The sequence below is a fragment of the Anguilla anguilla genome, chromosome 5 (genome assembly GCF_013347855.1).
Source record: "Anguilla anguilla isolate fAngAng1 chromosome 5, fAngAng1.pri, whole genome shotgun sequence".
Lineage (NCBI taxonomy): Eukaryota > Metazoa > Chordata > Actinopteri > Anguilliformes > Anguillidae > Anguilla > Anguilla anguilla.
This window is the reverse complement of record NC_049205.1, coordinates 33,348,314-33,407,204: the sequence shown is the minus strand read 5'-3', so window position 1 is coordinate 33,407,204 and position 58,891 is coordinate 33,348,314. Positions and strand designations below refer to the sequence as shown.

The following is a 58,891-nucleotide window of genomic DNA, read 5'->3' as shown; positions in this document are numbered from 1 at the left end:
GGTAACTTGTAGCTGAAGTTTTTTCCCCGCTGTCATCTACAGAGTTGCAGAATATGGGAGCTAGATGTTGGAGCTGGAAGTCATACATAGCAACCGTTTCTAAACAGGGTTTGGTAAACTGCAGTATCAATCATAAATTTGTTAACGGCAAATTAATTACAAAGGTTGACGTCAATGGGCGCTAGCTGGTGTAATACGTGTGCACAGTCAGAGCAGGTTTGACAAACAATCACTGGTACAGTTTAGGCTACTAACCCCTGCCAATAGATTTCCACAGCAATAATTCTTCTACATTTGACCCCTGGGGTGCTCCATAGCCACTGGACTCTTCTCCCTTCAGAAAAGGAAATGAGAACGTGATGCCATAAACTTTTAAATCGCGAGCAATTTAATTTTACGTTTAAAATCTGTCAGCAACACAAATAAATATTTGATTCTCATTTTTCTATCTCTATTTTAAAAATTAATAGAAAATAATCACTCATATAATTTCTGGAAAATGATTAGTCAAAAAGTACGCAGATTCGTAATATAGGTGTAGTTTTCAAATACAACCCTGGTTTGACTGTTGGTCAACACAATATATTGGATAGTCACAAGTCTCCGCTGCCGAACGAAAAAAAGAAAATGACCCTAAATAAGAGCTATTCAACGGAGATTGAAGTGTGTGATTTATTGACGTAAATTGCACCATCTGGCTAAGCAAGAAAACGTTTATGCTTAATTGCAGTAATGAAAGTGTGTTATTCTGTTAAAGGAAACATACTGAAGGATCAACAATATAAATAACATACTACATTCTGGCTTGCATGAGCCTGCATGGCACTATTAAGAAGGTACAGCCAATGATCTCCCTCTGTAACCAGGGCCTTTTGCTTGTCTCTAGCTTACTTTCATGAATGTTACCCTTTGGTCCCAATGAACTCCTTTTGTTGTTCAAATACATTAGGCTCAACGGCTCATTCTTTCCAGTGATGTAATTTTAATAGTTAATGTTAAAACACCATAGACAAATTTAATTGTTTGTAATTTCATTCTTGATACTTATTTGTCCTAACTCTACTGGCTATGGCCTTATCAAATAAATATTTAATACATGTAGGTTTGTGACCCATATTGGCTACACACACATACAGAAATAAGTAATATACAGTAACACATATAAAAGTACTAATGGACTAGTATGCATGCTAGTTGTGGGAAATTAGATATTGTTATGCTATGCTAAGAAATTCAGATTTCTTGTTCCCTGTCTTTATGTTATGCATATATGTTGTAATATAATAGTAACTGAAAATGTTTCAGTGAAGAACCGTCAGCGACACCTTGTCTAGCTCAGCTGCCTCACAATGTAAAACATATACTCACATAGTTTTTTCTTGGCTTTTAAAAGTAATCTTGATTTTATAGTAGTATACAGTAATTAATTTAGTTTGGGAAGTGGGCAGTGGCAATGATTGGGGGCTTGGGGTGGATGGGTAGGAGGAGGTTCTACTGAAAAAGAATAGAATAGAATTTAAAAAACGGAAGAAATGAACGTGAAGTAGTTAATTTTTTGGGACTGTGAACTTAGTTCAAAATTCAAAATTGTGAACTATGAACGTGAACTAGTTCATTTTAATCTGTGTGAACTGAACTTTGAGCTTGCTCTTGTGAAGTGTGAACTTGCACAACACTGGTGATCAGATACATAATATAAATTCACTGTATTCTTGTGGGTGGTCATTTGGCTGCTCTGTGACAGCCATGCTTACAGTCGGACTGAAATTTGAAATACTGTATCATTATTTATATTCTATACCATTGCAAAATTTTAAATGGTTTTAAAATGTTTTTTTTTTTTAAATGATAAAAATTAATACTTTTGGACAGATCACAAAAATGTTACTACCATGTTACTATGGAGATCGGATACTGCGTGGGCGGGGTCGAGGGCGTACTCTTTGCGTTTTGAGTGACAGCTAGTTGGCGGACCGTGTGCGTTCTGCGAGCTGTGGGCCCACTGTTCTGAAACCCCGTCTTGGTTCCGTTTGACAGCCCACGTCACGGGTGCGTGTCTCGGTCTGGCCAGCGGCATCACTTTGTTTACCAATGAACTGCAAAGTTATTTAAAAAATACATTTTAAAATGAAGAAAAGTAGACAGCTGAAGTCAGCATTCCCTCCCAGTAGGCTAGTACAATGAACTCGGGCAAACTCAAATTTCAATGGCGGGAAAAAAATAAAAGTGCGGATGGTGGGAAATGTTGACTGTGACAGCCATCAAGATAAAATAATAGGGTGACAGGCTACATTTCAATAGATAGGTATAGCTAAACGAGTAGTCATATTGCACAAAGTCAACAAATCTCTGTAGCTTGCTAGATAAATAATATTCGGCTTTCCTGAATTGTTGCTTTATATTTCGTGTGATAATTATCTTGATGCTAAGATTGCTTTTCAGCTATGCCAGCTAACGTTAGCGAATGTAGCTGTTAGCTATCCTCCTTGTAAGCCAGGCGAAGGTAATTCATACACTCAGTAATTATACATCCAAAATATAATAATATAAGAAACTTACCTTTTGGTTATCCTCCGTACTGCTCCGCGTACTGTGCTTGATCGAATTGTCTGCTACAGGGTTCAGTTGCAGTTCTTTGCAAAATCCACTCTGTTTTTGTTCCCAGTTAAAAAAGTTGTCTGGTTTAAAATGCAGACTGCAGACTCTTGTGTTGTTTGACACTAATGAACCTGATAAAAATTCTACCCACTTGTTTTTTACATGTGTGTCCTTCGGGATTGCATGTAGTGAGTCAGTATTTGTGCATCCTTCAACACAGTGGCAAATGCAGCCTAGCCCTCAATGTCAATCATAAGCAAATACACGCTGTGATAGGCTGCATGCAAATGAGACCGCTTCCTGACATCAAGAAGCGACAATTGAAAAAAAGCACAGTAGGTGGCGTGGTGATTTTTAAAACACCAATATCTATCATTCAAAACAAAAAATTATAAATTGTAAATTATTTGATAATACAGCTGACACTGCCTATTTTACCACCAAGGGTAGTACAAAATATAAGCGAAGCAATTTCAGTTCGACTTTAATAACTTTCATCATTCCTCCTCAGTAATATTGTTGAGGTATAAGAGCTAATTCAATGAATCAGAAAAATTTACATGCCTAAGCTAAGAGTGATTTGTCATTTCTAAAGGTGTGCTGAATGTATGAATACCACAAAGAATATCAAAAGACAAGCATTGCGATCATATTCTCGTTAATCATAGGTACTTGTTCAAAAATCATGCATGATGAACAAATAATGTCAATGTTTCCCTCATTGGCTTCATCAAGTAGTTAGAATCAGCTGGTAATGGCTACGCATGTAATTCTCTTGTCATAAGCTGCCTCATTTTATGATAAAACAATGACAGCTGGTACAGCTGGTCTTCCAGTTGTTATATTTCATGAGTCGTTGGGAGGTAATACAACAGAGAAATGATATGCTGAGACTGTGTCTAGAGAGTCTGTCCTCAGCTCAACTGTACATCATTTTTGTCGGCTGAAGGAGGGTGGAGGGGGTGGGGGTCATTACCCTGAATTCAGTACCAAACCCCTCCAGTGCTCCACCATAAAGCTTTTTCAATTTGCCCTGCTGTGCAGTAGATAGCAAAGGGGCCCCAGAGAAAGAGCTAAAACCTGTGGTATTGGAGTCCTTTAGTTCTATGCCTATCTTGCAAGGGACTTCACACTCTTATCCTTTACTGTCTGCGTATCTCTCGAATATCTTCCAAACTGATGTTGTGGGCAATTGCCTTCAAAATGAAAACTGCATCATGCATATCACCATGCAGTGGATTTTTGTACACTTCTTTTGTCGTTCATTTTGTCAAGGCCTTCCTCACTGCATAGAATGTTCTAGATTCACCATCAATGCTACTGCTTTAAGACATCTGATCCTATCACTATTCATATTACTGAAACATGGTCTATATTCTGTGTATTCAGAAATTACAGTAATGCTGGTTTTATAAAGCATTTGATTGACCTGGATGTTAATACAGTATGTCTAAATGACAGGTTGGTAGGATGAACAAGAAATTGAAAGCCTTGTGATCATCTCTGACCAAGGAGATGGGCAGCACTAGTGACAACAGTGAGAACACAACAGTGATTCAGTACACCTGGTCATATAAATTACCAAATAAAACATTGATGTCCCTGTTAAAGCATCCATCCTTCTTAGTCCAGGTTTCATAGACAGTAGCACTTGTGTAATGTCCTACTCTGCCCAAGATATATGGCATTGTAAATATTTAAAATCAAATTTGGAAAAAAGACAGAGACAGATGTGGTATCCTAGAAGGAACTCGATTTTGCTTGCAGGGTTTTTCCTTTCCTTTTTTTCTGTGTTCCCAAATGTCACATGTTCATTTCATCTTCGCCGGCAACTAGGTGGCAGTGTTGCTGTTGGGATAGCTCACACTGACAAAATACAGATAAGTCAGAAGGCTTGGGACAGATTATCCAAACACTATTACATTGCAAAGAAAGTTCCAATGGTAGCCGGTCCTTTTCAGGGTTGGGATCAATACTATTTTCAGTTCAGTCAGTTCAGAAAATGAACTGCAATTCAATGAATTAGTAGATAAATTCTTGTGGAGCCTAATTGTCACTTTTCAGGTGAATTTCATTTAATTTCAGTTCCTGAATTGACTGACTGAAAAATGGAATTGACCTAAACATGGTCTCTTCACAGACACCAGGAAGTTACCAGAGATGCATTCCAAACCTTTTGGAAAATCTAGCAGTAAATCATTCCATTAGTTTTTAAGTAAATTAATGCAGCAGCATGGGCATTAGATTGTGTCACCAATTCCCGTTGTTCAGTAGTTTTGTTTCATTAAAGAGGATTTATTTTAAAGAATTCAGGAGGCTTAGGCCTTATCTTTATACGTGTGGCTTTATTTTTTGTTAATCAACATGCATGTAAATTGAAATTAGGATCTCACGTCAGTTACAGATTCCTTGGAATTTTCTTTTACAAAGATTTGTAAAATAAGTTTTTATTGTTATTATTAATAATAACAATAATAATTATGATATTAATAACAATAGTATGTACTCTATATATAGGAGCTTGCAAAACATTAATAAGAATTAATTTAGAATGATTATCAAGTGCTGCTTCCCTTATTTATTTTCAATTTAATCCTTTTTCTTGATATTCTGTTCTGCTTCAAAATATGCACAAATTGAACAATTTTATTTGTTTAATATTTTGAAATAATTTTTCTAATTAATAATAATGTCAACTAATTCATAAGTTTAAAGTTTACTCCAATTAGTTATTCACTACAGCTCAGAAAAAAAGCATTTCTCTCAGTCTCAGTCTTCTCTCATATGGATGATTCACAGTGTTGATTATCCCTGTGCTTATGTGTTGTTCCATGCCATCCATGTTTATGCTTATGTAAAATATTTGTTTGTGAATGAACTGCACTGTGTGCTATATTCTTGAAAATTGAAACGTTGAAGAAAATTTATGACAAATGTATTCCAGTAGAGGTGGCTTTCAGCACCGGGTTTGAATGTAGACTTGAATCCAGCTCAAATTAAAGCATTCTAGTCAGTGAGTATGCCTCTTTAATTAAAATGAATGTATTATTTGGATGATTGAATATACACTTGGATTATTATACATACCCATCAGGATGCATTTTGACCTGTGGAAATAGCTGAATGTCCCTCCAAGGGAAAAGGGTGAGCATAAGGCAGTCAGGTTTTCTCAGTTTACCACAGTATTTGCCCCTCACAAAATCACAGCAGACACCCACAGGCTACCAGTTTTCATGGTGAGAAATACAGCTTATCTGACTGGTGCTAGCTGCCACGCAGGCAGCATATGTAGTTTGAAAAAAATCAATGGATTGCAGTTGAGTGCACCGAGGGAGTACATTCGCTTCAGATGACATGTCGAGAGGTACAACTGTTGATTCCAAACTGGAAGTAAAAAATATGGGAACATAGTGATAAACAAAAGAACTAGTATTCACATTGCATTGCACTATAAGTCTGCACAGAGGAACAGGCATAGATCAATGCCAGTTTGCTGCCTTAATACTTTCCTGCACCAGGGGGCACCAATGCTAATGTTCAGGACGATGGCCTCCTAACACAAATTTAATGATTCCATTATGCAACTGGTATTTGGGAAATAACTGCAGAGTTAAAAAGGCAGCACGTCCCATTTTTCCAAAAACACAGAGCTCTGAAGTGGGGACACGGTTTTGATTTGTGCTCCTTAATTGTGTCCAGGCCTGGGAACATGCTGAAGGCATTAAGAACATATGACATGCTAATCAAATTGCATAAGAGGCTGTGATTAAAAGTGCAGCAAACATTAAAAAATAGCTGTAGTCTATCTTAAAAACACCACAATTATTTTGCTGAAAAGTGCTTCCTTTGTTTTTTATCCCAGACAGATGACTGAATCAAGTCTATTACACAAATACGCATATATTTATAGCACTGCAGCTGATTAAAGCACCGAATGTTATTTGAAATAAAAAGAATGGTATTAATTTCACATGGATTATGTTATTATTTGACAAATTTGTGTCTTCTAGCCAGATTGAGCTCACTGGATGTTTTTGTACCTGGTCTGTTTTAAAAAGGCACATACTGATCAGAAATGCACAGATAATTCATGGTATATGGATATGTTTTTTATAGTAGTTTTTTTCCAAAAATATTTGGAAGATTTTTGTTTTTTTATTCCTTAGTAAGACTTCCCAAGTTATAACTGAAAATAACTTATTTCTACATGATTATTCTCGCATACAAAGTGAACGTTACATGGACATATGCCACATTTTGCAATTATAAACAATTTGTGTCACTGCAGGAGTTAGCAACTCTAAAGTCAGTAGTGTTTCGCTGTCCCCTTAATACTTTTTATCTTATATAATAGCGGGGGTGCTCAAGCTTGTTTTCCAACAGTGACCTCCTAGCTGACTAGCAACAGCCCAATATTGTTTTTTTTTATGACTGCTAGCAATGTACTCAGAAAATGAAATCGTTGAGGTTGGTAGAAACTGTGAAAGTGTAGCTAGAACTAGCGCTAGTGTTGCTGAGACTAATAATTATAAATGCAGTTGTCCGTAATGGCTGAGCATTTAGAACATCTAGGTCACTGTTGTTTGTAATATACGCCTTCTAGGGTGCAAAGATGGCATTACTGGTTTTTGTTCCATCCAAGGTGCTTTACCAAATGTTGCTTGAAATACTGGTGTTTGAATACCCCAAAGTCAAATTATGGAATTAAGGAGAACAGAGAAAAAAACAGAAAAGTCTCCTATAGCACAGCAAAAATGTTGCCTGCTATGGAGCTAAAAATGACAGATGTATCGTTGGCACTTCAATGTTACCTGATTCCAATGACTGTTATTAATATCTCATTACCATTAGCTACCATCAACAGATCAGAAGCAAAACACATACATCAGTCAATTATCCTACATTATTACCATGAGTGCTATTGTTTTGCTTATCTTACAGTTGTTTCAATAATTTATTTTCTTTTTATTTTCAGAATTTTTTTCTTTTTACTGGTCGACATTCATGTTTAAAAAGTATTTTTGAAGACGATATATATTCATATATAGTATATATATATATATATATATACACAGACTGGTGACAAATTAAAAGAAACATAATAAATGCAGATACCTTCATACACGTGTACTGCATGATACAAATAAGCAATTGACATCCTCTGTGGTGTATATAAAAGTGCTGAGCCGGCCCAGCTGACCTCGATTTTGGATCAAAATGACAAGACGGAAAGATCTAAGTGACTTTGAAGGGTTCATCATTGGGGCAGGAATAGAAGGAGCTTCATTCACTAAGGCTGCTCAACAGGCTAGTGTTCCAATAGAAACAGTGACTGAAGTGACATCTGCATTTAGATCTAAGAGAAAGACATCAGTAAATAGGGTCGGAAATTGTGGTCAAAAGAACACATTCGATGACCGAGATGCTTGTGCAGTAGTGCGATATGGAAAAACAGAAAAGCTGTAACAGAAAAGGTCGCTGAGAATATCAATGCAGGATGTGATAAGACTGTGTCAGCAAAAACAGTCTGTCGACAGCTACATAGAGAGAGATATTATAGGAGGGCTGCAGTGCATAAACCCCTCATTACAAAGACAAATGCATACTGTAGAGTTCAGTGGTGACGTGAAAAAAGTAATATGGTCAGATGAGTCATCTTTCACCATATTCTTGACAAGTGGGTGAGTGCATGTGTGGTGTACACCAAGAGAACGGTACAGGCCTGAATGCTTGACCCCTACAGTGAGGGGGCCCAAAGGCTCTGTTATGCTGTGGGGGGCATTTTCCTGCCATGGTTTGGGTCCACTTGTCTCCTTAGAGGGAAGGGTCACTGCAAATCAATACAAAGTTATTCTGAGTGATCACCTTTATCCTTTGATGAAACATTTCTATCCTGATGGGAGTGGTCTCTTCCAGGATTACAATGTCCCCATCCATAGGGCACAAGGGGACACTGAATGGTTTGAGGAGTATGAAAACGATGTGAATCATATGCTAACTGCCTTTGCAGTCACCAGATCTCAACCCAATTGAACACCTATGGGAGATTTTGGGCTGACGTCAAGGAGTTCATCCTCTTTGATTCAGTACAAGATGGATATTCTCCCTTCCAACTCGTTGATCATCTGACTCAAGTGGATACAGCACCCGGGTGGAGAAGTAAGTGGGGGCATAATATACTGTATACTGATTAAGCCCTTTACCCACTGTAAATAAGAAGCCCACGTTGGTGAAAAAGTAGCGAATAAAATGCCAATTAAATAAACAGAAATAAAAGCCCACGATGGGGGGAAAGCGTAAAAAATATTTATTTGTATTATATATACAATAAAAGATAATAAAAAATAAAATTAAAAGGCTTATTCTGAACTCACGTGAAAATAGGAAAAAGTTGGCCTTCTTACCGCACCGGGGTTAGGTCCATGGGACAGTGAGGTCGAGTGGCCACAGATCGTAGGACGAGCAGGTGTAAGTAGAGTAAAAAATGGATAAAAAGCAAGTATGCGGATAAAAGCACACTGCCTTTGCACTTGCAACTGCATTGAAAAACCAAATATCACAGGAGATGATATGTCAGTATGGCTGTATAGAACGACTTTAAAATAGGGTGATGCTCCTGTACTTGGGCAGCCATGTTGACCGTACCTTACAGCTTTTTTTCGTCAGCCCCTCTCCAGATCTAATGGGGTAGTACACAAATATGAGATAATGTGGTTTCACTTTGGTTCAAGGTTTGAATCTCTTTCATTCATTGCTCAAAGAGATAGCTATTACAGAAATCTTCCCAACCAAGTGGTTGTCTTGGCACTACACAACACAATCCTGAAATGTATACGTGCTGTGACTGGTCAAAGTAATGTGGGCGTTAAAGGATGTTTTAAAATCTGAATGGCTGGAACAAACTCAGTGAAGAAAAAAAAAAAAAAAACTACTCGTGGACATATTTGCAAATCGTGCCATGAGGATTTAAAAAATCAACAAGTAAATGCAAGAGACAGGCGATGCACAAATCTAAACCAGCTGCATTTTCTGGATCAGCTGCATTTATTTGTGGATCAGCTACATGTACTTGTGGATCAGTTACAGACAATAATACCCCCATATGTTAGAGATAGCAATTTCCAAAAATCTGACAAAATTGGTGGAGTAGTCAAACAACAGAAAGCAGAAAGTTGCACTATATGGCACAGCATGTTGGAACAAGGTTCAGACATTAACATAAAGCCACGCAAGATGTGATGGAGCTGCTGGTATTCTGCTGTACAGTACAATGCAGTACTACAGTTTATACTCCAGATTTGTGGACCTGGAAAATTGACATCACGCCAAATGCTGCTGTGCTGGCACAGTTGTAGAACTTGAGTTGTTTGTGGAACATGGCAAAAGTCTTTGAAATGATCCACTGGTTTGAGAGTAGACAGATGACAATACATGAAGCATACAACAAGTTTTAACAACTGAAAAATGAACACAGAGACACACAACATAGTAGAATTAATAGAAACCCATTGCAGCGAAAATAAGTTACTAAGAAACCAACAACACACATTCCACAAGAAACCGCAGTTCTTTCAACTAAATTATTTGCACATGAACATGGCACTGCTTTTATACTCGGGAGTGAAATCATCCCAAATATTGTGCAGAAGGAAAAACAATACTTGTCCAAACCCTGTTGATGCACAAAGATGCATCTCTTCCTTTACACTGAGCACTGCCAAAGGATGACAAATCAGACTAATTAAACAACTGGTGTGAAAAAAAATCTATCGTAAGGTTTAAATTTTGCATTTATATATCATTTGAGTTCATCTGTTTTAGCATTTATATCTTCATCACAGTAAACTATTTTATTGTTGTGATTCTTAATTTAATATTGTTGTGAGTCTTAATTTTTGTGCAATTAATACAATAGCACTTTTTATGTAGACCAATGTCCATTGCTTTAAAAAAAGAAATTACTGCTCAACACTACAAAAATGTCTGTCAGCTGTGCAGTGACTATGCAGTGAAAGCAATGTGCGACAGGATGGGAGCACTGCTGATATTCATCACCTATGCTTAATAAGTGACAATTAATGATTACTGGGGAGGGGCAATTTGATAACTGACTGACATGAAGGCTCTGTCGACCTCTTTCGGTATGATTGAACTGCAGGTGAGAAAAGTGCCCCCAATTAACTAGCATCTTTCATCATGACATATGGTGAAAGGAGAAACAATGAATTTAAACACAGAATAAAAAGACACGATGGATATCCTGGCAGGTTTGAAATCAACAAACAAATCTTCAAGAAGGCCTGATCTAAGCTTACCCATTATGAGATGACACAAAACTGACTTTAGATCGCCTCAGCTCTGAGATTCCTTATGAACATGGACCCCAGAATCAATGCTATTATAATCAATAATACATATAAAAGTTTTATAACAAAGCAAGTGATTGTGTCAAATCACAAATGGCAAGACTCCAAGGGCTGTGCCTCCCAAATGTAGAGTAAATACAAAAGTATATACTAGGGCATCTCCCCACGCTTAGTCAAATGAATGCCTTAGGTTTACTTATTGCTTGAAATCTGTATATGGTGCAAGTAAGAAATAATGGTATAAGCAAAAACAATTGTAAGACTGGTGGATAAATAGATACAATAAGGACATCTGGGAAATGGAAAACTTCTGGTGTACCTAAACACTGGATCCTACTGAACCACAAGGAGGCAGCAGAGTCATATGCATGGACCAAGGATGTCACTAACATTTGTTGGGAAGGCTCTTTCTGAGGCTCGTTTCACTGGTGAATTGAAAAACGTTTTTGGAAGACATTTTTGTTCTTAATTTTGCAAGCTTAGTTTTTTTTTCAATTTTCATAAAGATATGGTTTTGTAATAAACAAGTATAACATTTCTTGTTCCACTTGTACCTGGAGAAAGGCAGATGTCTTGATATGCAGTTATTTATTATCCAACCCTTACACTGTCTTAACAAGATTAAATTAATTCTGGAAAGAAGCACTTTTAATTTAGTAAGAATTATGGAATCTGTCACTGTTGTAAGTGTTCTGTCAATATTACTCGTATTTCATGTCAAACATAAAGAACAATGCTTTACACAACAGTGTGTAAATGTTCAGTTGATGTATAAATGGTGGTTTTAGGACAGCTTGGTGAATGTGCTGTAAGAACTATAACACTTGCCTCTAGAAAGGGGGCCTAAAATAACACTGACGTACCATATTAAATAGTTCCGTTTCAGAGCAGCAACGGCAGCCCAGTTTGGTTACAAATGCCATTCAAACCCTAGGAAAGGTCAATACTTGCAATAACTTTCTGAGCAGAAAAAAACTGTTTCACAAATTACTTCCAGACTATTGTAAAGTAAATCATCACCAGAGTCATGAGCAGATGCTTGTCAGCTGAATCAGACTGGATATACTGAAGAATAAAATTCATAACACCCACCAAATTCAGGCAAGCATTCCTTGCATTTGTCTAAGCATCATTAATTTCAGACAAGCATTCCTTGAATTTGTCAAAGCATCATTCATTTGATGTGACAGTTACTTGTGTGTGTGTGTGTGAGTAAGAGAGAGACAGTGTGTGTGTTTTCCATCTAAAGACAACAGAGAATAATCATGGTATTTGTTTCTGCTCAAGAATTCTTGGAAAATGCCTATTGAGAGAATCCACAATTCAAGAATTCAGTTGATTCCTCTTGCCTTGAGTTCAGCAGGCCCCTTGTGAATTGGCACGTTAGATTTTAATCCATGTCTGTGAAGTTTTTCGATCTCAGTTTGGAGAGAAAAGACAAAAGTGAATGTAAAAATACTTCAGAAAGACTTGAGATGGGAAAATATATTTGATATAACATTCAACACTTACTCAATGTTCTGCCATTATGTTAAATGTCTTTCTGTGATCCACATAGTCATCTCAGGAGACAGACAGAAAACTTTGTCCCACTCCATTTGAAAAAAGTATAATCTGCAAGCAGTCAATATAAATTTAGAATGTAGTTGAATAAATGTAAAAAGGAATGTGACTTTGGTAAGAAAATTTTAATACATTCCCTTAAAAATTGTGTGTGGAATGTTAAAGGATAACTCTGTTTTCATTTCCCGCTCAAGTGTAAATTAAAAAACTGAAAAAAACATTGGGAGTCAAAGAAATACTTTATAACATGCCACTCTGTAAGTCTATTAGACAGTGAGGAATCTGTTCTTGGATAGAAGAAACACTTCGTACATTGCTGCCAGTCTCTGACATCAATCTCTGACATTTGATAATTCCAGTTTGACATTCCACCACAAGCAACCTGTAAACTGTAACTATATCTCTTTTAATGAGTTGATTTTTTTCAGGAAACATGCACAATTATTTCTACTGTTGATTGTTAATGGGATATATAATTTGTGGCCTTTGTTTGTTGGTTTTTGGTCTACGGAAGAGGATTAGGGCCACGTGCAATTTTTTTTTGAGTTCTGACTTTAAAGTCAGAATTCTGACTTTATTCTCAGAATTCTGACTTTAATCTCAGAATTCTGACTTTAAAGTCAGAACTCAAAAAAAAATTTCACATGTGACCCTAATCCTCTTCCGTATTGGTCTGTATTGTAAAAGCCTAATATGTTTTTTTTTTCTTATGCATCCTGAGAGACAGATCAATGCACTCTAAAATTAGTTCAAAACTCCATAGTACTAAACCATAATGTTGGTAAATGGAAAACAATAACTTATTTTTCATTTCTGTGATGCAGATTCTATGATAAAGTTGGAAAGTCTTGTGGTCTGAAAATAACAGTCCTGCCTTGTGTTTCTTTCTTCCATGAACTCAGGTGGCTGATTACACTTATTTGTTCTACCTCCTGGCTGAAAATTGGTGCTAATTAGCAAATCCAGGTGATTGGAACAAAATACTGGGGTGGACCCAGATTTTCCATTTCTGGAGTTTTTTTTGTTTGTTTGTTTGTTTGTTTTTTTTAACGGCACCCAAAAGGGGAAAGTGTTGTTGAGGGGGTTCGTCAGTTAACATGCCAGCTTTTGGCAGGGGTGCCATAGAAAGGCTTCCCATGGTAAATGCAAATACACACCTGGCTATTGTGGATTAACAATGGTAAAATCATGCATAGAACTATTCCTGATTTTATGACATAACCAAAAAGGCATCCGTAATCCTCAGATTTATCTAAGATCAAACAGATAGTTTTTTTTTTTAAGTTAACAAAGAAAACATGATATGTTTTTTTTTGTACATATTACATAACTTTGGCTGAAAGATAAACTTAAGTAACAGCAAGCACTGTCAATGCTTACTATCACTATAGTAATAGTATCACTATCACTATTACTGTCTGGCATATAGACTATGGGTACAAAGGAAGATCTCTGTTGCACATTGAAAATCTCACTGTCCGGCAAGCTCAGTTAATGGGAATTGATAAATGACACTCTCGCATCAACAATGGTAGTTATTATAATGACAATATTAATGTCTAATTAAGTAACATGCTTCATTGAATAAAATAAAAATGAAGCATATTCTCCTTGTCCTCTTGTATCTCTTAGCAATTGCCAGTGCTGATTGCCATTTCCCAAATTAATGTTCATTATAAATGTGTAAATCCATCAATTGCCAGTTGTGTATCTGACAGATTTTAAGATAGCTGACCTGTATCCAATTATATGGATATGTCACAATACTAGTGACATCTATTCTTTTTAGTGTCTTTTTCCATTTGACTCCAGCCAGTAGCTGCAAGACAATGTGGAAAAAAATATTTTTGACGTTTGTTATGAAAGACAAAGCTGTTGTGGTGCAATAGTTCATTAGTTCATTAGTAAAAAAAAGTGCATTACTAATAATTAATAATTGCATGCAATGAGAGTAAGGAGCCTCAGAGAAAGGATCTTAAAACCCTAAACAATATCATTGGAGTACACTAATCAGGGCTGCCCCTCCCTGTATGCAGTACACATGCTGTGTGTAGGGCACTACAGCTCAGTGGTGGGGGCTGTCACTGCAAAACCTGTTGCTTGCTTGCAGTAACAGATGCCTTCCACTTCTGGTCAGTTTCCATCTACCCCTCATTGGATAAAACGCTATCAGATGATTTAAACATCATACTGCGTTTAAAACAACTTGGCAACTTCCGACGTCACTGCGTTCACACTGTTTTACTTGGAAAAAACATGGATTCCCACAGGAAATGCTGCTTTATTTAATTGTTAAGGAGTATATTAAATGAGTGAATAGAGTTAAACCTGGAAGCAATGTAAGGCTGAAGTAGTACTGAGATGTAAATATGATATCACTGTCAGGTGTTTCGTTATTTCATCTGCAGAATTTATTTCTGAGCAAAATAATGTTGTCTAGCTAAGCTGGCTAGTGAAAGAAGTGGCTGATGGACATCATAATAATATACAGTTTGCGTTCTTACCACAAACTACAAATGCCACCATTTATCTTACTGTGACATCACAAGTGCTGAGGTCGGACATATCGGAGGTGGGAAATAGTGCCAGAGTTTCTGACCTATAATTCTGAGTTTGACAACCATTCAATTGTTTTTTTCACAAGTTGAATCTAGTGTTTTACTAGTTGTCTTGAACACAGCATCAGTACACTGTTTTGTGCATGTATACATATATGTTACAGGTACGTTTGTTTACTAAGCCTGTACATAGCTGTTTTAGCTATAAAGCAAGCACACCAGAGTCTTTACCTGTAAAATGCCGTACTTGTGTAATATTCACAGTTTGAATGCACTGTGAAGATTAGAAGTGCACCAGTTATAATATTTTATACAAGCTAGTGATATCTGCGTAGCCATTGTGACTGTACATAGCTATAATTGCTATGAAGCCAGCTAACAAGGCTCTGTAGTTAGCTGCTAACTTGCAAGTGATAAAAAGACATAACTTTGGCTCAATTCAGATCGAGGAAATGTCGTACTTGTGTAATTTTCATGGTTTGAATGCACTGTGAAAATTTGGTTGCGCTTCTGTTTGTAAGATTGGCAGTATCCCAGTTATAATTGTGGTTTCTGATCAACCCCAGTGTATTGCTGCACTGCCAGCATCATTTTTGCACTACAATTCAGGCCTTTCTACAGTTCACTTGCTTTAGCTAACTAGTTAGCTTGCAGTGCTTCAGCCATCAGGCTAATAATGGTAAGACTGTCCAAACCAGATCCTACATGAATAACCAAATAGTTACACATGCTTAGCATTGTTTCCAGTAAGATGTTGATACTAGGGCTGTCAATTGATTACAATTTTAAATCAAATTAATTACATGATATGCTGATTAATTCATCAAATTAATTGCAATTAATCACATATATCAATATTTGCTTGGAAAAGCCCCCAAATTAAGATATTTCAACTCAAAAACATTATATTATTGTGGCACATGAGTAAAGCATTGAATAAAAATATGATTGAATTATGATTAGAAATCAATAAATTATTTTATGTAAAAGAAAGTAGTATAGTAGAGAGTAGTTTAGTACTTCATTTCAATTCCATGCAATGGCTGTTTGAAGTCTGTGACCCATAGACATCACCATGTGCTGAGCATCTTCCTTGGTGATGCTGTGCCAGGCCTGTACTGCAGCCATCTTCAGCTCCTGTTTCAGCTGTTTGTTTTGTGAAGCCATTTGTCCCAAATGTTATGGCGCCCTGAAATTGGGGGATTATGTATTTAAAAAATGCTGTCATTTTTACAAGGTGAAACCAAAATCCATAGAAATAGCCACATATGAATTGTTTGATTATATATCTAAAATTGGAGTCACAAATCAAGAAAAATGTATTTGTCCCAAATATTAGGGAGCTCACTGTATGTGTAACAAAACTCCACTTAGGGCCCCAATTTGGCCAGAGGTAGCACTGACACTAACCATTATTTCATGCATTCTTTCTTCACAAACAGTTTGAGAAGTTAATTTTGGTGACGTTTGAACTCCCCAAACTGTGTTTATTTATTTATTTATTTATTTTTTAAGCTAACACTTGTATGTAATTGTACAACACATTTTAGGGCAAACATTGATTGAATCCTGACCATTGTCAGGAAACATGCACAATTGTTGCTTACGTCAGGCCTACATTTTTCTGTTCAAACACTCTTCCCTGGGGTCATTGAAGCTCCCTCAATACCTACTCCTGTAAAGAATTGTGCTGCTGTAAAATTAAAAGCAAATATTAATAATGTCCTCCTTCTGAAATGCTGAACAAAGGAGGGGGAGGGGGTGGGAGGGCTGTCTGTTACACATGCCAAATTCTATGAGACACATTCCTCATAGTTAAGACCCAACAGCTTTAACACGCAGTATAACAGTAAATGTGGCAATTTCTAAAAGGCAATGGTAAAAAGAAAACTAAAGATTTACCTCCCATTTAAGGACTAAACACATTTATATTGTAAATTACTCACATACGTTCTTATAATTTAGCCTAATTCTCCTACATGGAATGTGCTTACATAGAGATGCTCAACATAATTACCAAGCTGTTGATGAAATAAAGAAAATATGAGGGAGTTCCAATACACAGAAAAAGATTTTTTTTTTTTTTTTTTTTTTTTTTTTTTTTTAATTAAGCAGCTGTTCTCTGTCTCTTTTGTCTTATATCTCATCCCAGACAAATCTGGAGCTCACTGTATAGTCCCTCATGAGGCTGGGAAATATGAAAGACAGTTAGAGACGTAGGCCAAACCTTAGGCGTACCAAACCAACCGTTTGGAGCAACATTAAGAAAAAAGGTCTCTGTTCAGATCAGTAATTGCTAAGAGCCTTGTACGCCAAGGAAACCCACTACAGTTGATTTCAAAAGAATTCTCACCATAATGAAGAAAAAGCCCCAAACACATGTCCTATTCATTCTGCAGTTACATCATCAATGAAGACAAGTGAGCCAGTACCTGTGGCAGTTATACATGCCCAAATCATAACAGCCCTGCCACCATGTTTCACAGATGAGGAGGCTTGCTTTGGATCTTGGGCAGTTCCTTTTGGCCTCCACACTTTGTTCTTGCCAATTACTCTGATATAAGCTAATCTTGGTCTCATCTGTTCACAAGACCTTTTCCAGAATTCTGCAGGCTCTTTTAGGTGCCTCTTAGCATACTATAGCCTGGCCATCCTGTTCTTGTGGCCAACTAGTGGTTTTCCTCTTACAGCGTAGCCTCTGTTCTGTTAGTTAAGTCTTTTACAGACAGTAGTCACTGACACATCCACACCCACCTCATGGAGAGTGTTTCTGATCTGTCAGACAGATGTTTTGTTATTATGGTCAGAAATCTTCAATCATAAAGTGTAGAGTTCTTCCTTAGCCTACCAGGCCCTCAACTTGTTGTCAAGTCTGTCCTGAAGTATTAGAGCTAACGGCGTTCAGTCCTCTCGAATAAATATTAAATAAATAAGTTAGCTAGTGTTTGAGGTGGTCAATACGCGTCTCCTCCCCCAAGCCCAGTCTATAGGTTAGCGAGCTACATAGCTAGCTGTAGGATATGTCGCCTTTCCACTTTTGGAAAGGTAAATATCAGAATTTCTTAAAGTGGGTTTGTTCCTGACCGCAAAGTACACCTCACCACACAAGAACCTTATGACTTACTCATAATAACCAGCTAAGCAACATTTGTTTGCTACACCGGACGTTTGGAAGGGTCTTGGAGTATACCATTCCCCTGAAATATATATAAGGGGGTGTTCAGAGAGGCTATTGTTTGTATTTGTATGTGTATTTTTTGAGACGGCAAATTATTTTAATTTGTTTTCAGATAAAATGGAAGTGGGCATGGTTTGAACCTAAAGTGGGTGTAGCTTTGTAGGGGAAAAGGTAAAAACAATCCAGATTTTTTTTTTTTTGTCATTGACATTCTTATTGTTGGGATTTTAAAGCGTTGAAGTCATTGTTCTACAATCACCTAGTATAATGATGAAGTGTAACAACAGACTTACACATTATTGGGATGGCAGGTATGCCATGCCGACAAATTATGCTTTGGCAGGGCAGCATGCCCCATACTATACAGCACTGAGAGTTAGGCGCTTTTCAGGATTTCCTACAGAAATAACCACAGATTCTCAGCCCTTAAAAATATGAATTCCTGTACCTTCTGATCTCATGTAAACAGACAGAATTCACAAATAATTTCACACATCCACACATTAAAACCCCAATTTTAGGGGATTTTGCTCTTCTTTCCTTCTTCTTTTCCCTGCTGATTACTTCATCGCAAATGCTCCAGAACCACAAAGAAGTCTCCCCATTGGACATTTACCTACATCAGCTAATAAAAACATTGGATACACATGAAAAATGGACATATATACAAGGGCACACTTTAAAAAAAAAAAAAAATTAAAAAAAACTTTGACGCCCCAGCATTTTCCTATGGGACCTTTGGGACGAGTGACAGGCACAAATTCAAATCCCCCCTCGGGCTCGGGCAACTCTCTTACGCATTACATTGGCTTTCTTGGTAAGTACTGTAATGAATTGCCTAAAAATTGTAACTATTACTTTTGCAACTGTATAATCTTTGCAGGAAACTCATTTATATTTCTGAAATCCAAATAAAATACATCCACACTTTACAGTTTCCCTTTCGGCATTTTAACATTACCTACCTTGCTAATGAGTCAACAGGCCTAGTGCATAACATTAGTACAGACGGCTCCAAAATTCAGCAGCAATACAGTTGGTAGGCAATGTTGCCAGTCTTATGGTAACCGGCGCAAGACAATTATGTCTCCACAGCAGGTATATCAGTTTTCTTCAGAACTAAATTGACCACTGTGCTGTTTCTACTGTTAACTACTTTTTAACCCTTTGGCGCGTAGGGTCACACTGGTGTTACAGTGCCAGAGTGGTCCCAGAGAGATCATTGTCTGTGGTCATTGCGGTTATTTCTGTAGGTGACCTGAAAAGTGGCAAATGCTCGGTGCTGTATAGGTATGGAGCATGCTGCCCCCCAAGCTGTAACTTGCCGGGATGGCATACTGTACGGGGTGCTGCTGTACTTGTCCTTCCTTGCCGCTGTGTTTTCAAAGAGCCAGAAGAGCAGTTAGCTAGGAAACCCTAAGAATCAATCACGGATAGTGTTGCACGCATCCACATCTGCAGTGTTTCAAATTTTGAGTGGTGCAAGAGGCCCTGTGGACAATGTTTTCATCCACCAATTACATAATTGCAGATGCAGAAGTCACACTGGTGTGTGCCAACCTAAGTGTGTAAGACCTTGTTCTCTTGACTCCAATTTCCACCTATCCTTTTTGCCGTGTTTGCCGATTGTAGATTATTATAAATATTTGTATTTTTATATACTTGTGCAAAAATATTTGTATTTGTGAACACTAGTGGATGTTAGGATGCAGGGAGCCTGACGCCATTTATTTTTGTTACTCACCGTTTACACTTTATTTATGATAGACAGGCTGCCAGTGAAGAAGTATACATTCATTTTTTTCTGTTGGCAGTTTTGATAGACTCCTCTCTTCTTAGTTTTTTTTTTTTTTTGGACCTTTTAGGGTCTTGAAGGTTTACACAATAAATTCCCAACAATCCAACAATCTGGTCTTGCCTTTCTGTGTTCTGTTGCAACCTGACTGACTGACTGAATGTCATATAACCAAGACTTTTATAAATGTTTTTTAAAAATCATTTACAGTTCTTTGAACCCTTCCTGCTCTTTCTCACCATTACCTTTCTCACTAAGGATGATAATAAACTGCCTTGGAGTTACTAGAATGAAGCCTGAAAAAGGTTCTTCATTTATCATTTATTTAAGTCTAATTAATGTAGGTGGTAGGCTCCAGCACCCCCTGCGACCCTGCTCAGGATAAGCGGGTATAGATAATGGATGGATGGATGGATAATGTAGGTGGATCTGAACTAAAATCTGTAGGGAGATTGGGGAAGGTTGCTGCATTCTCGAAGAGACACTTTCCTTTCTTATTAAAAATTGAACACCTGTTTTACTTACATTAGTTAAAAAGCTGGGATCAGATTGGGAATTTAAATATTGAACTAGCCAGTTGTTTAGATTAGTAATTCATTGCTTACTGATGAAAAAAATAATAAAGAAAATAGCTTTGTTATCCCTCTTTTCATGAAGGAAAGCCTAAAAACTTTGTTACTTGAATAACTGATGTGGAGATCAAAGAATATGAAACCATCAAATAGAGCAACATGTTAAGATTTCCGAGTAATATATTTCCCTCTATTTTTGAAATATTTGTAATGACTAAACAACTTGACACTGGAATGCATTATTTTCTTCAAGTTTAGTGTTGTCCTCTTGCAGATGACCAGTACAGAAATATCAGCAGACATGTTGTTAAGATTGCCTATTCTGGGGAATCAGATTCAGTTCATGTTTCCAGTGCATTCGTTAGATGGATTAGCAGGGTGCGTGCATATGACTAAATAGTTCTCAAAGCCATTACAACAATTGTGTTGTCTTCATATTTTGATGGTAAATAATAGCTATTCAGTTTTTTTTTTATATAAAAGGACTGATGGTTTTATGTATTTTATTCATGTTTATTGTTTGGCCTATAAGTGGATTGTGCTGTGAATAAATAAGGCTGTAGACTGTCTGGCTGAGAGGGCATGACTGCGAATAACATCCAGGCAAAGGAGGCCGCCATGCCATCATTAGGACCGGCTCAGAAAGTCATTGTGCAGTCTTGAACCCTTTGATGGATGGGCAGTGCGGCAGGCCACTAGATGTTGTGACTGTCCCTCCCTGTCACATTATCACATTCTCTTGTGCATTTATGTATTTGTTATTTTCCCAAAGGCAACGTCTAAAGCTGGGCCTCTAATGCTGGCCATTTAATTGACCCATTTGGCTTTTTCAAATAGCACAGCAATTGGTGCTTCAGGAGAAAATTATATCACTGTGTATTCAGTTTACATATTCTGGTTACAGTTGTATGGACCAAAAATAGTCGTTATAATACATTTAATTTATGTAGGACCTTTCAAAGATCACTCTCCTTCCATGCTTAATTTCAAAGGAAGAGGAGCAAGTACAAAGTGAAGCAAACAGAACATATGTGGAAGAAGTACATTGATGAGTGCATACAGAACTCCAAATAAAGCATCAAGAAAGTGCCAAGCACTAATTGGCACAAAGAAAAAATCCCACAAACAAATAAACTTAACAAAGTAATTATTCATCAATCTCCAACCAGGACTTTTAGCCATTTTAAGAGCATATACAGTTGAATCAAACCAGATTAAAATTTTGTATTCAGTTAAACAAACCTTAAAGCTATGGGATCCCATTTTTGTCTAATTTAAATAAATATGCCCATATATGTGATATATTCATATGAATTTGTCTCCATATGACGTTCAGGGATTTAAACTTTTATTTCAATGCTTATCCTCCAAGTGTCCCCAAAGGCACTCTATTGGCATAGTCAATAGGCTAATCATACAACTGAGTTTCTAATTGAGACATTTATAAAACAATTAGTTGATTTTATATGGAGAAAGTCAGGAAGAAAAGTGAATGTGGATGGAAGATTAAATGCTATGAAAAGCATGTCTTTGGGTCAGTGGCCCTCACTCCTGGTCTTTCATTGTTACTCAGAACTTGAGAAGCACAGCAGTTAAAGCATTTAATTACAAGGTTAACTCAGGTCACATGGTTTCGCTTATGATACCATGGCATTTGTCAACAGTTTGCAGCACGGTTTTCAAGCTTGTCACTTTATAAAAAGAACTATGGGACACATGCAATAAGGTGTAAGTACTGTAGCGCAGTGGTTCTCAAACTCAGTCCTGGGGGCTCCCTGTGTACGCTGGTTTTCGTTCCTACCGCAATTGTAATCCACAAATTTTAACAAGCTGTTGTCTTAATTAGGTGCATTTCATGATTTCAAGAGATTATTTTTCCTCTTCTGCCACATAATGTCGGTAACAAGACTGAGGTTAATCAATAGATTCTTAATTAGGTTGTGGAACGCATGTTCAATTTCTTAATTGTTTTTTTTAACACAGTTCAGGTTTGGGGCATTATCATTTGCTTTAACATTTGCCGATAGAACTCCAGAAAAGTGCAGAGAGTGCGGAAAAAAACACGCAATTTGTCAAACCGCATTTGAACCGGTCACCTAAGGATGGCTATGATAATTAATACAGTCTTCCCCTTTACCAGCTGGCCTATCAAATGCTAGCGGAGACGAGGAAGTGACGCACGTGGGCTTGAGAGACATGTCTCGCACTCCACCTTTTCACAGGAGAGGCGAGAAATGTTGCTAAATCATTATTTGGTAGAAATGTAGCTGATGACAGGATCACATTCCGGAAGATCAAACTTCCTAAATGTATAAATTCGAATCCTTGCGTTAACATGCTAAATTTTGTTAGATGTTGGTACTAGTTAGTCCTCTATCTATCTGTTTCCCTCCTTGTACTGCCCTAAATGAGTCTTTTCTTATTTTTCTGGGGGTGACGCCTCACTTCATTTGGCAGTGCGACATGATGTAGCGTTGTTTTGTTTTTGCGCCGCTTTCTGAAACAGACCAAAGTGACGGGTCTTGGCTAATGCTAGTGATTTGCTGGCTAAAGTCATTCTGTCATTTCTGTCGGCAGTGTTTTCTAGTGGAGCCTGGCGTAACTTCTTTCTGGCTCCGAAGATTTACGTGTGTATAGGACTTGTCGTTTGATTGTCTTGTGACTTGCGTTGTCCTTGTTGCTGTTTGCCATTTTTAATCGGCCTACTAAAAAAAACCTAAGTGCTAAAGCTGAAGCGCAGGTCATTTTTCATCATTTCCATGTCAACCGGACAGCTGACCGCAAGCTTGATCAGAATGTAGCCTAAATGATGGAATGGATTGGGAAAAATGTTTGTAAATTTATGGTTGATTTTTATGATGGTTGGCTGCACCGTATAGCTACACAATCAGTCTCTTACAGGCTAAACTCGTTTCTGTTTTGTATCCAAAAGAAAGATCTACATTACTTACACAGCCTGAGTGTTAACACCTTGAATCAACTCAGCCAGCGTTTGGAATAGCGTGGTCTTGATCCTCATGTCCCACTTGACAAACCTGAGCGGAAAAACAAGCGTTATCCGAAACCTGAAGATAGAGAGCGGGTCCAATCGTCCTTCATGATTCAGATGCAAACTAGTTTTGGGGCAGACAATAGAGAAAGGGCAGACATTTGCCTCCACACATTCTCAGGGAAGGAACTGCGTTATAGCTACCTGGCCAGAAGTAAGTACTTGTTGGCGAGGGCTATCAAAATTTAGATGCCTTCAAGCGGTTTTCAAGCTTGTCACTTTATGAAAAGAACAATGGGACACATGCAGTAAGGTGCCAGTACTATAGGGAAATCAAGCAAGACTCCAAATTTCCCAACAAAATCTGAAAAGCTAGTTTTCAGAAAAGTGCGTTTTGCAAAAACACAATATTCAAGCAATAAAGCCTCCAGAGACACGTACTAAATCTCATCAAAGTATATCTCATTTTGTAGCTCTGATTGAGTACTTTACCATGAGCTGAGAAAATCATAAAAGCAAGTTTTCTGAAAACTGTGTATGGCAAAGACACGCTATTCAAGGAGTCATATCTCCGGTGTAAGGACTGGGCGCCATTTCGGGTCCACAGCTCAGACTGACGTGACGTCAGGATCATAAGATCACGGACAGACTGATCACATGGACAGGGTACTTCCTGTAGTCGTTTGTACAATCCGAGTTCTGGTACATCCTCTTTAGCATGCCTTCTGTTTGCTGCTCAACAGGAGAGATGTGCATAAGGCACACCGGAAACATGTATGCACAAAGAGAACAGAGCGACACCACAGTGGCGCCAGTGTTGTAGGGGTATCATGCAAGATTCCCATTCTTGCGACCCGGGTTCGATTCCCGGCTGGCGCAGCGGCTTTGTTCTCCTTCGTATACGTGCGCTGATGAGTTTGGCTTTATTTCTTCAAAAGTGCCGTAGCGTCGGCTGTCATGAAATTGTTATGTCAGTTCCAGACACAATATTTTGCACACCGACACGGTGGCATTGGCCAAAGCAGGCGTGTGTCCCTGGTGGTCTAGTGGCTAGGATTCGGCGCTCTCACCGCGGTAAGGGTTCGATTCCCGGTCAGGGAATGTTTTCGTTACACTCTGTAAACATTGCCGTGGCTATCCTTACCTTTCATTGTAATAGTCCTACGAAGCCCGTCCTATGGCCTGTAGCAGTGCAGAAAAGTTGCTAGCTAATGTCATTATGTCATTTCTGTCGACAGTGTCTTCCAGTGGAGTCTTTCTGGCTCTGAAGATTTGCATATGTTTACGGAACTTGTTTGATTGTCTTGTGACTTGTGTTGTCCTTGTTGCTGTTTGCCATTTTTAATCGGCCTACTAAAAAAAGCTAAAGCCTAAAGCTGAAGCACAGGTAATTTTTATCGTTTCCATGTCAACCGGACAGCTGACCGCAAGCTTGATCAGAATGTAGGCTAAATGGTGACATGGATTGTGAAAGATCTTTTTTTTAAATTTCAGCTGGATTTTTATGATGGTTCGCTGCACAGTATAGCTACATAATCAGTCTCTTATAGGCTAAACTAGTTTCTGTTTTATATCCAATAAAGATCTACATTACTTACACAGCCTGGTTGTTAACAACTTGAATCAACTCAGCCAGAGTTTGGAAGAGTATGGTCTTGATCCTTATGTCCCACTTAACAAACTTAACAACCGTTATCTGAAACCTGAAGATAGAGAGCGGGTCCATTCGTCCTTCATGATTCAGATGCAAACTAGTTTGGGGGCAGACAACAGAGAAATGCAGGCGTTTGCCGAAAAACAGACTACATTGAAAGACTACATTTAATTTTGGGAGATGCCAGTTGAACATGCAACATAAAAAAATTTCCACCCTGCGATAAATTGGAGCTCTGTCCTGGCTGTATTCCTGCCTCTCACCCAATGAACACTGGGATAAGCTCCAGCATTCCCTGTGACGCTGACCAGGATAAGTGGGTACAGACAATGGATGGATGGATAACAAATGGCCTAAGTGGGAACTTATTTTTTCTCACAGACTGCCTCATAGCCAGAGCTGTATTCATGGAGTACTGTTATATTTCAGATCGATCAATTGGCTATGTGAGCCAAATTTTCAATTTTTTGCCAATAGCACTGAAATTCATAAATTATTAACATGTTGTCAGTAAAGACAGATGAGCCAGCCAGGAGTCGAACCTGGAATCTTCTGATTCGTAGTCAGACGCGTTATCCATTGCGCCACTGGCCCACTTATGCCCACCTTTATCTGGCAGTGACACGTACCAAGATTTGCCACAACATTCTTGGTAGCAATGTGACTCTCGATTGGCCATTTCTTTCCAATTCTTTGTGCAAATATGAGTTATGACATGACGTACCAAGCAATGAAACATGTCCCTCATCTTGCATTGTGATATTTATAAAAATAGTATATATTTCAGTGTCTTCTTGTTCAAGCAGACACCATAGCTTTAAAAGGCAGAATCAAGTTAGAGCCACTCGTTTCCTACTTGGCAGCATGTGGAAAAGGAGGGGAATAGACGAGTGGAGGAAATGAGAGGAACGAGGAGGCATCAGGAAAATTGGGACCGCTTGTCTGCTTTTCAAAGTTTACTGTTGATGAAATTGCCCTATCCTGATCACAGATTATACACATTAAAGCTGTGGTGTTATATTTAAGACCAGTCAATGGCAACGTGAGCCAAATTTCATATTTTTCCATTTTTAGCCAATAGTACTGGAGTTCATGGGTATTAACAAATAACCAGCAAAAACTGACGAGCCAGCCAGGAGTCGAACCTAGAATCTTCTGATCCGTAGTCAGACGCGTTATCCATTGCGCCACTGGCCCACCTGCATGTTGAGCTTTTCTGGCAGTGACAGGCACCCTGATTGGCCACAACATTCTTGGTAGCATTGTGGCTCTCGATTGGCTATTTCTTTCCAATTCCTAGTGCAAATATGAGCTATGACGGCCCATACCAAGCAATTCTAGAATTCTAGGACTGTGAAATGTGTTGTGCACTTGATGCTTTAAGTTACTACTTTAAGTAATTTCTGCAAATTAAATATTACCAAAAATTGTACTGATGAATCCATCTAACATGGAGAGAGTACTTTTCTTGTTGGGAGATTGCGGACAAAGAGAATTATACATTAAACAGATAAGAGTTTTGTCTATGCTGCTTTTAAAATTTTGTCCTTTATACTTAATATTATTATCGGAATTACTTCACTTATGACTACTTAACTGAACAGAGACATGAAAAGAGAAAGGGAAGATGCCGTATTCAGTTATTCATTTTAGCAGGTAATAGCTGGAGATGGCAGCGCATCAGTCAGCAGCAAACATTATTATTACTAAGCAAATAGGAAAAGACTGGATGGAGAGTAGTCTGAATTGGGTTCTGGAAGCATTTGCCAGCTTACACATTGCACTCATACGCCAGCCGCAAGCGTTTCCAAGCCGCCGAGATCGCATCCACTGAAGGGCACATGTAACTGTGCAGATCGGCTTCTCCTGCAGAGATTACTCGCCATTGGCCCATATTTCTGTGCACTTACTCACCCGCATCAGGTGATACCCTGCTAGGGTAGCTGTTGGCTCATGTCTCAGACCTTCCCCGAGGTGAATTTGTGGAGTGACTTGCACTCTGCACGTGACCTCTACAGTAAGCTTCCAGCCAGTCGTTGTCTACTATCACCGCGAAGGCTGTTTATATACCACCAAGTATTTTTGTCTGCTTCGATCATGGTGGAAACTGTTAAATGTGTTTCATCGCTGACACGACAGCATGGGCAGACGCGGGCATATGTCCTTGGTGGTCTAGTGGCTAGGATTTGGTGCTCTCACTGCTGTGGCCTGGGTTTGATTCCCGGTCAGATCAGGGAATGTTTTTGTTGCACTCTGTAAATGTCATGGCTATCTTTACCCTGAATCTTCGGGTTTTTTCTGGCAGTGACACGTACCAAGATTTGCCACAACATTCTTGGTAGCAATGTGACTCTCGATTGGCCATTTCTTTCCAATTCTTTGTGCAAATATGAGTTATGACATGACGTACCAAGCAATGAAACATGTCCCACATCTTGCATTGTGATATTTATAAAAATAGTATATATTTCAGGGTCTTCTTGTTCAAGCAGACACCATAGCTTTAAAAGGCAGAATCAAGTTAGAGCCACTCGTTTCCTACTTGGCAGCATGTGGAAAAGGAGGGGAATAGACGAGTGGAGGAAATGAGAGGAACAAGGAGGCATCAGGAAAATTGGGACCGCTTGTCTGCTTTTCAAAGTTTACTGTTGATGAAATTGCCCTATCCTGATCACAGATTATACACATTAAAGCTGTGGTGTTATATTTAAGACCAGTCAATGGCAACGTGAGCCAAATTTCATATTTTTCCATTTTTAGCCAATAGTACTGGAGTTCATGGGTATTAACAAATAACCAGCAAAAACTGACGAGCCAGCCAGGAGTCGAACCTAGAATCTTCTGATCCGTAGTCAGACGCGTTATCCATTGCGCCACTGGCCCACCTGCATGTTGAGCTTTTCTGGCAGTGACAGGCACCCTAATTGGCCACAACATTCTTGGTAGCATTGTGGCTCTCGATTGGCCATTTCTTTCCAATTCCTAGTGCAAATATGAGCTATGACAACCCATACCAAGCAATTCTAGAATTCTAGGACTGTGAAATGTGTTGTGCACTTGATGCTTTAAGTTACTACTTTAAGGAATTTTTGCAAATTAAATATTACCAAAAATTGTACTGATGAATCCATCTAACATGGAGAGAGTACTTTTCTTGTTGGGAGATTGCGGACAAAGAGAATTATACATTAAACAGATAAGAGTTTTGTCTATGCTGCTTTTACAATTTTGTCCTTTATACTTAATACTATTATCGGAATTACTTCACTTATGACTACTTAACTGAACAGTGACATGAAAAGAGAAAGGGAAGATGCCGTATTCAGTTATTCATTTTAGCAGGTAATAGCTGGAGATGGCAGCGCATCAGTCAGCAGCAAACATTATTATTACTAAGCAAATAGGAAAAGACTGGATGGAGAGTAGTCTGAATTGGGTTCGGGAAGCATTTGCCAGCTTACACATCGCACTCATACGCCAGCCGCAAGCGTTTCCAAGCCGCCGAGATCGCATCCACCGAAGGGCACATGTAACTGTGCAGATCGGCTTCTCCTGCAGAGATTACTCGCCATTGGCCCATATTTCTGTGCACTTGCTCACCCGCATCAGGTGATACCCTGCTAGGGTAGCTGTTGGCTCATGTCTCAGACCTTCCCCGAGGTGAATTTGTGGAGTGACTTGCACTCTGCACGTGACCTCTACAGTAAGCTTCCAGCCAGTCGTTGTCTGCTATCACCGCGAAGGCTGTTTATATACCACCAAGTATTTTTGTCTGCTTCGATCATGGTGGAAACTGTTAAATGTGTTTCATCGCTGACACGACAGCATGGGCAGACGCGGGCATATGTCCTTGGTGGTCTAGTGGCTAGGATTTGGTGCTCTCACTGCTGTGGCCTGGGTTTGATTCCCGGTCAGATCAGGGAATGTTTTTGTTGCACTCTGTAAATGTCATGGCTATCTTTACCCTGCATCTTCGGGTTTTTCTGGCAGTGACACGTACCAAGATTTGCCACAACATTCTTGGTAGCAATGTGACTCTCGATTGGCCATTTCTTTCCAATTCTTTGTGCAAATATGAGTTATGACATGACGTACCAAGCAATGAAACATGTCCCACATCTTGCATTGTGATATTTATAAAAATAGTATATATTTCAGGGTCTTCTTGTTCAAGTAGACACCATAGCTTTAAAAGGCAGAATCAAGTTAGAGCCACTCGTTTCCTACTTGGCAGCATGTGGAAAAGGAGGGGAATAGACGAGTGGAGGAAATGAGAGGAACGAGGAGGCATCAGGAAAATTGGGACAGCTTGTCTGCTTTTCAAAGTTTACTGTTGATGAAATTGCCCTATCCTGATCACAGATTATACACATTAAAGCTGTGGTGTTATATTTAAGACCAGTCAATGGCAACGTGAGCCAAATTTCATATTTTTCCATTTTTAGCCAATAGTACTGGAGTTCATGGGTATTAACAAATAACCAGCAAAAAACTGACGAGCCAGCCAGGAGTCGAACCTGGAATCTTCTGATTCGTAGTCAGACGCGTTATCCATTGCGCCACTGGCCCACTTATGCCCACCTTTATCTGGCAGTGACACGTACCAAGATTTGCCACAACATTCTTGGTAGCAATGTGACTCTCGATTGGCCATTTCTTTCCAATTCTTTGTGCAAATATGAGTTATGACATGACGTACCAAGCAATGAAACATGTCCCTCATCTTGCATTGTGATATTTATAAAAATAGTATATATTTCAGGGTCTTCTTGTTCAAGCAGACACCATAGCTTTAAAAGGCAGAATCAAGTTAGAGCCACTCGTTTCCTACTTGGCAGCATGTGGAAAAGGAGGGGAATAGACGAGTGGAGGAAATGAGAGGAACGAGGAGGCATCAGGAAAATTGGGACCGCTTGTCTGCTTTTCAAAGTTTACTGTTGATGAAATTGCCCTATCCTGATCACAGATTATACACATTAAAGCTGTGGTGTTATATTTAAGACCAGTCAATGGCAACGTGAGCCAAATTTCATATTTTTCCATTTTTAGCCAATAGTACTGGAGTTCATGGGTATTAACAAATAACCAGCAAAAACTGACGAGCCAGCCAGGAGTCGAACCTGGAATCTTCTGATCCGTAGTCAGACGCGTTATCCATTGCGCCACTGGCCCACCTGCATGTTGAGTTTTTCTGGCAGTGACAGGCACCCTGATTGGCCACAACATTCTTGGTAGCATTGTGGCTCTCGATTGGCTATTTCTTTCCAATTCCTAGTGCAAATATGAGCTATGACAGCCCATACCAAGCAATTCTAGAATTCTAGGACTGTGAAATGTGTTGTGCACTTGATGCTTTAAGTTACTACTTTAAGTAATTTCTGCAAATTAAATATTACCAAAAATTGTACTGATGAATCCATCTAACATGGAGAGAGTACTTTTCTTGTTGGGAGATTGCGGACAAAGAGAATTATACATTAAACAGATAAGAGTTTTGTCTATGCTGCTTTTAAAATTTTGTCCTTTATACTTAATATTATTATCGGAATTACTTCACTTATGACTACTTAACTGAACAGAGACATGAAAAGAGAAAGAGAAGATGCCGTATTCAGTTATTCATTTTAGCAGGTAATAGCTGGAGATGGCAGCGCATCAGTCAGCAGCAAACATTATTATTACTAAGCAAATAGGAAAAGACTGGATGGAGAGTAGTCTGAATTGGGTTCTGGAAGCGTTTGCCAGCTTACACATCGCACTCATACGCCAGCCGCAAGCGTTTCCAAGCCGCCGAGATCGCATCCACCGAAGGGCACATGTAACTGTGCAGATCGGCTTCTCCTGCAGAGATTACTCGCCATTGGCCCATATTTCTGTGCACTTGCTCACCCGCATCAGGTGATACCCTGCTAGGGTAGCTGTTGGCTCATGTCTCAGACCTTCCCCGAGGTGAATTTGTGGAGTGACTTGCACTCTGCACGTGACCTCTACAGTAAGCTTCCAGCCAGTCGTTGTCTGCTATCACCGCGAAGGCTGTTTATATACCACCAAGTATTTTTGTCTGCTTCGATCATGGTGGAAACTGTTAAATGTGTTTCATCGCTGACACGACAGCATGGGCAGACGCGGGCATATGTCCTTGGTGGTCTAGTGGCTAGGATTTGGTGCTCTCACTGCTGTGGCCTGGGTTTGATTCCCGGTCAGATCAGGGAATGTTTTTGTTGCACTCTGTAAATGTCATGGCTATCTTTACCCTGAATCTTCGGGTTTTTCTGGCAGTGACACGTACCAAGATTTGCCACAACATTCTTGGTAGCAATGTGACTCTCGATTGGCCATTTCTTTCCAATTCTTTGTGCAAATATGAGTTATGACATGACGTACCAAGCAATGAAACATGTCCCTCATCTTGCATTGTGATATTTATAAAAATAGTATATATTTCAGGGTCTTCTTGTTCAAGCAGACACCATAGCTTTAAAAGGCAGAATCAAGTTAGAGCCACTCGTTTCCTACTTGGCAGCATGTGGAAAAGGAGGGGAATAGACGAGTGGAGGAAATGAGAGGAACGAGGAGGCATCAGGAAAATTGGGACCGCTTGTCTGCTTTTCAAAGTTTACTGTTGATGAAATTGCCCTATCCTGATCACAGATTATACACATTAAAGCTGTGGTGTTATATTTAAGACCAGTCAATGGCAACGTGAGCCAAATTTCATATTTTTCCATTTTTAGCCAATAGTACTGGAGTTCATGGGTATTAACAAATAACCAGCAAAAACTGACGAGCCAGCCAGGAGTCGAACCTGGAATCTTCTGATCCGTAGTCAGACGCGTTATCCATTGCGCCACTGGCCCACCTGCATGTTGAGTTTTTCTGGCAGTGACAGGCACCCTGATTGGCCACAACATTCTTGGTAGCATTGTGGCTCTCGATTGGCTATTTCTTTCCAATTCCTAGTGCAAATATGAGCTATGACAGCCCATACCAAGCAATTCTAGAATTCTAGGACTGTGAAATGTGTTGTGCACTTGATGCTTTAAGTTACTACTTTAAGTAATTTCTGCAAATTAAATATTACCAAAAATTGTACTGATGAATCCATCTAACATGGAGAGAGTACTTTTCTTGTTGGGAGATTGCGGACAAAGAGAATTATACATTAAACAGATAAGAGTTTTGTCTATGCTGCTTTTAAAATTTTGTCCTTTATACTTAATATTATTATCGGAATTACTTCACTTATGACTACTTAACTGAACAGAGACATGAAAAGAGAAAGAGAAGATGCCGTATTCAGTTATTCATTTTAGCAGGTAATAGCTGGAGATGGCAGCGCATCAGTCAGCAGCAAACATTATTATTACTAAGCAAATAGGAAAAGACTGGATGGAGAGTAGTCTGAATTGGGTTCTGGAAGCGTTTGCCAGCTTACACATCGCACTCATACGCCAGCCGCAAGCGTTTCCAAGCCGCCGAGATCGCATCCACCGAAGGGCACATGTAACTGTGCAGATCGGCTTCTCCTGCAGAGATTACTCGCCATTGGCCCATATTTCTGTGCACTTGCTCACCCGCATCAGGTGATACCCTGCTAGGGTAGCTGTTGGCTCATGTCTCAGACCTTCCCCGAGGTGAATTTGTGGAGTGACTTGCACTCTGCACGTGACCTCTACAGTAAGCTTCCAGCCAGTCGTTGTCTGCTATCACCGCGAAGGCTGTTTATATACCACCAAGTATTTTTGTCTGCTTCGATCATGGTGGAAACTGTTAAATGTGTTTCATCGCTGACACGACAGCATGGGCAGACGCGGGCATATGTCCTTGGTGGTCTAGTGGCTAGGATTTGGTGCTCTCACTGCTGTGGCCTGGGTTTGATTCCCGGTCAGATCAGGGAATGTTTTTGTTGCACTCTGTAAATGTCATGGCTATCTTTACCCTGAATCTTCGGGTTTTTCTGGCAGTGACACGTACCAAGATTTGCCACAACATTCTTGGTAGCAATGTGACTCTCGATTGGCCATTTCTTTCCAATTCTTCGTGCAAATATGAGTTATGACATGACGTACCAAGCAATGAAACATGTCCCACATCTTGCATTGTGATATTTATAAAAATAGTATATATTTCAGGGTCTTCTTGTTCAAGTAGACACCATAGCTTTAAAAGGCAGAATCAAGTTAGAGCCACTCGTTTCCTACTTGGCAGCATGTGGAAAAGGAGGGGAATAGACGAGTGGAGGAAATGAGAGGAACGAGGAGGCATCAGGAAAACTGGGACAGCTTGTCTGCTTTTCAAAGTTTACTGTTCATGAAATTGCCCTATCCTGATCACAGATTATACACATTAAAGCTGTGGTGTTATATTTAAGATCAGTCAATGGCAACGTGAGCCAAATTTCATATTTTTCCATTTTTAGCCAATAGTACTGGAGTTCATGGGTATTAACAAATAACCAGCAAAAAACTGACGAGCCAGCCAGGAGTCGAACCTGGAATCTTCTGATTCGTAGTCAGACGCGTTATCCATTGCGCCACGGGCCCACTTATGCCCACCTTTATCTGGCAGTGACACGTACCAAGATTTGCCACAACATTCTTGGTAGCAATGTGACTCTCGATTGGCCATTTCTTTCCAATTCTTTGTGCAAATATGAGTTATGACATGACGTACCAAGCAATGAAACATGTCCCTCATCTTGCATTGTGATATTTATAAAAATAGTATATATTTCAGGGTCTTCTTGTTCAAGCAGACACCATAGCTTTAAAAGGCAGAATCAAGTTAGAGCCACTCGTTTCCTACTTGGCAGCATGTGGAAAAGGAGGGGAATAGACGAGTGGAGGAAATGAGAGGAACGAGGAGGCATCAGGAAAATTGGGACCGCTTGTCTGCTTTTCAAAGTTTACTGTTGATGAAATTGCCCTATCCTGATCACAGATTATACACATTAAAGCTGTGGTGTTATATTTAAGACCAGTCAATGGCAACGTGAGCCAAATTTCATATTTTTCCATTTTTAGCCAATAGTACTAGAGTTCATGGGTATTAACAAATAACCAGCAAAAACTGACGAGCCAGCCAAGAGTCGAACCTGGAATCTTCTGATCCGTAGTCAGACGCGTTATCCATTGCGCCACTGGCCCACCTGCATGTTGAGCTTTTCTGGCAGTGACAGGCACCCTGATTGGCCACAACATTCTTGGTAGCATTGTGGCTCTCGATTGGCCATTTCTTTCCAATTCCTAGTGCAAATATGAGCTATGACAGCCCATACCAAGCAATTCTAGAATTCTAGGACTGTGAAATGTGTTGTGCACTTGATGCTTTAAGTTACTACTTTAAGTAATTTTTGCAAATTAAATATTACCAAAAATTGTACTGATGAATCCATCTAACATGGAGAGAGTACTTTTCTTGTTGGGAGATTGCGGACAAAGAGAATTATACATTAAACAGATAAGAGTTTTGTCTATGCTGCTTTTACAATTTTGTCCTTTATACTTAATACTATTATCGGAATTACTTCACTTATGACTACTTAACTGAACAGAGACATGAAAAGAGAAAGGGAAGATGCCGTATTCAGTTATTCATTTTAGCAGGTAATAGCTGGAGATGGCAGCGCATCAGTCAGCAGCAAACATTATTATTACTAAGCAAATAGGAAAAGACTGGATGGAGAGTAGTCTGAATTGGGTTCTGGAAGCGTTTGCCAGCTTACACATTGCACTCATACGCCAGCCGCAGGCGTTTCCAAGCCGCCGAGATCGCATCCACTGAAGGGCACATGTAACTGTGCAGATCGGCTTCTCCTGCAGAGATTACTCACCATTGGCCCATATTTCTGTGCACTTGCTCACCCGCATCAGGTGATACCCTGCTAGGGCAGCTGTTGGCTCATGTCTCAGACCTTCCCCGAGGTGAATTTGTGGAGTGACTTGCACTCTGCACGTGACCTCTACAGTAAGCTTCCAGCCAGTCGTTGTTTGCTGTCACCGCAAAGGCTGTTTATATACCACCAAGTATTTTTGTCTGCTTCGATCATGGTGGAAACTGTTAAATGTATTTCATCACTGCCACGACAGCATGGGCAGAAGCAGGCATATGTCCCTGGTGGTCTAGTGCCTAGGATTTGGTGCTCTCACTGCTGTGGCCCGGGTTTGATTCCCGGTCAGGTCAGCGATTGTTTTTGTTGCACTCTGTAAATGTCATGGCTATCTTTACCCTGAATCTTCAGGTTTTTCTGGCAGTGACACGTACCAAGATTTGCCACAACATTCTTGGTAGCAATGTGACTCTCGATTGGCCATTTCTTTCCATTTCTTTGGGCAAATATGAGTTATGACATGACGTACCAAGCAATGAAACATGTCCCTCATCTTGCATTGTGATATTTTAAAAAATTGTATATATTACAGGGTCTTATTGTTAAAGCAGACACCATAGCTTTAAAGGCAGAATCACATGCGCCACTCGTTTCCTACTTGGCAGCATGTGGAAAAGGAGGGGAATAGACTAGTGGAGGAAATGAGAGGAACGAGGAGGCATCAGGAAAATTGGGACAGCTTGTCTGCTTTTCAAAGTTTACTGTTGATGAAATTGCCCTATCCTGATCACAGATTATACACATTAAAGCTGTGGTGTTACATTTAAGACCAGTCAATGGCAACGTGAGCCAAATTTCATATTTTTCCATTTTTAGCCAATAGTACTGGAGTTCATGGGTATTAACAAATAACCAGCAAAAACTGACGAGCCAGCCAGGAGTCGAACCTGGAATCTCCTGATCCGTAGTCAGACGCGTTATCCATTGCTCCACTGGCCCACTTATGCCCACCGTTTGTCTGGCAGTTACATGCACCCTGATTGGCCACAACATTCTTGGTAGCATTGTGGCTCTCGATTGGCCATTTCTTTCCAATTCGTTGTGCAAATATGAGTTATGACATGACGTACCAAGCAATGAAACATGTCCCTCATCTTGCATTGTGATTATAAAAAAATGTATATATTTCAGGGTCTTCTTGTTAAAGCAGAAACCATAGCTTTAAAGACAGTTAGAGTCAAGTTAGAGCCACTCGTTTCCTACTTGGCAGCATGTGGAGAAAAGGAGGAGAATAGACGAGTGGAGGAAATGAGAGGAACAAGGAGGTGTCAAGAAAATTGGGACAGCTTGTCTGCTTTTCAGCGTTGACAGTTGATGAAATTGCCCTATCCTGATCACAGATTGTACACATTAAAGCTGTGGTGTTATATTTAAGACCAGTCAATGGCCACGTGAGCCAAATTTCATATTTTTCAATTTTTAGCCAATAGTACTGGAGTTCATGGGTATTAACAAATAACCAGCAAAAACTGACGAGCCAGCCAGGAGTCGAACCTGGAATTTTCTGACACGTTGTCCATTGCCTCTGGGCTGGGGAACAATAGTTTACTTCACGGGGGGAAGAAGGAAAAATGGAGGGAAGAAGAAAAATGAAGGAAAAAAAGGGAAAAGAAGAGGAAAAATGAAGAAGAAAGGAAAATTGAAAAAGTTAAAGATTCTTCTCCATGTGTTTTCATGTCGCAATTTTCTGAAAAAATATGGAGAATCATTGAAAATCACTACATTTTTCTTTTTAGGGTACGAATGCAGAGGTAATGAGTCTGATCCCCACCTGAGACATATATAAATCTGATTTTATCGATCATATAAACTATTTCTCTTTTGTTATTTTATACTTTATTATTTTTATCTATGGTAAACAGGCAAATTTTTTGTATATTGTGTAATAAAGTAGCCCTCATGGGTTCCCTTTGATTAAACATTAAAGGCTTTTTCAATAAACAATTAATATCTAATATAGCACGAGCAGATCTTATAAAATGTGACAAAGTATCAATATGAAAGATTCATTTTAAACTATTCACAAGATTAACTTGTGATTTAAAAAAAAGTTATATCCATCCATCCATTATCTATACCCGCTTATCCTGAGCAGGGTCGTGGGGGATGCTGGAGCCTATTCCAGTGTGCATTTGGCGAGAGGCAGGAATACATCCTGGACAGGCCGCCAATCTATCGCAGGGCACACACCATTCACTCACACTCACACCTATGGGCAATTTAGAGTCTCCAATTAGCCTACCTGCATGTCTTTGGACTGTGGGAGGAAACCAGAGTACCCGGAGAAAACCCACGCGGACACGGGGAGAATATGCAAACTCCACACAGAAAGGCCCCAGGCCGAGATTCTAACCACTGTGCCGCCCCATGTTATATCCCAAAGATTTAATAAAATATAATTTTAAATAACCACGTACAAATATTATTTACAAAAGGGTAAAAACAAGTTATATTTTTTACATTTCTTTTTAATGTCCTCTAGCCACTTTGGCATGGTCTCTGTGTTTGGGCAGCATAGTGCCTTTGTACTGGCTGTACCCTGTTGCATCAGTTCTGAATTGCTCACATTTTCTGTGTGAATTTGCAGTTGTGGTCTTACTGAATAACTGGTGGGTTACTCTGCAGCCAGTGCGCCAGTGCGCCAAGGTAGTATCGGCCGATGTTCAGGACCTGCCACACCTCTTATGAATACCAAATCCAGGTAGCTGCTGGCCACACACTGGACCGTGTAACCTGACTTTCCGCTGGTGGTAGGGCATCCACACCAGAGGTGCGTTCAAGCTCAGCGAACAAGGCGAACGTTTGCAAACTATTTCAAACTTTTTTCCGTTAGCTTTGTGTTCGCCGCGAACGTTTGCAAACAGAAGCGAACAGTCTGAAAAGGTAGTTTGCGGCGAACAAAAATGGACGCTGGACTGAGGGAAATGTTCCCAGTTGGGTATTTCAATTGAAAATGCCGCAGTGTGATCAGTTTTTTCAATAATGTTATTGCTAACGCTAGCCAATGTTATTATTGTTCGCTAGCTAGCTATTTTTTTAAGTCATCGATGATCACAGAAGCGGCTGTGAGTACAAATACTCTCGTCACCATGTCTGTTTATGTTTAATGCAAACAAATTGGAATGTTCGTAAAAAGCCGTTCAAATTGAACTGTTCACAGAAGACATGTTCGCCACGAACATTCGCCTCTGTTCGCGGAACTTGAACGCACCTCAGGAGCCTGTGGTTGAGAAAGTGCTCGGGTGTGGGCCCGGTTGTAGATCAGGTGGTTGGTACCACAGCTTCAGGTCACTTTGCAGATTCTGGTATTCTCACAGTGAAGCTGCAATCGTCTTCTGGTCTGCCAACGGGGTGTCTTGTCTCTACGGGGATTGAGCCAGAGGATCAGCTGAAGCAGGCAGGATGGCACAGGGAGTGAACACAGGCAGAGCAGCACAGGGAGTGATCACAGGCAGACAGCACAGGGATTGATTACAGTGCTGGTGGGAGCAGGTGCAGGACCAGCTGCAGCAGATCCACTCTGATAGTATAGGGCATATGTAGACAGTGACAAACGCACACATATACATGCACGAACGCACACACACAAGCACTGTGAGTTGAAAAATAATCCAGGTGGGCTGGAAACGTGCTAGGAGTAAGAAGGCATACAAATACAATCGCACAAAAGACAGCAGCTAAAGTCATTTCATAATATGTCACAATGGCTTCAATTATTATGTATAAATTAACCAATATATGATCCAAAGATGAATTGCATTTAATACTAAATTACGTGTACCACCAGGTCAAGCTTTTACAAACTGGGAGAGAATGACGTGAGAATATGGGAAAATAAATAAAATAAATTAAAAAAATGAAAAGAACCATTCCAAATAAAATATAAAACATTCTAGTTAAGTTTGTTGTCGTGGTAAAATAAATAAATAAATAAGTAAAGAGCTCAGCAGTAGGAAACTTAAAAGATGGTAGGCCATTACCATTCCTAAATTCAGTGTGGGGAGGATATGTGTGAGGTCACTACAGTGGGGACAGAAGGAGCAGGAGCTGCAGCACGTGATCTGACTTCATTTTTATTCAACTCTTGTCAACTTAACAGGGAATCACTGTCAGTGCAAGGAATTTTATCAGTCTATGTTTACTATACAATGCAACTACAATTTATATGACTATGTAATTGCTCCACAGAACATCATAATAATAGCTAACACATTGATAATAACATCATGTGGCTAATTGACCTGATCTTTCAGGTAAATTTCCATTAGCTACCAAGTCCAGCTAAATTCCTTTTTTTACAGCTATTCAGATGTGGACTTGCTTTTGTGTTTTTGATCATTGTCTTTCTGCATAACCAAATGACACATCAGCTTCAGCTTATGGACAGATGCCCGGACATTCTCCTAAAGAATTTTCTGGTACAGAGCAGAAATCATGGTTCCTTCAGTAATGGCAAGTCACCCAGGTCCTGAGGCAGCAAAGCATCCCCACACTAACACCACCATGCTTGACTGTTGGTATAATGTTCTTACTGTGAAATTCTGTATTTTCTTTATGCATTTCTTTTTATTCATTAATTTCTCTATATATTCATTTTCATTTATATTTCTTGATTTATTTATTTATTTATGTATATATTTATTTCCCTATTCATTTATTTCTGTATTTACATATTTATGTATTTTTTCATCCATATGATAATGAGGGGACCTGGCTTTTAAATTCAAGCATAGCAATCAAGCACTTGAGTGGGAGAGTAGGAGGTCAGCGTGGGCAGGGGTGGAGCACGAAATTCAGATATCTGACTGACCACACGATGGGCTGTTGTTCTATGATCTCAGACCTTATGCCATCCTCTGCCATTGGATGGTGAACTGTTCTCCCACCAACCCAAAAAAAGGGTTAGAATGTTGCGGACAGACAAACCAGCTAATAAATAACTCTCTACAGCTTACACAGGCAGTATGTGAGAAGGGCGTCTAACTGACCTGGTGTAATCTGAATTTTTGAGTAAAACATTCAGGCGATGAGTGTTTCCTCCAAATTGCCGAGCAATTTAAGAAAGTATAGTAGAGTTTTTTGTGACCAAAAAATGTGAAAACGAAAGAGTGAAAGGAAGAATAGGGAATTCAAAGACTTTTTTGTATATGTGTTATGTTTTTCGAAAGGTCTTGAAGACAAAATATTAATCTATATTTATGTGATTCTCTAATACATTTTCAGATATATTTGATAGATTCCATGTGTCAATAGAGGGTATGGGTAGAGAGGTGTAGGGGAGGTGGTGTTGAAAAAGCGTGAATGAGCAAGGAGGCCCACAAACCTGACTGAGTTACACCAGTTCTGTCAGGAGGAATGGGAAAAAAATTCCAGCAAAGTATTGTGAGAAGCTTGTGGAAGGCTACCCCAAGAGTTTGATTCAAGTTAAGCAATTAAAAGGCAATGCCACCAAATACTAAGAAAGTGTATGTAAACTTTTAACCCACTGAAAATCTGATATGGTACATAAAAGCTGAAATAAATCTGTCTTGTCTCTTAGCTATTATTTTGAAATGACCTCTTATGAAAATAAAGTAGATACCCTAACTGACTTAACACAGGAAATGTATGGTATCATGAAATGTGTGGAGTTGTGAAAAATTGAGTTTGAATGTCTTTAGCCTAGGTGTATGTAAACCTTTGGCCTCAACTGTACATGCTTAGAATTTTATTAGTTCATAGTGAGTTTCTGTTTAGCAGTACCCTCTAGCCTTGTTCATATAGCCTATCACATGTGAACAACTAGAAGAGTACACTCAGTAGAGTGCAGATCTCCGCCAGGTGTCTTAGCTTTGTTGATGCAACAATAGAGGCTACACAATCAATGCAGCCAGACAAATACAATATTACAAGTTTTTACCATGTGCCACTGAAAATCCCAAAAACGCCGATTCAGTGAAATAACGCAAAAGGTGGTGACATGTTAGCTAATTTGGTACATATCAGCCATGATGTGATAGACAGAGCTAACATTGACGTTATAGTCTGGCACTTTTGTTTCAAATCTGGACAGGAACAATCTGGACAGGAACAATTCCAAAAACCAGCGATGTAAAATATCAATTTCAGCGTGAAAATGGCAACAAAATAATTGCCACAGATTCAAACATTAACGTACCCCTTTAGTTGGCGGATTATTTTGTTGGTATTTTAATGTTGAAATGGGCATTTTACATCGCTGGTCTTTCATTCTAAACGGAAGCAGTTGTTGATCACTTACGGCCCCTACCGGCCGGTTAGGAGGAGTGTGGCGTTAGTCGTCAATGTATTTCAATGGACAATGATGAAATTAATTGAAATAAAATACTTGTCGTTGACCGATTTGCAAAATATTCAAGAATTTGGGTCCTTGGCCTGCTGCCAGCATGCACAACAAGTATTAGACTGATCGGCCCAGTATGCAAGATTAGCTGCGGAAAGATACACAAACACACACGCGACCAAATGCATAGTCCCCTCCAGGCTCTCGCCTGGCGGAGATAATAAATATCATTAATAATGCAGAAATCAAATATCGTTAGCTAAGTCAGCTTGTATGAGGATGGGACGATATGAAAACAATTTAACCGTCCACCACGTTTTGGCAATGTTCCAACACTCTCGTCATCACTGTTGCATGCATCACAAAAATTATTACACTACTAATGCATACATTACTCTGTGAAATATCCACATTAAATAATACCACCAACCTATTTAAAGACACTCAATTTCAAAAATAACGTATATAACCGAAATATTTTGAGCAGTAATACTTACATAGCAATGAAATTTTATCTGTGTTCAGTAGATAGAGACAGAGATAGTAAATTAATGATGGCTAACATATGGCTTAGCCCAGAAGTCCTCAATAATAATAGTATTTCCCAAGAAATTACGAAAAATCATTGACAATGTTTCGTTAGGAGCAACGTCTTTGACTGCTACCACAGAGTGAATGCGATGATAAGCCTATTTTCGGTTATGCTTACCCATAATCATTGCAGCCCCTACCGGCCAGTTAGGAGGAGTGAGGAGTTAGCAGTCAATGTATTTCAATGGACAACGATGGAAATTAATTCAAATAAAATACCTGTCGTTGACCAATTTGCATGCTGACAGCAGGTCATTGACCTGCTGTCAGCATGCACAACAAGTAGTAGGCTGATCGGCCCAGTAGTATGCGAGATTAGCTGTGCACAGATACATGCACGCACGCACACGCACACACACACGCTACCAAACGCATAATCCCCTCCAGGCTCTCGCCTGGTGGAGATAATACTAATACATTCACTTCTGGTTCGTCACTACATATTACCTGATATGTACAGCTTGCATTGGGTTATACTGAGCAAGCATCTTTATCCAACAATACAAACAAACTGGTAAATTTTCGGCATTATTTCTTATTAAAGCTTTATTTTTATATATACATGCGTGATTGTGGTTCCCCTTTCATGCTGATGGAATGATCCACTAACAAAGTCAAATCGTGATGTCTGAATTCATAAGTGTGTAGGTTGAATTCCCTCTTAATAATTTTTAAGTGTTGAGGTTGATAATGGGTGATCTCCAGTTATTCTGTTTTCAGTATTTATAGTGCTGGGCCACTAACTGACAGTGACCCCTAAAACAGTGATTCTTAAAAATGCAGAATGGCAATTAAATGTTAAATAATCTAATAAATAAATTCAAATTTGACAACAAACTCCACAAGGTATTATCAACCTTTTGACATGAATGGCCAAATATATGCCTGATCTGATTGATACATATATGGCATATATTTGGCCATTCCATTGGGTCTTCACTGAGAAATTGGTGCAATTCTAATGATATTTAATAGGCTACATGTTCACCAGTGTAAAATATGCTGAAGTATACTTAATTTAGTATACTGTATACATAGTATAGTGTACTTCAAGCATACTTGAGTGTGCTCTTTTCATCCACCTTAATTTGTATTTAAATTGTAATAAATACATTAAATGTGTGCTATATCACAATTTTAAGTACACTAAAGGTATACTGAATTATGTTAAATTGGAAAAAACTTATATCATACTTAAGTATATTTCTGCATAGACAGGTACCGCCGCTCTCTTTGGCGGTACCAATGGCGAGAAGCGGTAATTTCAGGTGTGTTTTTGGACCTCACTTCCCATAGATCTAACCGGATCCAACCAGTGTCGCTTGTGTGACGTTAGTCAGTTGGCACCTGGGCCACGCCAACTATTACACTTATTATTTACTGAATAAAAAATAGTTGTTATACAAGTAACGTTATGTACATACTCATTCATTGTCTAACATTAGGCTAACTTAAGCTGTCTTTACACTGCCGAGCCGGGTTAAAATGCTGTAGCAGACCTGGGGTAGAATTAGTGATGATCAATTTCCACAAATGTTCTTTATCCACCTTTTGCTCGGTATGAACATCTTTACACTGCAGAGAAGAATTTGTGGTATTCGCTGTGGCTCGTGCAATTATGTATCTCGTGCATCATCATCGTGAATGATTGTTGTGTGATATTTTTGAAACAACTGCCTTGTTTCTGGTTTTGCTAGCTAAACTGTTCGAGAATAAAGCTGAGTTGGTGTTAAATAAGCAATCAGAATAAGAAGAAGAAAACAAAAACAAAGGAGATTTCATCAAAAAAGGGCATCAAGGCTGAAGGAACATATGAGGAAGCATAATAAAATAATAACAACGCTAATCCATACTGCCGTATTCTTTTATTTAGTTTCCTCCGGCTTGACATCAACCTGCCCTGAGGTTTTAAAAGACCGTCCTTGTCAAATCACCAAGTGCAGTTTTAGAACGTTTACAATCAGACGTCTTGGAATTTTGCAAGTTGCACCCAGTCTCGTTGCGAATCATTGATCTGAACTGGCCTTAAGTTAGCTACACTGCAACGTTGCAACAAGGTAGCATTGCATTCGAGAGACGGTTTGCGAGGTCGGTACCGGTCGGTAGCGTTAGCTAGCGTTTTTTTTCTAATTGTTAGCCGACATTAGATTGTGTTAATTACATTAGCTAGCTAGCTAGCTAACGCAACGTTACCTGATATGAGAGATGGATACTGTGCGCAACGTTGTCTAAACTAATGTTGTCTTTCTTGACATTGTCCGGTAGCTAGCGCTAGCTGTGCAAATAGCTATGTAATTTAGTAAAGTTACATTGTCATTAAATGGAATACAAAATCTACATCAACAAATAATATGATCTCTCATGTTACACAAAAACTTTTTAGGGTTCCATAACTCCCCCAACCCCGCCTTTCTCTGTTATTGTAACGCATGCAGACACCAGAAAAAACAGTACGCCGCTCACACACAAGTGAGTTGAAGAGCGAGCCTGTTGCGTTAGTTCCGCCTACCCTCTCTGGCGGACCAACCACTGATGGGTGATGAAAAACGCGTCACTAACTGTGCGCCGCTTGTGATTTTTTCCCGGGAATGTCGCCACAGAGTTTTTTAATCATGAATTATGATAATAATAGTATAAATTAATATAAAAATAGGCTCAATCACCATTGTGTTACCCAATGCAGCGATAGATAGTGACTTAAAAGACATTTATTTTAATGAAAATCTTCGAGATTATTACTTTAAATACGCTTATAAATTAAGTGAAATTAAAGTACACTTTAATAAGGCATACTAATAGTGTATTACAAAGGACTTGGAAATAAGTATACTTTTCATAAGTACACTAAATTACGTACAATTTACAATACACTTACAATGAAGTACGCTTTTTATAAGTATACTGAAATACCACTTTAAGTATTGCAGAATTAGTATATTTATTTTTAGGACATTGAAGTTGAACTTAATGACATCTATTTTGAAGTACACGTTTTTAGAAGTACATGTTAAATATACTTTAAATTAAGCACAAAAAGTAAAAGTATACTTGTAATAGCTTTTGTATACATTAACTATATTTCGGTTTTTGACCAAAGATGAACCGATCACAAGTCACAACACACTAAACTTATGTTGTGCAAGTGTTTTCTGAGAAAATCAACAAGATGGATTGCATAAAGGAAACTGTCCAGGTGGGAAAGCACCGGGAGCTCCACAAATGATATGTTCACAAGAATACATATTAACGTGACTTAATAAATGTAACTAATTGTTATGTTAAGAAAAATTCTATTTCATTAACAATAATATGCAAGAATTGTTAACCATATTTCTAGATGTAGTTTCTGAGCAGCCCAGAAGAATCCTCTGGTGGACCACGCATAGAAAGCTTTAGGTATAAATAAGAAGCTGCGGTTAACCTCCACTACACGTCTGACGGTGTAATTCCAGCCTAATCCATATCAAACCTGACAAAGTGCCACAATCTCAGGATTCAGTTCACTCTTTTAAATGTCAAAAGGATTTTGAATTGATTATTCTTACATTAGGATGTGACATTTCATTCATCAATTGCCTCTGCTAAAGGAAATGTGACTAATGCATTTAGTAGTAGTATCCAAATAACTTGGTTTGTTTTTCAACTCAGAAAGCTTCAGGAAAAACAACATATTTGTGTGCTAATGGTTTCATAAGTTAAGGATTTCATACTGTTTTTCTGGATCATATCCTTTTACTATGTCTAAATAAATGTGCAAATGGTATGTTGTATTCCTATTTGGCTTCCATATGTACAGTACTTTACATTTGTTTTGGTTTTACATTTAATAAGCACCATAGGAAATAACACAGGTTAGAGCTGTTAAATAAATTTAATAAACAAGCACCAATATCATAAACCAAAGACTGTGGCTTTAGTTCATTCATCAAATTGTTCTATGGAATTTTGTCATATGCTGCTGTAACCAAAAAAATGAGATTTGTACACGTGATGTAGGCCCAGTTCTGACACTGATTGATCAAAAACCTGATGGCTAAAACTTACCTTTTTTACCATCTCATTTCCTGAATCAAATAGTTTCAGAATCAATACTAGGCTTGTATACAATCATTTTTGCCACAGGCACTTAAAATATAAATTTAAAAAAAGGAAAAACAAAAAACACCAGGTCTCTGTAATGGTGGCTATTTTTTTCCCTGTCAGAGTTCTTTGAACATTGAATCATCAGTCTTGATAGGGCTGCAGGGCATTAGCGATTGGTGTACAATTTACAGATCCATTGAGAAGAGTCAGAAAATGAAATAGCCTCAGACCACGTAGGAAGTGGTGATACATCAGAAACTTAGAATACACTGTGTTGCTCTTATTTTAGACTGCCTATATCTCCAAAAGGCATGATGGGATTGAAGTATATTGATGGAGTGTGCCATAGAAATGTTTTCTGCAATAGCTCTGACGAACTCAGTCGTGTTAATGACATTACAGCACAAAAAATGCTCATAATGCCATTCAGGAATATGGTTAGATCTCTGATTTTACTCCCCAACTGTCCACCTGTCTGTCAGCTGGTCTTAAATATAGGAAGACTGTTTCCATGACCACTTCCTGTGATATGGCCAAAACCTGGATTAGCTAGCAATCCCAGAAATTTATCATTTGTCTTAATTTGCCACTTTTCATCTTTTGGGGGATTATTTACCCTCTTAGGGGTCACGAAATAGCTAATGCATGCCATGAAGATCAGAAGTCTGATATCCCCATTCTGGGTATTGTGCTATTTAGCAAACAATTACTCAAAATTTGAGTCAGCATTTCTCTCTATGTTTTTTTCTCTCTCTCCAGAATCGTGGCAGATGTTGTCAGTGGTCTGGGGGCAGTGAGCAGCAGTGGTTGTTTTACAGTTACAGGTAGTGTTGCAGTGGGCAGAATTAGGATTTTAGGCCATTTTTAAAAGGGTTTTTCTTTATCCTTTCATGAATTTTTTCTTTAATTGTGTGACTAGTGTGTGATGTTTGGAATTTATACTGTGTGTTATTTATTTGTATCAAAAATTACGTTTTAACTGCTGTTGTGCTGGAGTGTTTGCGGATCATACTGGAAGCAAAGCCTGCTGGCAGGGTCACAAGGTGTTGGGTCGCCTCATGGGGGCATGGCTCTTTAACATGTTCCATGTCATCTCTGTAGTGCCCTCCCAGCAATACAGAACACCTCCAGCCAGAGGCATTCAGAGTTCTCCAAGCAAGAAAGATGAGATTTCTCGTGCTGTTCTTAACAGTTTAATTTATCATCTGGATTTTGTGCATCTCTAGAGGTATGTCAGGCTGTGGACAAAAGGCTGTTTTGGGCCGTGTCCTTTTCCTCATGTTATCCCACAAAATGGAGTTGGTTGTTTGCAGGTTATTTGTGCCTGGTGGCCACAATCTGCCCCACTACCACCACTCTTGAAACTTCTGTAAATGATGGATCTCTGATTCCCTTCGTTATTTTGAGTTGCCATAATCGGATTTGCCAGAGTATCGGTTACTGGGAGCTCTTGAATTGGCCTGAATCCTAAAAAATGTGAACTATGATTAAGGCGTACATAGGTAATCATCTTAATTAAAATATCCCCCAATGCATCAGTTACAGATTTATGAATGGTCTTTTTACTGGTTTACTGATTTTTACAGCTAAATAAATTATGACAAGCCTTCATTAGTGCATAGCAGATGAGCGATGAGGAAAGCGGTTTTAATTTGGTTGGCTTACGCAGCAAAGCCCACTTAACTGCCAGACCTGACACCGCATCTTGTTTATTGTTGCTGATGGCTGCTGATAATCTAATAAGCAATGCACATGATTAGAGTTAGACATTAGAGGCATAACCATTCAACACGGTATGCTAAACATTCAACAGCATTACTGTTATAGTTAATAGATTTTATTAATAGATTCTTGTGGGATTGTAATACATTTTAGTTGTGGAGATACTTGTATAGCTGTTATCCTCTCCTATTCTGGCCTTATGAAGAGTTAAATCTTTGTCTACTGTTTCGGTCTCCTGAATGGACTTTCTGTTAGAGATGGTTCACGCTTTTGTCGTTGTATGGCAAATTGACTTATTTCAGTTATCACCCAAATATATATAAAGTCACTGCAAAATATTAAAAGAATAGAATGAATGAATATCACCCAGAATGACACATTCAACACAAAAGAGGCTATTTTTGTTTGACTATCAGCTTATGGATTAATCTATTAAAAGTTTTGGAAAGAATGGCGTAAGTAGAGCAGAACGTCTGAGGCACTAGACTGTGTTACGGTCATACCAGTCAATTGAAAAGGGTACAAATAAAAATAAATGAGTTACACAGTCCTGTGATAAAAATTAGGGAAAAAATGTATTATGTAACTTTTTCTTCCATGTAAAATCCAGGGGGAAAAAGCTTGGGAGTAAAATTCCAAGGAAGCTGCATAATGAAACAAACACAACGGTTCCGTATTGTGTACAACACTCATTCTAATGTGTGGCTTAACACATGGATGGATACTTTTATTAATGAACAAACCTGTTATTAGTTTAAATTGAGCTGGGTGTAACGTACGGCCTTCTCGTCAGCAGATTGCTGTTCCCTCTTCAATGTTCCCTTATGCACTCTTTTATCATATGACTAGAACATGCTTTCCTTGCAATTTTTTGGAAATATTGTTTGTACATTCCAATTTGTAAACTTGCATAGTTTTTAAATGATAAACAGCCAGTGAATTTTCCAGTGAATATTTTTATACTCCACTCTAAGAACAAAATTTACATTGAATACAGTTCAGTTCACCAGAAGCACGTATGCAGTATACACAATATAACTTATTGTAAGGTACAATTCTATTTTTATATCTATGTCTTTTTTAAGGAATATGACATCATCACTCAAAATGGGTTAAGCTGTGAAAATGTGACAACCACCAAGAAATAGCATAATAGCTTCTCTGGTAAACATTATTTGCACTCTGGTAAACATTTGATGCTCTTTAATTAACCAGTAAGTTATTATTTTAGAGCCAGACATAGAAAGTTGTTTCCTCTGTCAAGCTGCACAAAGTCATTAATCTCATTAATTTGTAGAATTGATATAATTTTATCAGACATTCCAGCACTGCTGGTGGCCAGCCTCATGAATCATGGCTGACGGGCAGAGGGGGGAAGATTAATTTGGATACACTGTGCTCATCCCCCGGCATCAAGAGAGGGAAATGGGGGATGGGGTTCCTGATACATGTAATGATGACATCTGTTTCTTTTCACACCGGCTTTCTGTAAGTGCAAAACTTACCAAGGAATAACGGGTTTAAATGTGAGGTAACACCAGGATTGCATGTATAATTTCAATATGGCAGAGTGTGATGAAGATAAAATTAGGCCTTAATAAACCTGTCTGGCACTTTTTGTGTAATTGAAGCCTGGCAGTAAGCACTGTCTGAAAAGGTACATTTTCTGTATTAATATGCACTGTAATTTAAATTACTGTGGGTTCACTGGGCATTATGATTCCTTGTTTCAGCTGACATGTTAACATTCCACTTCTTCTAGTCACAATATGTATATATTGTGTTAATTACTATTTTAATTGAATTTCCACATGTGATTTATTTAATTGAAAAAAATGTATTTAATTTTCATATTTGGTTGTTTCCTTTACCTTTTCATTTTTCATCTTGTCCTGACAATCATTCCCACCTCTCAGTAAATCTTTTGATTGTGCAGAATTCAGCTCAAGTCACTTCTGAATACTCTACTGGAATGCAAATAAAGAGGAATATTATTGAAAATAATAATCATGTGATCCCAGAAATAGAACAGTATCATTTCATAGATATTAGTACTGTTTTGAGCACTGGCAGGATGATGCTGATGTCATATATCTAATATTTCCATTAAAATGTCAGATAAGGTGTACACTAAACATGCAAATGATCATGTTTACTTGTACCCAAAACATCTACCAAAACAGAATGTCTGTGGTCAATTGTCTTTTAGACATGATAATTGTATATTTTTGTAATACAGCCACAATGTGGTGTTGCATTTTACTTACAGTAAACATATTTGCATATTTATACCAATTATTTAAGGCAAAAATACTGAATAAATGGTATTGAACCACAAAGACATATACATTTTTTAAAAATTTGTTTAGCTCTGTCCAATTTTAGATTTGTAATAAAATAAATTCACATTTGGCTAACATGCACTCAGCCTCTATTTAATGGAATTTTTACACATTTTGGTTTCACCATGTAGAAACCACTGAAGCTGAACACTTAAAAACAGTCAAGGCTGAGAAATAAGAACAAAAGTCAGAGACATAAGCCAAAACTATAAATAACATAAGTATTAATAAAAATCAACTGTTTGGAACATCATTAACCCCTTAGCGCACATGCCAAATCTTGCCAATCCTTGCCCATAGGGGGTACCCTATTTAAAGCTTTATAACTCCAGATGTGAACACCACAGAGATTTGAAAAATGGCTTAAATGAAGCAAGACATTTGTACAATTTACAATACTAACACAGATAAATTTGGAAAAAATAAAGTGCCACAAATGCAATTGTATAGACAAAAATTTGCACTTTTTTAGTTTGCAATGAAATATTGAGAGATTGCACATATACAGCAGGTTAAACTACACATGTGCTGGATCATAAACTTCTTGACCACAAGTTCATAAAATATAATGGTGGATATGTAGAACTACTATAGATTTATGAAGCAAAAACTAAGCAGTGTACCCAGCGTCTCCAAATCTATCCAAAATGTCTAAAATATGCATTGCTGTAAATCACAACATATTCACGTATTTCACTTACAAATCAACTGTTTTGACTCAAGAAACACACTGTTGCATCATTTTCAAGTGGGAATTACAAGCTTTCCGTCAGTACAGTGGTCTAAAATATCTATGGATCCAGAAACATATCCAAAATCTCTCCAAAAAAGAATAAAATGTTTTTTGTCGATTATAAAGCATATAAATGAGCCCCTTATGAAGATCTAATATGGAACATTGCTATCAGATTAAAAAAATAATGCAAAAATATTGTCACACAATGCGGTACAGCACATAAATGTGTAATAATTAACTCCTGAATGTATTTATATACTATGTACTCTCGTATGTTTTCTTGTATGGGGATGGGACCACATGAAAACAATTTTCAACCATCCACCATGTTTTGGCAATGTTCCAACTCTCACGTCATCACTGTTGCATGCTTCACAAAAACTATTACACTACTAACTAACGCTTACATTACAGTGCGAAATATCCACATTCTATAATACCACTAACCTATTTAAAAGACACTCAATTTAAAAAATAACATATATAACCAAAGTATTTCGGGCAGTAATATTTACATAGCAATGATGAAATCTTATCTATGTTTAATAGATGGAGACAGAGACAGTAAATCAATGATACTGTTCTATTCGCTTCTGTTTTGCTCCAGAAAACGATATCAGCTAGGTCTATCAGCAAACATATGGCTTAGCTATGTTCAGAAGTCCTCAATAATAATAGTATTTTCCAAGAAATCAAGAAACATTGTTGACCACGTTTTGTTAGGTGCAGTGTCTTTTTCTGCTACCACAGAGTGAATGCGATGATAAGAAAAATTTTGGTTACGCTGACCTAAGAAACGCTATTCCAAAAGCAAAGTTGGACATGTTATACATCGTTAGAAAGCTTATACTTTTGCCTACTGAATAAATGAATTGTCAAACAAGCCAGACTGTACTAAAAAGGGCAACAACGCCGTAAACAACACGTGTGGCATTAGGCACAGCTATTTTAGAAGGTACCCAGGCATGACAAATGCGCGTATATTTCACAAGCGGATTGTCCAAGACAATATATGACCACTCAGTCTCCAAAGGGACATCTCTACGTGTAAAACCAACAGTAAGGTTGTATATTTATTCAATATTTAGTCCCAGATATTGACTGTAGAATGACATGGTATCATTTTTAAAAACATTTTCTCATTTATTTCGTTGTTCAGTGAGCAGCGTTTTCACTGCTGTACCCAGATAGCACACATATGTCCCGCCGATGTCGGCCTGATATCGTAAAGTCACATTCTATTCATAACGTCTGACAAGCATCGGCCCATAGGCGGATTTCTTCTAATCTCTGTGCTCTATTTCAAACATCTCAGATAGGTCGGCCAACTGACTATTATACTTAATTTGCCGCCACCGCAACCAGCGCTCGAGAAGCACCCATTCTCAGTTGCTCCCTTGCGACCACAACCAGAGCTCGAGAAGGAGAGACGCTCACCCTTCAAACTGTCACTTTCTCTTTGTATTCAAAAGGGGTTGTCGTAACGTTACTGGTTTTCAGGTAAACTGGCACTTGAAGTAAACTGACGTAAAATAGCTATTTTGTTAATTCTGTGACATTTAATAAAGTAGCTAATAAGGCACGACAGGGTGTGCCATTAAGATATGTTAGCACAGGTGAAGAGCCCAGATGCCGGCTCATTACTTAGCCAACTTTAACTAGCTAGCTAGCATAAGGGGATCCATTACCAACCAATTTGAGGTGACAACGTCATGAACTTTTAGTAAAAATGTAATTATAATTGAACTATCCCACGTAATGCTATAACAATGTAGTTTGTTTAATAGATTAAAATCTCCTTGAAATTATTCCGGTTTTTAAATCTAACAGCATTTTGTCAGTTTAAAACTGTGTTGCTAATTTTAATGATAGCGCTGCAATCCCCCTCTCGATGTTTATATATTTCTGATTATCTGATCCTTGTTCTCTGTTTTCTGTGCTGGAGTTCTTTTAAGAGTTTAATGGCTTCAACATATCCAACCTGATATTAAACTTGTCATTAACTTGAATCGTGTCTCTTCATTATACCCACACACAAAATCAGGTAGCTATAGCCCATTTTTGGTGGTCAGCCCTTATTAAAAAAGTCCCTTGGGATTCCATGGGATTTCCATGGAATATCCATGGGAATCCATGTGATTTCATGGTGAAAATATAGATCCCATGGGAATCCCATGGGAATTAATGGGATCTGTATTTTCACTATAAACTCCCACAGAATTTCATGGGAGCTATGCTGTCCCCATGAGAATCCCATGGGATCCCCATGACCCTTACCTATGGGAATTCATGGGATCTATATTTTCACCATGAACTCCCATGGGATTTCGTATTAGTAATGCTGAACCCAGTGCATATTCTTTTCTTTTTGTTATAATCACAAAATGTTACATAAGCATATCATATGTAAAACATACTATATTGCAGAAGAATATACTATAATATTTGTTCTGCAGAGTAAGTATACAGTATACTATGTAGTACTTGTGACAGATATATGTACAGTGGATAGAAAATGAATACACCCCCTTGAACAATTTTCAGATTTTGTCTATAGCCTGGAATTAAAATGCAATATAACTATGTATTTTTTCCAACTAATCTACACACAATATTTAGCCATTTCAAAGTGAAACATGAATTATAAAAATACTCTAACATTAAATAAAAATAAACAATTGCAATGACTTGGTTTGATAAGTATACACCCCTTTACTGAAGCATCCCTTTAACTATCTCAGGAATAACAAATTGCCTTCAAGATCACACAATAGCTCATTGTCCTACACCTGTGTGGAATCACAGCAATTAACTTGATGACGTGAATAAAAACAGCTGTTTACCATGGTCCCTCTGTTTGGAAGTGCAGTCTCACACAAAGGCAGCAGTGTGGGCTCCAAACATCTCCCAAAACAAGTCCGTGACAAAGTTGTGGAAAGGTACACATCAGGTGAGGGGTATAAAAAGATTTCCATGGGTTTAAAGATGCCTTCGAGCACCATCATTAAGAAATGGAAAATGTATGGCACCACATACAGTCTACCAAAATCAGGGCGTCCATCTAAACTAGATGACCGGGAGAGAAGACAATTGGTCAGAAAGGCTACCCAGAATCCAATGGCAACCTTGAAAGATCTACAGGGTTTTATGACCAACAGAGGGCAACATGTGCATCATACAACAATATCAAAGATATGAATGTAGCTATAATAATACAAGTCCAATGCTACATATGTCATAATAATGTCTTTTTTCCTCAAGAATTATTTTTAGATATAGGCATAATGTATATTTAAAATATCCTTTCAGGCTGATCCACAACCAGTAGCTCAATGTGATTTCTTGAAACCTGGCAAGAAGATGTGGCTACAAGCTCCCCTCTGCCTTCCACCGCTAAATCCAGATGGGTCACCAAAAAAGCTTTTTAAGCCCTGAAGGTAAGTTATAGTTCACATATCTCCAACAAATCTATCAGTTAGCCTAATATAAAAGATTCAGTACTATATATGTGGCAGTGTAGGTGAGTGTAAGGTCTTTTCACCTTTTCTTTTAGGAAGTTGTGCCAGACTGTGCTCTCTTTTCTGTCATGTGTGACAGCAGTGAGACAGACACAGCCTCTGAGTCAGGTAGCCAGGATTTCACCAGCAGTCAGGGAGAGCAGGATGCGCAGGGGGAGGAACCCGACATGTTCAGCAGCTTAGCTCTGCCCTACAGTGAGCATGGTAGTGCTCTGAGCTTTTATGATGCCTTCATTAAAACTGAGCCCTGATCAAGTGGTGGAACTAGAGAGAAACACCAGAAAACAGAGCATAGAACCACTGTGGCATGATGCGCGTAAGCTGCGCATAACAGCTAGCACAGCCAGCAAGGTGCTTCAGCGTGAGACAACTGACCCAGCTAAGTTTCTCGCTGAACACCTCTACCCAAGTTTCCAGGGGAGTGTGGCCACAAAGTATGGGAAGGAAAGTGAGGGACTTGCTAAAGAGCAGATTAAGGAGAGGGGCTGCATAGTGATGGATAAAGGGTTAGTGATGTGTGCAGGAGACCCATGGCTGGCAGCAAGCCCTGATGGTATCATTGATGACTAGCTGCTAGAAGTAAAATGCCCCATCACCCTCAGTGCTTGCACATCCCTTAATGATGCATTCACTGCTACAAACCAAGACATCAGAGTGGAGGACGGGCAGTACATTGTGAACCCAAAAGGCCCCAGAGGTTACTACAGGCAGGAACGCACTGTCTTGGGCTGCAAACATCCACTCTTGTTATTTGGACCCCAGGACAGCACCTGGAGCTTGATATGGCTTATGACAATGACTTTGTCACCACATATATGCAAAGGCTACGTAGCTTCTACTTCAAACACTTGCAGCCAAAAGTTGTGGATGAATTTGTGGAGGGAAGACTGCAGTTGAGCAACAACTACATGAAAATGGTCTCAAAAGCAGCTCAATAGTGCTGATCTAGAATCAGTCCAACATGGCAGGGAAGGAAGGGCAGGTTGTGGTTGCTCTCCTGCTTTTTTGATACTTTTTGCTGCCTTTTTGAGCACCAAGCTTTTCCACTTTTTTGATTAAATACATGACTGAAATGTTAGATAATCTGCAGTACTTCATTCATCAGTCAATAAATCAGTTTATCGATAGTTGTTGGTGTCCATTACTGAATCTATAATTTCTTTTTTTTTTTTTTTGAAATTCTTTATTTTTGGGGCAGTAGTATATATTACAAAACTTACATCAGGTCAAAAGCAGTTTTATTTCCTATGTCGTCCACAATTACAAAAACAGAATAATAAAAAAATAAAAGAAATAGCAAGAAATATAAAATAAATAAATTTAAGAACTTTCTACATTTTGGAAAAGGTAAAGTTTGCACATAAGAACAATGAAAAGTATATTGGGGAGATTATAAATATCAAAATGACTGTTTTTGGCGTGTTAAAATATTTAAAATAATTTATCAAACCTACAGTTTTTGTTCAGTCCTGCTTTATTTTGGTACCAGTGGTTTCCCCAGATTTGATTGCGCTGCACAAACAATCAACATTTTGTATATTGTGCAAAGACTGTTATCGCTTATCCGTTTGACCATACTGACTGGCAGGGTGTTCCGCAGAATTCTGAATGACTTCAGTTTTCCTATGGCCTTTCCACATAGATTCTCACTTGTGACATTTTTCTATATTGTGTCACCTCTAATCCTGTCAGTTGTTTTCTTCCCTTTGTAGATGCTGGTACATGAAGACTGACACATTTGGTGGCAAAGTATTCAGGAAAATTGAAGCCCCGCTCAGCCATTACATGGTTTCCTTGTTCAAGAAGGTCAATCAACCCGGAATTTTTTGTTATAACCTTGTCGCTAGCACGACCACCCCAGATTCTTGATAAAAACGTAATAGCTCCTGTTGGACTAATGCCAACAAGGAACTTCACAGCATTATGTGACTTGTAGTGGGAGTAGGTGATTGCTCGTGTTTGCAAACTAGTTGGCCTCTCAATGAACACTTCAGTACAGTCTATTATGCATCTGACATGTTGGAAACCTGTAGTCTTGAAGAGGGTGGGGAGATTTCTTCTGAACTCTTTTCTGGATGGCCACCAGACAATGCATTGTAACTCTTTAGCCATCACCTCAAGCCATTCATGGAAGATGTTTGAGACAGTTCCACAACTCACTCTGAAGCAAAAAGCTAGGTCTTGATGAGTTAAGCCTAGACGAAGCTTCATCAGGACCACAAGAAACTGCTCAGGAAGGGTAAGTATGGTTGATGATGCATTCCATGTTGTTGTCAGGTTAGTAAGGAGGGTGAAAAACACAGAGGCAGATGGTAGACCAGTGTAAAAATGAGTGTGCTTGTCATCACTTAAAATAAATTCAGACAGACTGGAAATGATTTGATCTTCTTGGCGTTTTTCTTGAGATTCCATTTTCTTCTCCAGTAAAGCCAGTAGCTGGTGAATGTCAGATCCAAGCAGCAAAGAAGGATAAAAGAGACCTCTATGTGATCTTCCTTGACCTGGCCAATGCATATGGCTCAGTTCCCCATGAACTCCTCTGGGAATCTTTCAACTTTTTCCATGTATCAGAGCCCATCAATACACTGGTCAAGATTAACTTCCAAGACCTGCAACTGTGCTTCACAACAGCCGACTTTACTACAACATGGCAGCGCTTAGAGGTAGGCATCATGGCAGGCTGCACAGTCTCTCCTTTGGCTTTCGCAATGGCCATGGAAGTCATCATCAGGGTCTCAAAATGGGTGGTGGGCGGTGAACAAACTAAGGCTGGGCTCCGTCTTCCACCTATCAGGGCATACATGGACGACATGACAACACTGACCACTACTGCAGCATGCACCTAGCGGCTACTTGGAAAGCTGCAGGAGAACATCAAGTAGGCTCGGATGAAAATCAAGCCAAGCAAATCTCGAAGCATCTCCATAGTTAAGGGGGTGCTTAAAGACACCAAGTTCTGCATCGGTGATGACCCAATACCAACAGTGTCTGAGCAGCCTGTCAAAAGCCTGGGCAGATGGTACAACGCAAGCCTTAAGGACAAAGAGCAGGTGTAACAACTAAGGCAGGAAATCGTCAATGGTCTGGAAAACATTAACAAGACCCTGCTGCCCGGTAAACTGAAGCTCTGGTGCCTACAGTTTGGACTCCTCCCCCAGATAATGTGGCCACTCACCATCTATGAGGTCCCAATAACAACCGTGGAGAAGATGGAGCAAACCATCATTCATATGTGAAAAAAATGGCTCGGTGTCCCACGATGTCTAATCAGCATTAGCCTCTACGGCAAAGGGGTCCTGGAACTACCTCTCACTAGTCTAACGGAGGAATACAAGTGTTCTAAATAAGACTCCAGATGACACTGAACGACTTCAGAGACAAGACCATCAGTAATGCTGCACCGCCCCTAGTAACTGGGCGGAAATGGACACCATCCGATGCAGTGCAGCAAGCTACATCAGCCCTGAGGCACAAAGACATCGTGGGGCAAGTCCAGCAGGGGAGAGGAGGCTTTGGCCTGGCGGCAAGTGAGCTAACTTGGTGCAAGGCCACAACATCAGAGCGGAGGAAATTGGTGGTCGAGGAGGTGCGCCGACAGGAGGAGATTGTAAGAAGTGCAAAGGCTGTCTCTCTTGCTAAACAGGGGCAATGGATGCGGTGGGAAGGCGTGGAGAGGAGAAAGATTAGCTGGAGGGAGCTATGGGAAAATGAAGCAAGCAAGATTAGCTTTATCATCAGAGCTACATATGACGTGCTTCCATCACCAAAGAATCTCCATCAGTGGTTTGGCAAGGATCCAACCTGTGCCCTCTGTCCAACTCCAGCGACTCTCAAACACATCATGACAGGCTATAAGACCAACCTCACACAAGGCCGATACACCCAGTGGCACAATTAAGTCCTCAAGAGCCTGGCATCAGCTCTTGAGAACAAGCGGGGGGCGAACAACTCTTTGCCCTCGAGAGCAACCAATCCCTTGAAGGCAACAACATTCGTCCGAGAAGGACAAACAAGGCCCAAACATCCTTCTACCAAGCCAGAAACAGGACACCTATGCATGGCCCGCGACTGGAAGATGCTGGTGGTATCTTTCCACCTGAGATTGCTTCCACCAACCTCAGGCCAGACTTGGTACTCTGGTCCCCTTCATTGAAGACTGCGTACATCATAGAGCTCACAGTCCTATGGGACAACTCGGTCGAGGAGGCCTATGAACGTAAGAAACTGCGTTACGCAGAGCTAGCAGAAGATGCAAAACAGCGTGGCTGGAATACCAAAGTCTATCCGGTTGAAGTGGGATGCAGAGGATTTGTGGCTTCTTCTACCATCAGACTGCTGAAAGAACTAGGAAGCCATGAACAGGCTCTGCGGAAGACCATCAGATCAGTCTTAGAGGCGAATGAAAGAAGCTGCCAGTGGATTTGGCTCAAGCGGAA

General features: G+C 39.1%; 10 non-coding genes across 10 annotated transcripts; 1 reads left to right on the top strand and 9 right to left on the bottom strand.

Annotated features, from left to right (window-relative positions):
• The first annotated feature begins 24,427 nt into the window (after positions 1-24,427).
• Positions 24,428-24,498, top strand: trnag-ccc. Its single transcript has one exon. It is a non-coding gene; the product is annotated as a tRNA-Gly (tRNA).
• Positions 24,499-25,794: 1,296 nt separating this feature from the next.
• trnar-acg lies at positions 25,795-25,867 on the bottom strand. Its single transcript has one exon. It is a non-coding gene; the product is annotated as a tRNA-Arg (tRNA).
• Positions 25,868-26,397: 530 nt separating this feature from the next.
• trnar-acg lies at positions 26,398-26,470 on the bottom strand. Its single transcript has one exon. It is a non-coding gene; the product is annotated as a tRNA-Arg (tRNA).
• A 1,613-nt stretch (positions 26,471-28,083) lies between these two features.
• On the bottom strand, positions 28,084-28,156 carry trnar-acg. Its single transcript has one exon. It is a non-coding gene; the product is annotated as a tRNA-Arg (tRNA).
• Positions 28,157-29,769: 1,613 nt separating this feature from the next.
• trnar-acg lies at positions 29,770-29,842 on the bottom strand. Its single transcript has one exon. It is a non-coding gene; the product is annotated as a tRNA-Arg (tRNA).
• Positions 29,843-30,372: 530 nt separating this feature from the next.
• Positions 30,373-30,445, bottom strand: trnar-acg. Its single transcript has one exon. It is a non-coding gene; the product is annotated as a tRNA-Arg (tRNA).
• Positions 30,446-32,057: 1,612 nt separating this feature from the next.
• trnar-acg lies at positions 32,058-32,130 on the bottom strand. Its single transcript has one exon. It is a non-coding gene; the product is annotated as a tRNA-Arg (tRNA).
• A 1,613-nt stretch (positions 32,131-33,743) lies between these two features.
• trnar-acg lies at positions 33,744-33,816 on the bottom strand. Its single transcript has one exon. It is a non-coding gene; the product is annotated as a tRNA-Arg (tRNA).
• A 530-nt stretch (positions 33,817-34,346) lies between these two features.
• Positions 34,347-34,419, bottom strand: trnar-acg. Its single transcript has one exon. It is a non-coding gene; the product is annotated as a tRNA-Arg (tRNA).
• A 1,609-nt stretch (positions 34,420-36,028) lies between these two features.
• Positions 36,029-36,101, bottom strand: trnar-acg. Its single transcript has one exon. It is a non-coding gene; the product is annotated as a tRNA-Arg (tRNA).
• Positions 36,102-58,891: the final 22,790 nt, after the last annotated feature.